At 42.3% G+C, this 72,089-nt stretch overlaps 3 protein-coding genes across 10 annotated transcripts; 1 reads left to right on the forward strand and 2 right to left on the reverse strand.

Annotated features, from left to right (window-relative positions):
• Positions 1-975: 975 nt before the first annotated feature.
• On the reverse strand, positions 976-10,085 carry LOC139367251 (WD repeat-containing protein 26-like). 4 transcript variants are annotated; one of them, XM_071105504.1, is made up of 14 exons: positions 9,556-10,085; positions 8,602-8,701; positions 8,352-8,408; positions 7,552-7,688; positions 7,072-7,169; positions 6,184-6,340; positions 4,133-4,271; positions 3,823-3,963; positions 3,461-3,580; positions 3,202-3,347; positions 3,021-3,099; positions 2,795-2,924; positions 2,302-2,496; positions 976-1,282 (listed from the first exon to the last, which is right to left on the reverse strand). In XM_071105504.1, exons 1-14 carry the CDS (start codon positions 9,846-9,848, stop codon positions 1,209-1,211), a joined length of 1,866 nt encoding a protein of 621 aa, XP_070961605.1. In that variant the 5' UTR covers positions 9,849-10,085; the 3' UTR covers positions 976-1,208. The 4 variants fall into 4 exon arrangements, with proteins under 4 accessions (XP_070961605.1, XP_070961603.1, XP_070961608.1 ...); XM_071105502.1 differs by having other exon boundaries at positions 8,602-8,728; XM_071105507.1 differs by having other exon boundaries at positions 1,045-1,292.
• An 880-nt stretch (positions 10,086-10,965) lies between these two features.
• On the reverse strand, positions 10,966-42,979 carry LOC139367234 (adenylate cyclase type 3-like). 4 transcript variants are annotated; one of them, XM_071105481.1, is made up of 21 exons: positions 41,984-42,979; positions 40,174-41,672; positions 38,721-38,870; positions 28,097-28,239; positions 27,873-27,984; positions 27,508-27,635; positions 26,899-27,057; positions 26,374-26,539; positions 25,879-25,998; positions 25,239-25,381; positions 24,727-24,888; positions 24,488-24,575; positions 21,460-21,576; positions 20,843-21,111; positions 20,525-20,606; positions 20,199-20,357; positions 15,705-15,851; positions 15,392-15,505; positions 14,925-15,051; positions 14,689-14,813; positions 10,966-14,206 (listed from the first exon to the last, which is right to left on the reverse strand). In XM_071105481.1, the coding sequence occupies exons 2-21, from the start codon at positions 40,846-40,848 to the stop codon at positions 14,024-14,026; spliced, it is 3,369 nt and encodes a 1,122-aa protein (XP_070961582.1). In that variant the 5' UTR covers positions 40,849-41,672; positions 41,984-42,979; the 3' UTR covers positions 10,966-14,023. The 4 variants fall into 4 exon arrangements, with proteins under 4 accessions (XP_070961582.1, XP_070961592.1, XP_070961573.1 ...); XM_071105491.1 differs by having other exon boundaries at positions 10,975-14,206; positions 25,879-25,995; positions 41,984-42,338; XM_071105472.1 differs by lacking the exon at positions 41,984-42,979 and having other exon boundaries at positions 12,892-14,206; positions 14,925-15,081; positions 25,879-25,995; positions 40,174-40,997.
• Positions 42,980-44,939: 1,960 nt separating this feature from the next.
• LOC139367286 (guanine nucleotide-exchange factor SEC12-like) lies at positions 44,940-51,824 on the forward strand. 2 transcript variants are annotated; one of them, XM_071105514.1, is made up of 10 exons: positions 44,940-45,152; positions 46,539-46,715; positions 46,941-47,118; positions 47,486-47,736; positions 47,840-47,920; positions 48,064-48,191; positions 48,309-48,482; positions 50,746-50,818; positions 50,904-51,063; positions 51,167-51,824. In XM_071105514.1, exons 2-10 carry the CDS (start codon positions 46,581-46,583, stop codon positions 51,259-51,261), a joined length of 1,275 nt encoding a protein of 424 aa, XP_070961615.1. In that variant the 5' UTR covers positions 44,940-45,152; positions 46,539-46,580; the 3' UTR covers positions 51,262-51,824. The 2 variants fall into 2 exon arrangements, with proteins under 2 accessions (XP_070961615.1, XP_070961620.1); XM_071105519.1 differs by having other exon boundaries at positions 47,489-47,736.
• The last annotated feature ends 20,265 nt before the right edge of the window (positions 51,825-72,089 follow it).

A 72,089-nucleotide genomic window follows, 5' to 3' on the forward strand; every position in this document is an offset into this window, starting at 1 on the left:
AAGACTCAAGTTTGCCAAAATGCACATGGACTTCCATTAAGACTCTTGGAAGAATGTTCTATGGACAGATGATTCAAAAGTATAACTTTTATAATGACATGTGTACCATTACGCCTGGTGAAAACCAAACACTGCATTCCACAATAAAAACCTTAAGTATGATGGTGGTAGTGTGATAGTTTGGGGATGCTTTGCTGCCTCAGGACCTGGGTGACTTGCCTTAATAGAACAAACCATGAATTCTGCTCTGTATCAGAGAATTCTACAGGAGAATGTCAGGCTATCCATCCGTGAGCTGAAGCTGAAGTGCAGCTGGGTCATGCAGCAAGATCCAAAACACACAATCAAGTCTACATGAAAATGGCTAAAAAGCAACAAATTTGAAGTTTTGGAATGGCCTAGTCAAAGTCCAGACCTAATCCCAATTGAGATGTTGTGGCAGGACTTGAAACATGCAGTTCATGCTGGAAAACCTACAATGTCGCTGAGTTAAAGCAGTTCTGCATGGAAGAGTGGGCCAAAATTCCTCCACAGCGACATGAGAGACTGATCAACAACTACAGGAAGCGTTTGGTTCGAGTCATTGTAGCTAAAGATGGCACAACCAGTTACTGAGTGTAAGGGTGCAATTACTTTTTCACATAGGGGAATTGGGTGTTGCATAACTTTGTTTATGAAATAAGTATGTAATTGTTGTGGTATTTGTTCACTCAGGTTCCCTTTATCTAATATTCGGTTTTGGTTGAAGATCTGATAACATTTAGTATCAAAAATATGCAAAAGTAGAGAATTAAAAAGGGGCAAATACTTTTTCACAGCACTGTATATACCCATACCACTCTCCACCACTATAGCCCTCTCTCTATATATCAACGTACTAATCATGACAATAAATAATACTATCAATAATAAATAATAAACTCTCGACGAGGCAGGTGAAAGGTGGCAGACCTGGGGTTAGCTCCAAGACGAAAGAGGATGGGGCCTGGCTGAACACAGGAGGTGCAACAGACATCAGACACTGTGAGCCACACAGGTAAGAAGAGGTGGGAGGTCAGTCAAGGTGCCTGCTTGGTAATCAGTTAATTTAAGTGATTTGTCTGACATCTCCGTGTGTGTGACGTTATCACCTGCCACTGGAGCACAGCCCCAGAGCAAAACCTTCAGAAAGCAGCTGTCAAAACGCAATAGTTTCTCTGCTTCATTCGTTAGAGTTTAGTGTTTTTCTCCTGGATTCGAGAAGTAGTGTCTTCTGCTCCAGGGTCACCATCAGCTGTCCATGCTACAACATTCTTTCAGGGAGAGAGAGAAACAGAACAGCATTTTCATTTATTGTTTATCTTTTGAACATCCCCTTCTTCGGATGACAAAAATAAACATTGTTCTTACAGTCTTTTATTTTCTTGTTACATGTAGTCTACACACGTTTTACATAGATGCCACTTTTGATTTTCTTTACAGTAGTTACATAGCAAGAATAAAATAATTTTATATTTTTATATACATTACATCTATATAGAAGAGTACTTATTTATACATTACGTTGTCAGTCATAACTATTATAGAACATGAGCTTTTAACCCCACCCCTCAGCTACTCTCAGACCATCCCACCTATCACCTTAACCCCACCCCTCAGCTACTCTCAGACCATCCCACCTATCACCTTAACCCCACCCCTCAGCTATTCTCAGACCATCCCACCTATCACCTTAACCCCACCCCTCAGCTACTCTCAGACCATCCCACCTATCACCTTAACCCCACCCCTCAGCTACTCTCAGACCATCCCACCTATCACCTTAACCCCACCCCTCAACTCCCCCACCTATCACCTTAACCCCCCCCCCCCCCAGCTACTCTCAGACCATCCCACCTATTGCCGTAAACTGCCCTCGTATGATTTCCATGTGCCATATATTTTTCAACTGTGCCGTTTCACATAAATTCTGAACCTGTCTAATCCTATAGGATCTACAGATTGTATGTTAAAGATACACATTTTTACCCAAAGTACAATTATATTGTTGATTGATTATGGCTTTCCAAATCTCCCAACAATGCCATATGTAGAGTTAATTATAGAAGAGGCACTTGCATGTATATTACCTTTAACTTCTTGGTCCACCCCTACACAATAGACTTAAAAACCTTTCAAATTGTATTTTACATCACTTTGTCTCATAATTACAGTGTAGAGACTATGGTAATAATATACACTGAACCCAAAAACATATGGCAGATATAAAGAGGGCTCTAGGCCACTAGTTAAAGTATGATGACCAGTCAAATAAATCCGTACCGTTTAGCCCCTCAGCATCCTGGACATCAAGGAAAGGGGCGGGCCCCCAGATTCGGACAGTGCCGTCGTCTGAGGCGCTGGCCAGGAGACCGGGCACTACAGGATTCCAGCTCACACAGTTCACTGTACGTGAATGACCTGTCAACTCTGCGATGGGCAGCTCACTGCGCCTGTGCCAGATGTACACTTTGTGATCTGTAGATGGAGGACACACAGTATAAACCAGACCATGTGAGTGTTAAACATTCACCTCTACCTTTTCCTGGGTCATGTTCATTAGGCAACAAATGGAAGAAAACAGACAAACAGGGAGGGACTACCTGGCCTTTTTCCTTTGCAAATTGTTTGAAAACGTTTTCTGTTGCATGAGCTAATAAACAGCCCTGATGTGTGAGTGAGTTAGTGTGGTTATACTGACAGGTTTACAAAGAATACTGAAAGTAATGTCAAAGCATAATTTGGGCACATCGACTAGAGGAGGACGTGGCCTTACCCTCACTCCCACTGGCGATGAAGTCTTCGTTGTGTCCTCCAAAGCAGGAGTGGATGGTGTAGAAGCCCTGTGTCACACCCTGATACTTCCTCACCAGCACCCGGTCATGTAGGTCCCACAGGTGCACACCCTACAGACAGGCAGAATATTGACCGGTGCACTCTCAGACAGCTCGACATAAACCTGACCAAACCCCCCCCCCCCAAAGAAAAGCCAAACCACTCACCTGAGTAGCCACATTCAGCAGAGCTAACCTCCCGTTCTTTGAAACTGTGAAAGACATGATTGGATGGTCCTCCTGGACTCTGTGGAAATGCAGCACAAACACAGAACTTGCATAAGCACAGGATGGGCCTCGTGCATATAGAAACAATGATTAGATATGACAATGAATGGGACTAACTCACATGTTTCTGTCCGTAAGGTCCTCAAAGTTGTAACCACGGATACGCTGGTGTGTGTCTGATGCTAGGACGGTTCGAGCATCACCCAGGCACCACAGGCATTGAACCCTTACTCCTTCCCACGAGTCCAGCAGGTTACCATCCAGATCCTGGGGATAAGGTTATATCAACCTCAATGCACTGATTAGTCCCAACACACATAATAGCTCAATCTGCCCTTATGCTGAGACAGACAAGTTACACCCTGATGGAAGACACTCACACACTGGTAGAATTGGCCCCTCTGGCCTCCGGTGACGAAGCGTTTGCCGTCTGGATTCCAAGCCACACTGGTCAGACTGTCCTCATGTGATTGGCTCATTTTTGTCCGCAACTCACCCGTCTGGCCAATGACAAGAGACATGGGTGAGTGAGCAGGGAGGACTTTTTAAAAAACCTTTAAACTTTTTTAATGCCTAGTAATAACATGACAATAACAACTACCATTTTCATCCTGGTGAGAGTAAGATGTGGAAGTCATCTCTAATTTACCCGCAACACAATCATTGACGAATAGAACTTTGTAGAGGACTTTTGATCTTTCCAACAGCAAGCTTTCTGGATAAAAAGTAAATCCAACATTACCTGTACGTTCCACAGCCACAGCTCTGAGCAGTCATCGGGGCCACAGGCAATCAAGTAAGTGTCATCAGGGCTCCAGGCCAGGTATGAGACACCGTAGGCGTGGCCCTCTAGAGTCTTCATCAGCTTCAACTGGTGACTCTCCTGTCAATCAGCAGCACAGTTATCACCTCAGCTAATAATTTCCCCCAAAGTTCACATCTTCCTGCCCCCGCCACCCCTTTGAAACCCCCCTCTCTTATATGCTGTTTACTAAAACCTGATACACTTATCAGCATGATAATGGTTCATCTGTAATGAGAAAGGTTCCTACTGTGTTGACATGCCACACGATGACTGTGGTGTCTTTGGATCCCGTGGCCAGTTTGGTGCCGTCATTGGAGAACTTGCAGAACCACACTTCATTGCAGTGTTCGGTGAGGATCTGCTGGGTGTAGCAAGGGAACTGTTTCCTGTAGACGTCAGGGAGAGAGGACATATAGGAGAGAATAAGGTTTTGTTAATTCAAGGAATAGACCGTATCACCCTGAACGTTCTACCCAGCTAGTGTGGGTACCTAAATTATATATTTTTAAACCAGGGCAGATAATGACAACGCGCTGAGGTTTTAGCATTGGTTTAAAGGAATCACTTAATTTCCTATCCAGTTAGAAAATGTGACTGTCAGAAAACGAACATTAGTCAATGGCGCGTGAATACATATGATCTATACTAGAGTTCGACCGATTATGATTTTTCAACGCCGATACCGATTATTGGATGACCAAAAAAAGCCGATACCGATTAATCGGCTGATTTTTTTACATTTTTTTAATTTGTAATAAGGACAATTACAACAATACTGAATCAACACTTATTTTAACTTAATATAAAACAACAATAAAATCAATTTAGCCTCAAATAAATAATGAAACATGTTCATTTGGTTTAAATAATGCAAAAACAAAGTGTTGGAGAAGAAAGTAATATGTGCCATGTAAAAATGTGTGCCATGTAAAAAGCTAACGTTTAAGTTCCTTGCTCAGAACATGAGAACATATGAAAGTTGGTGGTTCCTTTTAACATGAGACTTCAATATTCCAAGGTAAGAGTTTTTAGGTTGTAGTTAATATAGTATTTATAGGACTATTTCTCTCTATACCATTTGTATTTCATATACCTTTGACTATTGGATGTTCTTATAGGCACTATAGTATTGCCACACTCGAAGCATCGTTACCCATCGCTCCACAAAAGCCTTACAGCGCAAGGGGAATAACTACTCCAAATCTAAAAGCGAGTGACGTTTGAAACAGTATTAGCGCACACCCAGCTAACTAGCTAGCCATTTCACATTGGTTACACCAGCCATTAGGCTGATAGGCTTGAAGTCATAAACAGCGCTGTGCTTGTGAAGAGTTGCTGGCAAAACGCACGAAAGTGCTGTTTGAATGAATGATTACGGGCCTGCTGCTGCTCAGTCAGACCGCTCTATCAAATCAGACTTAATTATAACATAATAACACACAGAAATACGAGCCTTTGGTCATTAATATGATCAAATCCGGAAACTATCATTTCGAAAACAAAACGTTTATTATTTCAGTGAAATACGGAACCGTTCTGTATTTTTTTTTAAATCTAACGGATGGCATCCCTAAATCTAAATATTCCTGTTACATTGCACAACTTTCAATGTATGTCATAATTACGTAAAATTCTGGCAAATTAGTTCGCAATGAGCCAGGCAGCCCAAACTGTTGCATATACCCTGACTCTGTGTGCAATGACACAATTTCACCTGGTTAATATTGCCTGCTAAACTGGATCAGTAGTTATAACTAGTGATTATGATTGATTGTTTTTTATAAGATAAGTTTAATGCTAGCTAGCAATTTACCTTGGCTTCTACTGTGTTCGCGTAACAGGCAGGCTACTCGTGGAGTGCAATGGTTAGAGCGTTGGACTAGTTAACTGTGCGGTTGCAAGATTGGAACCCCTGAGCTGACAAGGTGAAAATCTGTCGTTCTGCCCCTGAACAAGGCAGTTAACCCAAATGTGTTCTTAACTGACTTGCCTAGTTAAATAAAAGGTATAAAAACAAAAAAAAAATTTTTTTTTATATAATCGGAAATCGGCGCTCAAAAATACCGATTTCCGATTGTTATGAAAACTTGAAATCGGCCCTAATTAATTGGCCATTCCGATTAATCGGTCGACCTCTAATCTATACAAACAATCTTGTGACATAACCATAATAGAAGCAAAACAAACTATTACTGGGAATTAAGACCATTACAGCTACGGTCCAAGGCAAGGCAATTTTGACGGCCCAATTAATGGAATGAACACAGAAAGGACAGACAAATATAGACAGAGCCTTACCGGCTGCAGGCGTGGTCCAGGAGGAGGGACACAGAGTCCAGGCCACTGTCCAGTTTGGTGTTGTGGTAGAGGCAACGCTCTCTCTGCAGCTCCACAGCCTGCCTCAGCAGGGTCTGCAGCCGGCGCGGAGGCAGCATCACAGAGGGAGGCAGGTACGCTGCAGACAGGAGAAGGGAGGGAATGAGGCACAGTGTGATAAGATAGGAATGAGGGGAACAAAGAGAGAGGGAGAGAGATACATTGTTTAAAAGAAAGTATATTCTTAAAATGTCACTCGGAAAAGAAGAACAAAATATGTGTTTACAGACCATCAATTCCGTTTCTAATCTGGAGAGTGTTAGGTTCTGAATGAACCTATTAAAACTCACGGATGGTTAATAAAGCTCAAACCAAACATTTTCACACAAGCATAGATATTTAACCCTTCTCCTACGCTGAGTCTCCTCCTACACATCTGAACAGCCAATGCATCGCGGTTGCTAGACAGAACCTTAGTGATACCCGTTCTTCCTCACTTCATCTGACCTGACCTCTGCCCCAAAGTGCTCACTCCTTCCCAACTCACGGCTGTCACGTTGACTCGTTCCAGACTGTGTCTTTTCTCCTCCCATAGGATCCCTGATGGCTAACAATAACATATCCGGACAGAATGTAAACGTTATACAGTTCCCTCTCTCCCTCGGTGACATGAATAAGTATATTTCATATTCTCAGAACCCAACAAGAGGAATACATTTGATAATAAAGGTGCACTCATCTTAAAACCGGGGGGAAGGCTGAATGGGAGGATGTGGTATGTGTGTGTGTGTGGTATGTGTGTGTGTGTGAGATGTGTGTGTGTGAGATGTGCGTGTGTGTGTGTATGTGTGCGTGTAAGATGGCACTCACTCTGTAACTTGTCCAGGAGTTTAGTGCGGGAGGCAGTGCCTTTGCCCTCCCACTCTGCCTTTGCTCTCAGGTCCTCTGCATGGCTGCACATCAGGTACCTTGGAAATAGATGACATCGGTATTAGGCTGCCCTGCAGGACTCACCCCCAGCACCACGGAGACAGTCAGCTAGAATAATGGGATTCCCTGTCTAACTCAAAATCAGCTAAAATTTAAAGAGGAGCAAAAAATGTGTCTTTAACAAATCCATACCATCGGCCATTCGGAATGAGGATTTGGCTATATTCCAACACAAACACTCCTCACTGATGGAATCTGGAATCTGGTCACATTGCAATGGACGTGGATCAAATTAGTTTTAAAAGGTACTACAAGTGACAGCGGTTTCAATTTCAAAAGAGGCTTAGCTATATCTCTGTGATCTAGGCCATTTATTTAGGGTGTGGTAGGGCATTAGGACTGTTGATCAGAGGTAGCTACCCGCTCAGGATGTGGATACGCTCTGTGTTGTACTTGAGGGGAGTGAGCTCAGCTCTCAGGACCTGCAGCGCCTCCAGGACCTTGGCATCCTCCAGACACTCCAGGTACTTCTGCTGCAGAAGCAGGAACTTCATCCGCTATAGAGGAGAAAATAAGACAGACAGGGGAGGAAAATATGAGTGCATTATGAGTTAAGCACATGCATCTTAAAACATATCAAAATGGTTGTCTATGAAGAAAATGTAGCCTACACATCCTACTCTTTTACTCTGACAAGCAATAGTTGTCAATGTCTTGTCCGCATTCTACTGTAGCTAGTGCTGAGTGACTAACCGAAATGTCGGTTATTTTTGGCTTTTTAAACAACTAATTGACCGATTTCAGTTCAATTATTTGAATTCCATTTTATTCCGTTTTTTTTTCTATGAGTGCAATTTCTCTAGAGATAAATCAGATCAATCCTGAACTGCGGAATGTAGTAGTTAGTTTCCAACAGGCCAATATTCTACATAGTTTGGTGTAGAAAACATGGTAATTACCTACAATGACCATAATCAAGAGACAGAAGAACACACAATCAATAGGGATAGAGAGCAGTTGCTTTGTGTGATATCGCTACCTGAAAATACATAATCTAAGATTGATAGATGGTAGCAGTAATAAAAGTATGCCTTATTTACTGTGAAGAACAAGAATTGAAAAGCGTTTTTTTTATTTTATTTTTGATATATAATCAAAACCGAAATGGACCTCAAAATGCACCAATCACTCAGCACTAACTGTAGCACTGTTGGGCTTACCACAATAGCACTTGGAGAATGCATCAATGCTTTTAACTCATTCAGGTCACTTTCAGCCTATATTCAAACCAAAAAAATAGACACAGGTTATTTTCTGTTTTCTAACTACTGTACATTTCAACTTAATAAGCAAAATTGTTTAAAACGTTTGGGAGAAATGTAAAAAATAAGTCAACAAGTAGAATAGATGTGTTGTGAACCTCTAAGGTTAGATGATTAAAAATAAAAACATCTCAAATGGTTTCATCACCTTGTCCCACTCTCCTTCCACCACATGGTTGCGGAACTTCGTGGCAGAGGGATGCTCCAGTCTGCAGCCAGACTCCTGCATCAACAGGTCCACTGTCTGACTGTAGATGAGAGGGGGAGGTTGAGCACTTGCAAAGGAGAAATACAAAGTATTTGCAAATACCATTATTTTATGTACAGATATTCAACACTAAAATTTTTGTTCAATTTCTTATTTTGTCAGAGCCCTGACCAAGTTATAAAAAAGTAATAATTAATTTGAATCATGTTTACTAACTTATTACTTGGTCAAGTACAACATCACAATGCCTGATCATTGTATCTTTATCAATGGCTTGCCAAAGTCCTAAACAATTCGACTTGTGCTGTATCAAATATGTAGACATATCTTTAACGTTGGAGGCAAATGTTGTGACCGTTCAATTTTCTAATTTCTTTAACGAAACATATCGATTTCACGTGACCTTGTGGCTTGATTGACATGCAAATACTATCGAGTAACCAAACATTCTCAAAGCATTCTGGACTAGATTTTCCAGTTCCCATGGTCTTGGCAACTCCCAAGAGTAATGTCATTATGAGCATATTTTTAATTACACTTAAAACATAACTATGCATATGGCTGATGATTAGGGAAGTGTTGTTTCTTTAGGCTACTTAACGAGAAAACTGCATGTTCTTGTCATTTCATGAAGTCCCATTTCTGGACCCCAAAGTAACTAGCTTCCTACCAAGACTAGCTAAATTGTGTATTAATGGCCATCTTTCTCCCTTCATCAATTTTCTAAAGGACCCGTGCTGTATTCCATTTACCTCTACAAAGCCCCTCTGTTTATCTCACCGAACTAGTCGCTGTCAACATGATGACTTGCTTTATTCGCGTTTATTATGAAGAACATGATTTAGCATCAGCTGACAGCTAGCTAGGAAGCGAACGTTAGCTAACGTTACTTACTTAAGTCCTAAATCGTGTAAATGTTGCCCTATAAGTCTAATGACATCTTCCTCTGACTGAGAAAGACGTTTCTTCTTTTTCACGGAGTTTGCATCCGAAGACACGGTGTTGTTGGATGCTGCTGGGGCTGGGATACCGTCGTTGTTACTGACAGAGTTCCCATTGTTTGTTGTGGATAGTCCATTAACGTTAGTGTGAGCTTCCCCGGCTGAGGACGACTCTCCGTTTTGCGCACTGTTGTTTAGGCAGGACAGCTCCGAATCTTGACCCTGCCCTGCCCCGTTGGCCTGCATGTTATTAATGCTGATGTGGGCTACACTGTGCGGATTGAATCGAATGATAGGAGCAACGGGTGAATTGGGAAAAGTTCAAATCCCCACAACTGTAGACAGGGCCGCTGACCCAATTGCAGCCCCAAGCCCCCCTGCTCCCTCCGCCACCGAAGCTCTGTATTTCTTTCGCGGTGGCGGCGACGCTCCGCCGGTTTCTGAGTCGGAGGAAGCGGAGGCCAGAGTTAATTCACCGAGGGTGTTGGTGACAGAATGATGTAAAGTTGGGGCTAGCAAAGGTGTCAGAGACGAGACAATAACTCGTTTTATCGCTGAGCTTCTCTTGTTATTGTTGCTCTCCAGACAGCTGCAGACCCATTATGGATATTGAGACGCGGTGACGTCACCGGAAATTCCGACACTCCCTTGTGTCCGGGTAGTCCATAGGTGGTGCCCTTGAAGATCATACTGAACTGTTTGTTTCACAAGTTAATATACCTTTTTAAATGTATATGTATTTGTTTTATATTTTAATTGTTTAATTATCTCTCGGGAAAAATATAACTTGTTTAATATAAATCTTCAGTCTTATTAAACAATAACATCGCCCGTCCTGTATGTAACCACGGTAGCCAAACGCAACCACTCTCAAATTCATAGAGCTATGTCTGCATGGACTGACCATCCATGACGTCAAAATTATAGAATTAACCAGTTGAGGCTGTACAGCTTTTGTTTCAAATTACATTGTTTACAAACATTGGAGTAAATCAGCTTATATTTACAGTTCTGATGGAGTATGACAATTGACCTAAGATCATGAGACAATATGTTATATTCTTCAATAATCAATGGATTATTATTATATATACCATTCATTTAAGTCTAAAAATGGAAGTTCAATTGCAGGTTGCCCCTCTAAGTTTTTTTCAAGGTACATCAAAAAGGGGAACTCTTCTCAGTAAGCAAAATGAGTTCAAATGTATTTTCAACATATTGTGCTCATTGGGTTCTGCAACTTCTGCATGCAATGGATCAGACATCACACTCTCACACATATGCAACAACTTTATGCTATCCAAAGAGGAGACAACAGACCTACCCAAAACACACTGAATAAAGAAAGTATTAGAGACAATGGTTTAAATTCTTTTTTTTAATCAATACACTTGAAAATGACAAAAATAATTTAAATGAAATACATTATTAACTTAACTTTAAACTCAAACACAAATAGTTTACAGACCATTCAAAGTGCCATTTTATTCCCAAGCCTGAGGTTCTTTAAAATACAAATCGAGAAACAGCAAAGACCTGCATTTTGGCCACATTTTCAGGGACCAAAGCCATTCCTTCAACATTGGCACTTTTACATTGGTTTAAAAAAAGGAAATCTGTCCCTGACATCTGCAATAAATTAATTTAATGAACAGTAAACTGTATGTACAACTCAGACTCATTAGTCCTTTATCCCTTCACTTTAAATATAATCTCAGAATGAATGAAACTTAGTTATAAAAATATTAATTAAAGGGCCAGCAATGTTTTAATTTGTGTAAGGGGCAAGCGAGGACAGAGGGTTGTAGAAGAATAAACTATTGCACTTTCATCCAATTTTGGAGAAAAGACACTGATGGGGACACAATACGAGCAAAAGAAACTTACCCGCATCTGCAATAATGTTCACCTTACATACAGTCAAACAAACAAACATACGGTGCTTTGAAAAAGTACGTTTGCACATTTTTCATACTGAATTTGATCAGATCTTCAACCAAAACCTAATATTAGATCATGGGAACCTGAGTGAACAAATAACACAACAATTACATACTTATTTCATAAACAAAGTTATGCAACACCCAATGCCCGTGTGAAAAAGTAATTCCCCCTTACACTCAATAACTGCTTGTGACACCTTTAGCTACAATGACTCCAACCAAACGCTTCCTGGAGTTGTTGATCAGTCTCTCATGTCGCTGTGGAGGAATTTTGGCCCACTCTTCCATGCAGAACTGCTTTAACTCAGCGACATGTGTGGGTTTTCAAGCATGAACTGCTCATTTAAAGTCCTGCCACATCTCAATTGGGATTAGGTCTGGACTTTTGACTAGGCCATTCCAAAACTTCAACTGTGTTGCTTTTTAGCCATTGATTGTGTGTTTTGGATTATTGTCTTGTTGCATGACCCAGCTGTGCTTCAGTTTCAGCTCACAGACAGTCTGACATTCTCCTGTAGAATTCACTGATACAGCAAGTATTTCGCTACACTCGCAATAACATCTGCTAAATATGTGTATGTGACCAATAACATTTTATTTTATACAGAGCATAATTTATGGTTCCTTCCTTCTATTACGGCAAGTCATCCAAGTGCTTCCAGGTGTTTTTTTTGTGGCAAATTTAAGTCAAATTTAATCCAAAACAGTCAAGTCTACTTGAAAATGGCTAAAAAGCAACAAAATTGAAGTTTTGGAATAGCCTAGTCAAAGTCTAGACCTAATCCCAATTGAGATGTTGTGGCAGGAATTGAAAGGAGCAATTCATGCTTGAAGACCCACATATGTCACTGAGTTAAAGCAGTTCTGCATGCAAGAGTGGGACAAAATTCTTCCACAGCGATGTGAGAGACTGATCAACAACTACAGGAAGCATTTGGTTGCAATCATGGCAGCTAAAGGTGGCACAACCAGGATTTTTTAAATTTATTTTACCTTTATTTAACCAGGCAAGTCAGTTAAGAACTGATTCTTATTTTCAATGACTGCCTAGGAACAGTGGGTTAACTGCCTGTTCAGGGGCAGAACGACAGATTTGTACCTTGTCAGCTCAGGGGTTTGAACTTGCAAACTTCCGGTTACTAGTCCAACGCTCTAACCACTAGGCTACCCTTATTGAGTGTAAGGGGGCAATTCATTTTTCACACAGGGGAATAGGTGGTAACTTAGGTAACTTTGTTATTTAAATAAATAAAATAAGTATACATTTGTTTGTTATTTGTAAACTGGTGTTCCCTTGATCTAATATTAGATTCTGGTTGAAGATCTGCTAGTTCAGTATCCAAAACATGTAAAAATAGAGAAAATCCGAAAAGGGGGCAAATACCTTTTCAGGGCACTGCATTTCTACCCACCGGAATACCCATAATGGCCACAGGTGTCAGCTACTCACAAAGACCTGGTGACCACAAACTCTAAAATACCATGAATCACTCTTGCTTTACAACATGCATGCACACACCTGCAATGCCTCCAAAAAAAACACAAAAACATTCAACCTGTCTCCAATTTCGCACCTGAGGACTCACACCTGGGTTCTGTACCCACTGTCAGAATTGCCTCAGATGCCGTAAAGAAGTAAAATGTGCCAATGTAAGCCCAGGGGGGAAGAGCAGAGAAGGCATGTGTTCCAAATTCATAGCAAACAGAAAGAGGGCATGGCAACATTACTTGATTCCAGATCGGAAAAAAAGTGAGAAAGAACACTTTCACTGCAGGCTTATTCAGTACACACACACACACACACACACACACACACACACACACACACACACACACACACACACACACACACACACACACACACACACACACACACACACACACACACACACACACACACACACACACACACACACACACACACTGCATTAACTTTCAAACACTCTACCATCTTATCTCAGGTCATCTTCATCTCCAAGCAGTTTGGAGATACTGTAATAAACACAATGAAATCCATTATTTTCCAAATATAAAGTATTTTGTAAAAGGGGGGAAGTATTCAAAATGAGGCATTTAGTCCAACAGCCTGGCTGCATCTGGCTTGAGTGATGGCATTGTAGTGAATTCATTAATGTGTTTGTCAGACGGTCTGTGTCTGAAGAGTGTTTGTCTAAGAATGTGTGTAAATATGTGTAACTATACAGTAGCGTGATATGTGTTCATAAGTCTGTAGTGGAAGTAGCTGAGCACTATTTTGAAAAGCTTTGAAGTTTGCAAAAAAAATATTTGAACAGGCAGGGTAGGGGAGGCGGGACAAATCTTCTCTCTTTGCAAGATGTACATATCCTCTTACATTCTTTGCAATTCTGAAAGATGGAGTGTTGGTATAAGCATTATTTCAGATCTCACTTATACATTAGAATGTATATTTCTGATTATGTGTGTGCGTTTGTGTTTCTGTGAGCGTTGACACGCAGGTCAGGAGTTGTCCACCACTTGGTGTGGCAGGGTGACCGAGGAGCCGTTGATGAAGGATCCCTGTTTTTCTCTACCCTTCAGAAAGTAGGTAAGCAGCTCTCCTTTCCCCTTCACAAAGATGGGTCCCCTCCTCACAAAACGGAATCCATACTCCTTCAAGATGTGGTAGCAATCTTCCACCACCTGGGGGAAGCAGAATCACATTGAATTTTAGGTGATGAATCTCAATATGTATACAGATCCAGCCAACACATGTTTTCTGCCCAGATTTGGTAATCCACTTAAAGATATTCCCTGATGTCACATCCCACGATCTAAATAGTAATCAAACAAAGTAGGATTATTCTTGTGTTATTATAGCCATCTGGGAGACAATGGCTGCATTCCAGGCCGACTACATTTCAGTCAACCAATGGTTTCATGCCACATCATCGACTGCGCAGTCGGGTATCAGATTGCTATATGTGGGTTTGAGATCTTGCAGGTGACTGCAATGCATCAATCATTGTAGGCTATCAAGTGTTCCTGCTCAGTCCTCACCTGAAATCAGGTACATCAACGACCTTACGGGCCAATGCGCTACAGCTATAACTGATTGTCTGGTTGTCACCTCACTACTTATCACATCCTGCATCTCGTCGCACCCTGTTATGGAGAGGCCTTACCTGGATGTTACCCATGACCCCTGTGGACTCCATGCGACTGGCCACATTCACAGTGTTGCCCCAGATGTCATAGTGAGGCTTCCGGGCGCCAATCACTCCTGCCAGCACCCCCCCTTTATTCAAACCTGGGGAGAGGAGGAAGTATGGGATACATGATATGCATGCAGTACAAAACTAGGACACGCTCTCCATTCTCTTCTCACCTTAAAATATATGGCTGAAAGGTTAGCACTGACCTATGCGTAGCATAAAGTTGTTGAAGGACTGGTAGTTGATGTTCATGAGCGTGACCTTCATGGCCAGAGCAAAGTCAGCCAGATCTGCCAAATGCTGCCAGCGCTCTCTGTCAGTCAGCTCCTCTTTCTGCACAACAGAGCCCTCTACCTTAACCATCTTCATCACCATCATCAAGTTAAGTGAATTAATTTGATCACCACCACCACCGCCACCACCACGATCATCATCACCCATAAAATTAGAGGGTAAAACATCAGTACTTAAAGCTCTAGATCACATTTCTGACCTGCTACCACAAACAGTAGAAGATGCTCTAGACTGAGTTCATCAGGAGTTCTGCTGTTTAGCTATAGGAGTTCACATGATTATGTCATACTATAGGAGTTTACCTAATATAGTTTACACGGCTAGTTTAAGCCTCCCCTGACCCAGACCCATTGGCTGATGACCATGATAATGAGCTGACCTTCAGACAGGCGTAGCCGTTGCTGACGTTGGGAGTGACACCTGATGCTGCCATGTAGGTGCTGCCAATGGTTTTGATTTTGGTGATGCAGCGGAACTGAGACTCGTCCAGGAGCTGTCAGAGGTTAAAGGTCACGGGTTGAAAGGTCAAGTCTCAAAGTGTTAGGCAGCATCTTTAATTCCTATACAGTGGCATGCATTGGGAATAGGGAGTAATAACATACAGTACCTCCATTGTTATAGCATGCTAGTTCCAACATTTGCACGACTGTTACAAGTCACAAAATGAAATTATGCATTCATGAGCTTCTTACACTGTCAAAATCAGAGATGATTTCGTTTAGGAACCTGAGGCACTCAATCCCCCCGTTGTTGATGCTCTCCTCTGTGTAGAAGTCCGAGAAGTTGGGGATGGAGGCGAACATCACCCCAATCTCATCATATGACTGGCTGTACAGCTCCTGGAAGGGGCATACATTTCGGATTAACAGACATAGATAACTCAAGAGTATAACTCCAGTTGTAACCATTGCAATAGCTAAACAAACCTTACCTGTTATGCCCTGATCTGTTTCACCTGTCCTTGTGATTGTCTCCACCCCCTCCAGGAGTCGCTTATTTTCCCCAGTGTATTTATCTCTGTGTTTCCTGTCTCTCTGTGCCAGTTCGTCTTGTATGTTTCCAAGTCAACCAGCGTTTTCCCCGTTCTGATTTTTGCATTCTCATTTTTCTAGTCCTCCCGGTTTTGACCCTTGCCTGTTTCTGGACTTTCTACCTGCCTGCCTGACCATTCTGCCTGCATTGACCACGAGCCTGTCTGACAATCTGTACCTCCTGGACTCTGATCTGGTTTTTACCTTTTCGCCTGTCCACATACCATTCTCTTGCCTACCCCTTTGGATTAATAAACATTGTATGACTCCAACCATCTGCCTCCTGTGTCTGCATTTGGGTCTCTCCTTGTGCCTTGATAGTACCACTGTGATAACATGGGGGCTGATCACCGCACACAGTGACCGTGGCTGATACCTCTTTCTCAACTTCAGGAACTATACATGTATTGGTCCCACTTCACATTGACTGCCTTAAAACCTATGTATTTACTAGGGCTGGCACAATTACCATATAACCAATGGCTATGGATGAACACCATTCATGACAATTAAATAACTGTCATATCCATTAAATAAATATATATACATGTTTGGACAAAACCTACTCATTGAACGTTTTTTCTTTATTTTTTACTATTTTCTACATTGTAGGATAATAGTGAAGACATCAAAACTATGAAATAACACATATGGAATCATGTAGTAAGCAAACAAGTGTTAAACAAATCAATTTATATTACTTAAAGTAGCCACCCTTTGCCTTGATAACAGCTTTGCACATTCTTGGCATTCTCTCAACCAGCTTCATGAGGTAGTCACCTGGAATGTATTTCAATTAACAGGTGTGCCTTGTTAAAAGTTAATTTGTGGAATTTCTTTCTTTAATGAGTGGTGTTGTGACAAGTTAGGGGTGGTACACAGTAGATAGCCCTATTTGGTAAAAGACCAAGCCAATATTATGGCAAGATAAGCTCAAATAAGCAACAAGAAACAACCGTACGTCATTACTTTAAGACATGAAGGTCAGACAATCCGGAAAACTGCAAGACCTTTCAAAGTTTCTTCAAGTGCAGTCGCAAAAACCATTAAGCGCTATGATGAAACTGGCTCTCATGAGGACCGCCACAGGAAAGGAAGACCCACAGTTACCTCTGCTGCAGAGTATAAGTTCATTAGAGTTAACTGCACCTCATATTGCAGCCCAAATAAATGTAACAGACACATCTCATCAACAACTGTTCAGAGGTGACTGCGTGAATCAGGCCTTCGTGGATGAATTGCTGCAAAGAAACCACTACTAAAAGACACCAATAATAAGAGACTTGCTTCAGCCAAGAAACACGAGTAATGGACATTAGACCGGCAGAAATCTGTCCTTTGGTCTGATGATTACAAATTTGAGATTTTTGTCTCTAGCCGCCGTGTCTCTGTAAAACTCAGAGTTGGTGAACGAATGATCTCCGCATGTGTTGTTTCCACCTTGAAGCATGGAGGAGGTGTGATGGTGTGGAGGTGCTTTGCTGGTGACACTGTCTGTGATTTATTTAAAATTCAAGGCACACTTAACCAGCATGGCTACCACAGCATTCTGCAGCGATACGCCATCCCATCTGGTTTGCGCTTAGTGGTACTATCATTTGTTTTTCAACAAGACTATGACCCAACACACCTCCAGGCTGTGTAAGGGCTATTTGACCAAGAAGGAGAGTGATGGAGTGCTGCATCAGATGACGTGGCCCCCACAATCACTCGACCTCAACCCAATTGAGATGGTTTGCGATGAGTCTTCCCAAACATGCTCAGCATGTGTGGGAACTCCTTCAAGACTGTTGGAAAGCATTCCCGGTGAAGCTGGTTGAGAGAATGCCAAGTGTGTGCAAAGCTGTCATCAAGGGAAAGGGTGGCTACTTTGAAGAATTTCAAATATAAATTATATTTTGATTTGTTTAACACTTTTTTGCTTACTACATGATTCCATATGTGTTATTTCATAGTTTTGATGTCTTCACTATATTTCTATATATGGCCGGCCATTCGTGCAGTTGAGTCAGTTTCTGCTGTAACAGGGACTCTACAACATGATGAAACTTTGTTGCTCCTTGCTGAAACATGCAAGGTGTTGTAGCAAACAAGGCTTCGGTTGCCTAGGCAACACCCCACTCCCTGCAGCAGCAGCACAATGCAGTTAGGAGCAGAGGAGAAAATGTGCCTTTAAAAAATATATATATACTGAGTGTACAAAACATTAGGGACACCTTCTCTTTCCATGACAGACTGACCAGGTGAATCCAGGTGAAAGCTATGATCCCTTGTTGATATCACCAGTTAAATCCACTTCAAATCAGTGTAGATGAAGGTGAAGGAGACAGGTTAAAGAAGGATTTTTAAGCCTTGAGACATGGTTTGTGTATGTGTGCCATTCAGAGGGTGAATGGGCAAGACAAATATTTAAGTGCCTTTGAACATGGTATGGTTGCCATGGTGCCAGGCTCACCGGTTTGAGTATGTCAAAAACTGCAACACTGCTGGGTTTTTCACGCTCAACAATTTCCTGTGTGTATCAAGAATGCTGCACAACCCAAAGGACATCCAGTCAACTTCACACAACTGTGGGAAGCATTGGAGTCAACATGGGCCAGTATCCCTGTGGAACACCTTCGACACCATGTAGAGTCCAGGCTGTTCTGAGGGGAAAAGGGGGTGCACTCAATATTAGGAAGGGGTTCCTAATGTTTTGTACACTTAGTGTTCACATGTTTCGTACATCTATTATAATTGTTTTGCTATTCGAACGGTTATAACGGTGAACACGTTTATTTGGCTGACTAATAACTGTCATCCAAAATTCTACCATCTCAGCCCTAGAATTTACATTGTTGCTACGTGGTAGGTGCGGTCAGGGCTATAAAGTGTGACAATTCTGGTCACATATGGTCCTAAATGCACTTACAGGGTTACATATTACTTTCAAGGACACAACGTGTGCTTCAGAAGTAGCTAGAATACTTCAAGGCCCAATATACATTAGGCTATATCTTAATCGATGAAAAAAAAATATTTTCAGTGCTATCAAATTACATTTTTTAATTTAGAGCTCTGGGTTTTTATATAATTTTGCATATTTTTTTTATACTGAATGTTATCAGACCAAAACCTAATATTACATAAGGGGAACCTGAATTTACAAATAACAAAAAAAAAATGGATACGACCCCAAACCATCACACTACCGCCACCATGCTTGAATGTTGTTATGAGGTTCTTACTGTGGAATGCAGTGTTTGATTTTCGCCAGGCATAATGGGACCCATGTCGTCCAAAAAGTTGATTCATGTTTGCCAAAACACAACTGGAAGATCATCAAGACTCTTGGGAGAATGTTATATGGACAGATGACTGAAAAGTATAACTTTTTGGACGACATGGGTCCCATTATGCCTGGCAAAAACCAAACACTGCATTCCACAGTAAGAACCTCATAACAACGGTCAAGCAGGTAGTGTGATGGTTTGGGGATGCTTTGCTGCCTCAGGACCTGGACGACTTGCCTTAATAGAACAAACCATTCATTTTGCTTTGTATCAGATCATTCTACAGTCTGTGAGCTGAAGTACAACTGGGTCATGCAGCAAGATGAGAATCCAAAAAACACAAAGTCTACATGAAAATGGCTAAAAGGCAAACAAGTCAACATTTTTGAATGGCCTACTCAAAGTCCAGACTGGATCCCAATTGGGATATTGTGGCAGGACTTGAAAAAAGCACTTCATGCTTGAAAACCCACAAATGTCGCTGAATTACAGCAGATCTGCATGGAAGAGTGGAACAAAATTCCTCCACAGCGACGTGAGAGACTGATAATCAACTACAGGAAGTGCTTGGTTCGAGTCATTGCAGCTAATGGTGGCACAAGCAGTTACTGAGTGTGAGGGGGAATTACTTTTTCACACAGGGGGATTGGGTGTTGCATAACTTTATTACATAAATAAAATAAGTATGTAATTGTTGTGTTATTTGTTCACTCAGGTTCCATTTATCTAGTATTAGGTTTTGGTTGAAAATCTGATAACATTCAGTATAAAAAATATGCAATAGTAGAGAAAATTAGAAAGGGCAAATACTTTTTTGTGGCACTGTATATTTACCATGAAGGGGGAACCAGATACTGACTCTACAGTAGTAAAGCTGTCTCACCTCGTCCCTTTTCTTGGAGCCCAGGAAGTGGCGTGCTACGTGCTCTGGCAGCATGTTAGTGACCAGCGCCTCGTTCCAGCGCCTCATCTCATACACCTTCTCCTTCTGCTCATGGACCTCAATCTTCCACAAGAACAGAGTACGGGCTAGCTTCTCCACCTAAAGTCAGGGACATGGTGGCAGGAGACAGGAAATAGGTTCAAATAGAGGTGGGGAGGTTAACAAGAATGGAGAGGAAGCAGAACATGTGTAAAATAGAGAAGCTAGTGATGACTTAGTGAGGTTGGAAGGTATATAACTAGTAGATTTCTGCCACAGCAACTTACATGTCGAGAAAAGTAGTAGAAACTGATCATCATGATGAAGATCATCACAGTCATGGCATATTTGGAGGGAACCAGGTAAGACCTAGAAACAGAGCACAGAGATAATCAGAAATCACCGGCATGCTCACATTGTTTACAGAACAGCAATATCACACTAAACATGGCAATCAGAGTTGCGGTTCATTTCATTTCAATTCAGTCAACTGAAATTCCAATTACAGTTTTACTAATTGAAAAGAAATGATGACCACACATCCATAAACTGATGACCACCACCCACACCTGTTCTACAGCTTATAACACCACAACCAAATCCACCTGTAGTCCTGGAAGCGGGCCATATCGTAGCGGTCAAATATGTCCCTCCAGCTGTAGATGTTGACGATGCCCGTCGCTATGGTGATGAGGAGCATGAGTGTGACCTTGACCATGTGGCTGACCTGCACCAGCATGGTGGTCGCCATGAGTGCCAGCACAGCGATGTAGCTGTAGTACTTGGGGTTGTCCAGACAGCCCTCTGCCCCGGATTGGACAACAGAGGAAGGAGGGGCAATTGTGGCGTTTCCCGAGGGACGGGGACAGCTCAGCTACAGGGCGTGGACAGAGAGGGGATAGAGGCCAAATGTCAATGCAAGGCCCGAGCCACCACTCAATCGAGTTCTAGTGCTTCCTCCAAACTTACCTGGACCCCTTTTAAAAATCCTTGGTTTCACTCCCATCTTGTGGCTTAATTTAAAACATTTAACTGCAATGCGTGCTGTTGCATATGAATGGTATGCATGCATGTCAATACCAAAAACGGACCCTTAAGCAAAACCATGGTTTATGGGAAGGCTTGTGTGTTGGCATGCTACTGCATAATTCAACACCAGAAAGCCATTGTTCTCAGTGTTGTGATTTTTTTTCCTACTGGACTAACGATGAACGTTTCTCACCATGTCCACAATGTCGGCCATGGTGAGGATGAAGATTGCTGCCATGGCCCATGTGTTCCGTGCCCAGCGGGTGTGGTCGATCCATGTGGAGAAAGACACCAGCCTCTTAGGGAAAACCTAGAATGAAAAATAACATGTTGGTCATCAACAGAAATATCATTAACCAGTCACGTGAACTACCAGTAATATATCATCATCATCACCACCATTGTTGTATTTTGAGTAATGTTTTACAACACTCTTTTATGACACCTGTGGTATATGTGGGGCAATGGCGGAACATGAAAAACGTTTTAACTATGATTGATGGTGACGGCCGTCTTTGCTCGCTGTAACCAACAAAGTAATACAATTGTAATCATCATCGTTATCAGGTTCAGTTTTCAAACGCATCGTCAGATGGAAACCATAGTAGAGGTCAGGGTATTTCTCCGAGTGAGTTTGTACAGATGAAGATTATTCATTTGCGCCAGTTTTCTACAGCATAAAAAAAGAAGAAGAAATGATTATGTGGATTATAGTTATTGGACATTTCTGTCGGGATTGATGCATTTCTCATAAGAGAAAATCAAGTCTGAAATGTCAAAGTGGTAAACTCCAGAAGCATTTCTAAACCTCAAATACACTACAAGTTGTACATTTCCTGCATTGCAGGAAAGTTCTCCTGCAACAGTAGGCCGTCATTGTAAATAAGAATTTGTTCTTAACTAACTTGCCTAGTTAAATAAAGGTGAACTTAAAACAGGGTGTTCAAATTAAGAGCCTACATCTGTACTATTAGTGACTTTCATGTTAGTGACAGTACAGTATACTACTATATAGTGCTGTATCTGTCAACGGTCATTTCAGATGAGCTGTGACAAACCGAGGACGAGACATATTGGTTTTCCTCATTGAACCATCAATCATGCCATTAGGAGTAATACATCAGTCCAACCAGAGGGCTTCTCTATGAACATCTATGATGTGCAGGGATTGATTTTCCATAGATAAAGAATAGTCACTGGAGTGGAACTACTGTCGCGCGAGGGGACTCAGATATCCAAGGTTAAATCTGATCTCATTGGGTACAGTACATTCTCTCAGCAGCTGAACAATAACCTGGTCCATTTAGCTTCAAGTAAAAGCATTTCATTATGTAGCACTAAAAGCTCTTTTTAAATGGTTCTGGGGTGAATTGTATATGTGAGTGTGTGTGGTTTCTGGTGTTCATGTGATTGACATTGTACTGTAACAGGCACAGACATGTCGACATGGACATGCATTTCGCCCTCGATATAGTAGTTGTTTATCTGTTTGTTTATGTGTGTACAGTGCATTCGGAAAGTATTCAGACCACTTCCCTTTTTCCACATTTTGTGACCTTATATTTTTATATTATATTTTTCCTCATTTCCTCAATCTACACACAATATACATTTTTGTAAATATATATAAAAAAACCCAGAAATACCTTATTCTAAAATAGATTGTTAACTAGGCAAGCCAGTTAAGAACAAATTCTTATTTACAATGACGGCCTACCCCGGCCAAACCAGACGACGCTGGGCCAATTGTGCGCCGCCCTATGGGACTCCCAATCACAGCCGGTTGTGATACAGCCCGGGATTGAACCAGGGTCTGTAGTGATGCCTCTAACACTGAGATGCAGTGCCTTAGACCACTGCGCCACTCGGGAGCTAATTTACATAAGTACTCAGACCCTTTGTTATGAGACACGAAATAGGTGCTCAGGTGCATTCTGTTTCCATTGATCATCCTTGAGATGTTTCTACAACTTGTTTGGAGTCCACCTGTGGTAAATTCAACTGATTGGGCATGATTTGGAAAGGCACAAACCTGTCTATATAAGGTTCCACAGTTGACAGTGCATGTCAGAGCAAAAACCAAGCCATGAGGACAAAGGAATTGTCTGTAGAGCTTCGAGACAGGATTGTGTCGAGGCACAGATCTGGGGAAGGGTACCAAAACATTTCTGCAGCAATGAAGGTCCCCAAAAAACAGAGAGGCCTCCATCATTCTTAAATGGAAGAAATTTGGAACCACCAAAACTGAGCAATCGGGGGAGAAGGGCCTTGGTCAGGGAGATGACCAAGAACCCGATGATAACTCTGACAGAGCTCCAGAGTTTCTCTGTGTTTCTCTGTTTTCTCTGAAAACCTTCCAGAAGGACAACCATCTCTGCAGCACTCCACCAATCAGGTCTTTATGGTAGAGTGGCCAGATGGAAGCCACTTCTCAGTAAAAGACACATGACAGCACGCTTGGAGTTTTCCAAAAGGCACCTAAAGGACTCACAAGATTCTCTAGTTCTTTGTCATTATAGGGTATTGTGTGCAGATTGACGAGGATAAACATTTTCATAAATTTTAGAATAAGGCTGTAACTTAACAAAATGTTGAATATGCCAAGGGGTCTGAATACTTTCTGAATGCACTGTATGTGTGTGTGTCTGTGTGTGTCTGTGTGTGTGTGTGTGTGTGTGTGTGTGTGCGCACACGGTGCACAGATACAGTGCATGGGGTCCAAAACCCTTGTGGGCAATGTGGGGATGGGGGAGGTGTGTTGCTGTTAGGGTGATAGTAGCAGTCGATAGTGGTAGCTACATAACTGTCTGTAGCAGTCAATAAATGTGACTTTCCATGACCTGGCTCATGAGGTCAGATCAAAAGTGCTGATGCGTGACAAAAGAATGAACGTATGGGGTGCTGATTAGACACATTCTTTACCACATTCAGCTTACATAACATTGGGAGTGTATGTACACATCAAATGCACAGCATCATGAGATGCTTAGCACATCTAAGTTATTTAACTACGATCCACTATCATAACTACGTTATTTTTAGTCAAGAGTATACCACAACAAATATCTTCATATCTACAGATTTATTATGTTGTGGAAAATGTTCTATGATAAAATATGATTTGGCTGTGGGTTAACTGTTGCTCGCTCTGAAAGGCTTGCTTCTCTTCGGTTGGATGTTGAGCAAAGTGTGATAGTGGAGTGGGGGGAAGGGGCACTCACTCGAGGGAAGATGGCCGCCAGAGAGCAGACAGTTAGGACGAGCAGCAGGACCTCTCCCACAGCTAGGGTCACGTAGTTTGCTATCATCCTGTCAACCGCAAGACCACACAGAACATAAGGAACACGAGAGAGAGAGAGAGAGAGAGAGAGAGAGAGAGAGAGAGAGAGAGAGAGAGAGAGAGACAGAGACAGAGACAGAGACAGAGACAGAGACAGAGAGAGTGTTTAGGTGCACTCACCGAGGGTCTATGAGGACCTCCATGGCTGCAGTGAACAAGAGCACTACACAGGAACAGCTGAAGGCAGCTCCGCTCTGCTTCTCCTTTTCTACAGAGTAGCGGGTCTCCAGCTCAGGGTCCACAAAGCGCAGGGACAGACGGTTGGTGCGTTTCCCCTTCAAACTGACAGGGCAGAGGGAGGGTTCACACGGTCTGTCTGCTCACATAACCATAGGATTCATACCTGGCTGCACAAGGCTCACTCACACACCCTCTGCTACTGGTTGTTTCTCTATGACTATCACACACACACACATACATAGATACACACAGGCTGGGAAAATTGTGAATTTAAAATAAATTCCCTGGTTTTCCCAAAATGCCTGGCTGGGGGATTCCCGGAATCAGGAGAGAATAAGCATGAAATCCAGAATCCGCCAAACAGGATTTCAGGAAAAGCAGGGAATTTATTTAAAGTTCCTGGAATTTTGTAACCCAACACACACCCTCACTCTCACTCTCTGTCTACTCACGCTTGTACGGTCTCTCTCTCCAGCAGTGCCTCATTGAGCAGTTTGTTGAGCTCCTGTTCGTTCTCTTGCGCATCAATCACCCTCTCGGCCAGGTCCCGCAGTCTTAGCCTCCGCCGAGGGTTGGGGAACGAAGGGTTCACCACCTGGAGTCACAAGGTGGCATTCCTGTTCTGTCATTACACCACCCACTGGATGCACCCCGATTCTCCACACTTCTTCTAAAGTGTGCACTTGCACACTCCCTCATGGATTTAACAATGGTCAAAACTCTCTCCAGCCAATACTTACACCAATTCAATGCTTTTAGATCCATGATGGGGAGTGTGCAAGTGCACACTTAATGAGAAGGGTGGAGAATCTGGAAGTAGCCACTCTTCATTCAGGTTTGAAGTGGAGAAGGTAGCACACTTTGGAGCAACTCCTGTCTTGGAGACAGCCAAAGTATTTGGAGGTTTTTTGTACTAGCCAGCACACCCCTGAATTTACATATCGAGGTCTAAATATAAGACAATGATTAGTTAATAATTTGAATAGGTGTACTAATCCTAAACTGGAACAAAGGCCTGCACACACTGTGCACTTGTAGGACACAGAGTTGCAATCCTGTGTGTTAGGGGTTACAGTAAAGGTCATATGTTACCCGTGTGTCCAGCTCCTCTGGCTCGTCTGGTGTGGTGCAGGCTGTGTGGACACTTCCATTACACTCAGTGGTGTTGATCAACAATGGAGAGTTCCCATTGGATGACATCACAGACAACTTCTGATAGGAAACGAAGAGACAGGAAGGAGGAGAGAGAGAGAGAGAGAATGTGAGGTGTGTTACAGTGACTGTGGTGTGTTGACAGGAGGAATCTGGAGAGAAGAAAATATTGACATTTTTGTAACGCTTTCTTTTACAGCCTGTTGTAAGCTGTTACTTACCTGGTATTTTCATGGTATTAACTAGGAAGCTACGCTGGTAAATACCTCAAAGAATTCAACTAAACTGGTGACTGGTACCAAAGTTACAGACAAAAGTTATTTCTTAGTAACTACTACCTGGTTGTAAAATAAAGTTTTACAGAGGTTTTATCTCAGTGAGACGAACCTGTAAGAATAAAGGTTGAATAAAACTAGGTGCTGAGGCAATACTCACCACCCCGTTGATGCCGTTCTTTCCCAGGGGGCCCTTGGGCACCACCACCAGGTAGGAGTCGATGCCCCTCTCCTTCAGGTACTCACAGCGGTCCCCCCCGTTCCCCGGCTCCATATCAAACTCCCCGTGCAGACACTCCATGGTGGCTTGGGAGATGTGCACACGCCTGCCACAAAGGTCAGGGGTTATAGGTTATAGGTCAGAGAGCCTGGCATATCAATGGCAGGGCGGGTGGAGGCTGACCCTATGCCCTCCCTATTGCAAACTGAATAATTCCTGCTGTCACCCTCTTATTTGATATACAGTACATCAACATTTCCTTACAGACTTCATAACTTATTGCTAGCAATAATTAATTTTGTATTGGTATGTAGGGTTTGTATTGGGCACAAACACATTTGACAAATATGAGTGCATGAGGCAGGTAAATCTTGCCTGTGCGTCATCTAAGGTTGTTGTAAAGATCTATAAATAAAGTTAGGGAAAATGTAATAACTTAGAAGGGTTTAACCAGTTCCTTCTTACCCCGGTATTCCCCCAGCCTCCATCTTATTGGCCACTGTGACGTCAGTGGACCAGACGTCATACTGCCACCGCTTCTGTCCCAGGACGCCCCCCAGGACAGTGCCAGTGTGTACCCCCACACGCATGTCCACATCTGTCCCAGTCTTCTCACGAACATACCTACAGGACAACCCAGTCACCGTGACACAGAGCCAAGAAGAACCACCCTAGCCAGTCTTTCCCCTCCCATTTGTTTTGCCTCCAGCACATCACATTATTCCTACTCTATGTGCAAATCTCAAATGACACCCTATTCACCACCACAAGTACAGAAGGACCTCTGAGATGTGAACACGTCTGAAAGGGAAGTCAATCGGAATACTGAAAGGTTTTGACTTAAAAGCACATCAAACCTTTTAAGAAAATATGAATTGTGTATTATTTTCTCAGCATTTATCCAGATACTATAGATGTCAGACCTTTTTTCAGCACATGAAAGTAATATGTCCTACAGTAGTATACTCCCTTTGACCCTAAGTGGGTGAATATGATGTCCTTTGACACATGCAGCCTATACCACAAACCACTTTAAAGTTTCTACAGTCCACATTTCCATTGGGTGCTACTCACGAAATGGCCTCCACCATGGCCAGGCCCATCATGATGGAGCAGGCAGCGTGGTCCTCTCTGTAGTCTGGCAGGCCACAGATGCAGTAGTAACAGTCTCCCAGGATCTTTATTCTCAACTGGTGGTATTTCTACACAGAAACACACACACAGAAACACACACACACAGTGAGGTAGTGGAGAGGCTGGAACATTCAAATAAGTGATTTCATCTGTATGTGAAATTATGTGATTATTCATTTAAATTAACTTTCATCTATAAATAAATCTGTTTAAAAGATTAGTATACATGCCAACCAATATACATTTTTAGTCAGTAAGTAATATATTTATGTCTGTGTGTGTGTGTGTGTGTGTGAGTGACTCACGGCAGCCAGCTTGTCAAAGCGGGCAAACAGTTCATTGAGGAGCTTGACCAGCTCATGGGCACTGCATGATGATGACAGCTGAGTGAATCCCACAATGTCTGCAAACAAAATACTGCAGGAGAAAGGGGATTTACATGCAGTCATCACATCATCCTGCCTCTGTGTTATATAACATAGTATACTCTATAAGTTATGTTCTCCTAGCCATAGGTCTATAGTCTTACCTGACGTTTTCGTGGCGATACATGTACATGGTGTTGAACTGCTGCATCTCCTTCTGTCCAGTCTGACTGGCTTCTTTCTTCTTCATGTCCTGTAACATCTCGTCTGCTATATGCTTGGGCAGGATGGACAGCAAGAGACGCTCCTGTGGATGACAGGGAGAGTGGTGAGGTTTCAGTCGATATGAGGAGACTCTAAAGAGCCTCAGTAGACGCATGCACAGCTTACAATAAAGGCACTTCATTGTGTGTGATTGGCAGCAGAATCAATCAATGACTCAATCAGAATCAGAAAAGATTCAGTGACCTGATCAAACCACTTTCTATAACAAAGGAAACCGTCAGTTGGAAACTGTCCAAAGGAAACAGTCCGTTGCCATCCCAAATGCCTCCAATTCAATTTATATCTACTTCTATCACCCTTCAACCAATAGATGTGCTCAAACAGTACATACAGTGCATTTGGAAAGTATTCAGACCCCTTGACTTTTTCAAAATTTTGTTAAATTACAGCCTTATTCTAAAATAGATTGAAAAAATAACTGTTTCCCCTCATCAATTTACACACAATACCCCATAATGACAGAGCTAAAACAGTTTTTTACATTTATTTTTTTACATTTTTGCAAATAAAAACCAGAAATACCTTATTCACATAAGTACTCAGACCCATTGTTATGAGACTCGAAATTGAGATCAGGTGCATCCTGTTACCAATGATCATCCTTAAAGATGTTTCTACAACTTGATTGGAGTGCACCTGTGGTAAATTCAATTGATTAGACATGATTTGGAAAGGCACAAACCTGTCTATATAAGGTCCCACAGCTGACAGTGCAAAAATCAAGCCATGAGGTCAAAGGAATTGTCCGTAGAGCTCCGAGACAGGATTGTCTCGAAACACAGATCTGGGGAAGGTTACCAAAACATTGCTGCAGCATTGAAGGTCCCCAAGAACACAGTGACCTCCATCATTATTAAATGGAAGAAGTTTGAAACCACCAAGACTTCCTTGAGCTGGCCCCTCATACAAACTGAACAATCAGGGGAGAAGGGCCTTGGTCAGGGAGGTAACCAAGAACCAGACTGTCACTCTGACAGAGCTCTAATGCTCCTATGTGGAGATGGGAAAACCTTCCAGAAGGACAACCATTTCTGCAGCACTCCACCAATCAGGCCTTTATGGGAGGGTGGCCAGACGGAAGCCACTCCTCAGTAAAAAGGCACATGACAGCCCACTTGGAGTTTGACGAAAGGCACCTAAAGGACTCTCAGACCATGAGAAACAAGATTATCTGGTCTGATGAAACCAAGTTTGAACTCTTTGGCCTGAATGCCAATCGTCGCATCTGGAGGAAACCTAGCACTCTCCCTACGGTGAAGCAAGGTGGTGGAAGCATCATGCAGTGGGGAAATTTAAAAGCGGCAGGGACTAGGAGACTAGTCAGGATCAAGGGAAAGATGAACGGAGCAAAGCGCAGAGAGATTCTTGATGAAACCCTGCTCGTGAGCACTCAGAACCTCAGACTGGGGTGAAGGTTCACCTTCCAACAGGACAACGACCCCACCTTCACAATAATTCCATGATCTATTTTAGAAAATGTAGTAAATTTCAGAAGAACAGAAGAGCATACTCTGAGTTTTCCTTATGTTAGGTCCTGATCTGGCTATGCCAAATGGCTGTGGGCTACACTAGTTCATTCAGCAGACAAGATTTGCTTTGAATTCCATGGCATTATTTTATAGTATAAAGAATACAATTGAATAAAGCTGAATAAAATAGAAAGGATATTTTCTCCAAACGATTTGAGGGAGTGCGGACGCTGCTCTTCTGTGATGAGTGGTTAACAAAGAAATAGGTACTCCTATATGCTTAATTTAGAGTTAATATTGTAACTTTAGTTGTTCTACAAACGTTGGGATATATGTTTTGATTGTTAATAAACTCAGCAAAAAAAAAGAAATGTTCCTTTTTCAGGACCCGGTCTTTCAAAGATATTTGGATTTTTACGAATTAACTTCACAGATCTTCATTGTAAAGGGTTTAAAAAATGTTTCCGGTGCTTGTTCAATGAACCTTAAACAATTAATGAACATGCACCTGTGGAAGGGTTGTTAAGACACTAACAGCTTACAGAGGGTAGGCAATTAAGGTCACAGTTATAAAAACTTAGGCCTTTCTACTAATTCTGAAAAACACCAAAAGAAAGATGCCCAGGGTCCCTTTTCATCTGCGTGAACATGCCTTAGGCATGCTGCAAGGAGGCATGAGGACTGCAGATGTGGCCGGGGCAATAAATTGCAATGTCCGTACTGTGAGACGCCTAAGACAACGCTACAGGGAGACAGGATGGACAGCTGATCATCCTCGCAGTGGCAGACCACGTGTAACAACACCTGCACAGGTTCGGTACATCCGAACATCACATCTGTGGGACAGGTACAGGATGGCAACAACAACTGCCCGAGTTACACCAGGAACGTACAATCCCTCCATCAGTGCTCAGACTGTCCACATTAGGCTGAGAGAGGCTGGACTGAGGGCTTGTAGGCCTGTTGTAAGGCAGGTCCTCACCAGACATCACCGGCAACTACGTCGCCTATGGGCACAAACCCAATCGTTGCTGGACCAGACAGGACGGGCAAGAAGTGCTCTTCACTGATGAGTCGCTGTTTTGTCTCACCAGGGGTGATATTCGAATTCACGTTTATCGTCGAAGGAATGAGCGTTACACCGAGGCTTGTACTCTGGAGTGGGATCGATTTGAAGGTGGAGGATCCGTCATGGTCTGGGGCGGTGTGTCACAACATCATTGGACTGAGCTTGTTGTCATTGCATGCATCCTCAATGTTGAGCGTTACAGGGAAGACATCCTACTCCCTCATGTGGTACCCTTCCTGCAGGCTCATCCTGAGATGACCCTCCAGCATGACAATGCCACCAGCCATACTGCTTGTTCTGTGTGTGATTTCCTGCAAGACAGGAATGTCAGTGTTCTGCCATGGCCAGCGAAGAAACCAGATCTCAATCCCATTGAGCACGTCTGGGACCTGTTGGATCGGAGGGTGAGGGCTAGGGCCATTCCCCCAGAAATGTCCGGAAACTTGCAGGTGCCTTGGTGGAAGAGTGGGGTAACATTTCACAGCAAGAACTGGCTAATCTGGTGCAGTCCATGAGGAGGAGATGCACTGCAGGACTTAATGTAGCTAGTGGCCACACCAGATACTTACTGTTACTTTTGATTTTGACCCCCTCTTTGTTCAGGGACACATTCTATTTATGTTAGTCACATGACTGTGGAACTTGTTCAGTTTATGTCTCAGTTGTTGAATCTTGTTATGTTCATATAAATATTTAAACATGTTAAGTTTTCTGAAAGTAAACACAGTTGACAGTGAGAGGACGTTTCTATTTTTGCAGAGTTTACATTGTAATGCTGCATGATGTGACTCTAATGATGATTTGAAAAAGGTTGCTTGAAAGACATGAGCTCTGCTCTGCTTTGTTTATTGTGCAGGCTGTACACACTACATCAGTCACTCATTCACAATTTGATAAGCAATTGATAATGCCTAGAATTTCACAGCAGCATCCCCTTTGCATGCTCCATCGAGTGATCGGGACTTTCTCACAGGCTACAAGTGAAGACAGACACATTGCGGACACAACTGCTTGCGTCCTTATCCAATTCCTAGGTGCATATTGAAGATATTGGAAGAACTGTTCAAATTTACTTTTCGTCAGCCAACAAGATAAGTAGGCATAACGAACAGCAAAAGCACTAGCCTATGTCAATCTACTATTCCCCATAGTACAAAAGTCTACCTATTCTATTCTGTGCGAGTAATAAATATTCCAAACATAGTCTGGAACAGTTGTGGGATGCGATAGATCCCAAAAGAATACAAAAAAAAAAAGTTTTGACGCAATGTGGCTGACGCAACAGATCAGAATGCTTAGCTTAAAATGTTGATAAACTATTAGGGTATTTCTTGCAAATGCAATTATGCCTGTAATGCTTTTCTTATAAAGCTGCATTTTTATGGTGAATATTATCTTCCCCAAACTTGAAACTCACAAGCTGCTTACGTATGCCAGTTAGGCTCTACACCCCTTGTAAAGCGGATTAATGTGCTTCATTTTAAGAAGTTATTTGGCTACTTTACCTGTGATACAAACATTATTAAAACATATAGGCCCATGGGCTAGGCTACATGAGGTGTACGACAATGATTTTAAAAAGTAGCAAAAAAAGACTGTTTCTTATGCTGGGCATTCAGAATTGATAATATATCATTCACAAGTGATAAGCTAATATTGTATTTACATGTAATAAATAATATATGTGTGAAATTTGTTTTGATTTAGAATGGACCATTATCATGCACCTGTTTCAAAACAAGGGCAGCGGTAAAAATGACATGTCACCTAATGCACTTAAATAGTGAATGGAGGACGCTTTTCCCTGTGGTTTGTTTTCATGCCAGCCAGGTAGGCTATGCTCCTGTTGTAAATATAAGCAATGTGCGCAATATTAGGAAAGTTGAGAAATAAATAGTAGGCCTAGTCTATAGCCTCTTTTTAGTAGAGGCCATCACTCTGTTTTCTTGCACAATTGCATAGCCTATTGAAACATTGCGCAACATGAGCTCATGGGCTCACATGAAGTGTTTGATTAGATTTTCAAATACTTTTGCATTGATGTCAGAGTGATTAGTGGGACAATACAGTGCTGAGTACTAGGCAGTTAGCACGTTTTGTAGGCTACTAATGACCAGCAGCAGCATCTGAGCTTGGAGAAGCCTAATTACCGTGACTAAATGGCCATGTGGAATTTGACTGCCTTCATGACCGCAGGTGTGGCGGTAGTACAGTCACCGAAATAGCCCTAGGAGAGACCTGAAAATAGCCGTGCAGCAACGCTCCCCATCCAACCTGACAGAGCTTGAGAGGATCTGCAGAGAAGAATGGGAGAAATTCCCTACATATAGGTGAGCCAAGCTTGTAGCTTCATACCTGAGAAGACTTGAGGCTGTAATCGCTGCCAAAGGTGCTTCAACAAAGTACTGAGTAAAGGGTCTGAATACTTATGTAAATACTAATCCTTGGTTCTACTCTGATTTAGCCACTGTCTCCTGTATTCCTGACCCAGATTTGGCTCTAGAAAATGTATCCTCCACATGTAATTCCTCTGGCATATAAACAAGCCCCTTTTAAACAATTCAGAGTCAAAGACAGAAAACCAAGGGTTAGATCTTCAGAGCTATCTGAGCTAGAGGTCGACCGATTATGATTTTTCAATGCCGATACCGATTATTGGAGGACCCCCCCCAAAAAAGCCGATACCGATTAATCGGCCGATTTTTTATTTTTATTTGTAATAATGACAATTACAACAATACTGAATGAACACTTATTTTAACTTAATATAATACATTAATAAAATCAATTTAGCCTCAAATAAATAACGAAACATGTTCAATTTGGTTTAAATAATGCAAAAACAAAGTGTTAGAGAAGAAAGTAAAAGTGCAGTATGTGCCATGTAAGAAAGCTAACATTTAAGTTCCTTGCTCAGAACATGAGAACATATGAAAGTTGGTGGTTCCTTTTAACATGAGACTTCAATATTCCCAGGTAAGAAGTTTTAGGTTGCAGTTATTATAGGAATTATAGGACTATTTCTCTCTATACCATTTGTATTTCATATACCTTTGACTATTGGATGTTCTTATAGGCACTTTAGTATTGCCAGTGTAACAGTATAGCTTCCATCCCTCTCCTCGCCGCTATCTGGGCTCGAACCAGGAACACATTGACAACAGCCACCCTCGAAACAGCGTTACCCATGCAGAGCAAGGGGAACAACTACTCCAAGTCTCAGAGCGAGTGACGTTTGAAACGCTATTAGCGCGCACCCCCCTAACTAGCTAGCCATTTCACATCGGTTACACAAGCCTCATCTCGGGAGTTGATAGGTTTGAAGTCATAAAGAGCGCAATGCTTGAAGCACATCGAAGAGCTGCTGGCAAAACGCACAAAAGTGCTGTTTGAATGAATGCTTACGAGCCTGCTGGTGCCTACCATCGCTCAGTCAGACTGCTCTATCAAATCATAGACTTAATTATAACATAATAACACACAGAAATACGAGCCTTAGGTCATTAATATAGTAGAATCCGGAAACTATCATTTCAAAAACAAAACGTTTATTCTTTCAGTGAAATACGGAACCGTTCCCTATTTTATCTAACGGATAGCATCGCTAAGTCTAAATATTGCTGTTACATTGCACAACCTTCAATGTTATGTCATAATTACATAAAATTCTGGCAAATTAGTTTGCAATGAGCCAGGCGGCCCTAACTGGTCTATATACCCTGACTCTGCGTGCAATGAACGCAAGAGAAGTGACACAATTTCACCTGGTTAATATTGCCTGCTAACCTTTCTTTTAGCTAAATATGCCGGTTTAAAAATGTATACTTCTGTGTATTGATTTTAAGAAAGGCATTGATGTTTATGGTTAGGTACACATTGGAGCAACGACAGTCCTTTTTTGAGAATGCGCACCGCATCAATTATATGCAACGCAGGACACGCTAGATAAACTAGTAATATCATCCACCATGTGTAGTTATAACTACTGATTATGATTGATTGATTGATTGTTTTTTGTAAGATAAGTTTAATACTCGCTAGCAACTTTCCTTGGCTTCTTACTGCGTAACAGGCAGGCTCCTCGTGCGGCAGGTGGTTAGAGCGTTGGACTAGTTAACCGTAAGGTTGCAAGATTGAATCCCTGAGCTGACAAGGTAAAAATCTGTCATTCTGCCCCTGAACAAGGCAGTTAACCCACCGTTCCTAGGCCGTCATTGAAAATAAGAATGTGTTCTTAACTGACTTGCCTCGTTAAATAAAGTTGTAAAAAAATATCGGCAAATATCGGCATCCAAAAATACAGATTTCCAATTATTATGAAAACTTGAAATCGGCCCTAACTAATGGGCCATTCCGATTAATCGGTCGACCTCTAATCTAAGCTCATTCAGATGCAAAATCAGACCTGGGCCAAAGCAAGGAAAAAGGACTGGAAATGTTTCAGACAATTGCGAAACAGATGTACTGTCTTGATTAAGAAAGCTAAATCAAACTACCTTTTAAACTCTATATCCGACTGCTGGTGATCCTTCAAAATTTTGGAAAACAGTAAATGCACTGAAGCGTACAAATTCCTTCTCTTCCCTGCCTAAGCAAGTTCTGTCTGACTCTGGCATCATAACTGAGAAGAATGGGATGAGCGATGCTTTTAATCATAATTTTATCCAAGCAGGCTTTTTATTTGCCAGAAATTGTGGTTAAATTGACCCCGGTAAGTTAATCAACTGCTCTTCCTCTGCCAGCCTACATGGTTAACCCATTAACTTCTAGTGAATCTTTGTTTTCATTTCAACAATTTACTATATGTGATGTGCTAAATGCCTTGTTTAAGACTGGTAAAAAAAATCCACTGGGGCTGATATTCTTGATCGATTCTTGCTGCAGCTCTCTGCCCCACAGATTACTGAATCAATAACCCATATTTTTTACCTGACGATTATATCTGGTACTATCCCCAAGGTTTGGAAGGCGGCCCATGTACTCCCCCTTCACAAACGTGCAGACCCTTGTGATCTAAATAATTAAATCACCCTATTTCTAAACTTTCTTGCATGGCTAAAATATTAGAATCTTTGATTAATTCTCAGATAAGATCTTTCTTATTTTTAAAATGTATTCTAAATGTACATCAGTCGGGTTTTAGACCAGCTCATAGCACTATCTCTGCTGGATCCCTAGTTATAAATGATGTAGTTAACTGTATGGATAAAAGGCTTTAGATACTTTTGATCACTCATGGCTAATTCAGAGTCTTTCCTCAATTGACCTAGACCAGATTGCATGTAACTGGTTTTAAAATGTATTGACAGATAAAACTCAATGTGTATATCTACTGATGGTGTTAAATAAGGTTTCCTGGATATTACGAAAGGTGTCCTACAGGGGTCGATTCTGGCCCTGTGCTTTTTAACATTAACAATATCGACATGTTTTTTTTTAAAGAAGTAGAAACTGCACTTGTATGCCAATGATACTGTTGTGTATGCTATTGCTCCCACGGTTGAGCAGACTCTATCTGAACTACAGTCTTCCTTCGTTGTATTACAGAAAAACTTTATTGACCATGGAATTAGTATTGCATGCAGGTAAAACTGTTCTCTAGAGCACATAAAAATAACTCTGATGATTGAAGCATGTCATTTGGATAGTGTCCATATTGATTGTGTCCCTGCTTACAAATATCTGGTTAGATTTAAAGCTGTCTTTTAATTAAAAAGCATATTGATGAGTTATGAAGCTGATAATAAAAATGGTCTTCTATTGTTGTGATTTTTATGAATAATGACTAAATGATGTATACATTTAACATAAGAAAGGAATGTATGTGTGTGTCAAAAGAAAACGAAGAGAAACATTAACCTATGTTTGAACCGACCCGGCTGTAACTCTGGGGAAGATAAGATAGGACGGGGAGAGCCCCTCCAGAGCTCTCGTATCTGGGGGAGACTGGAACTGTCAGCTGAGTGGTAATAAACTGTGGTGAAACTCATGAGAAAATCCCTATGTTGGTGTGTATGTATGTGTGTAGGGTAAGAGAAAGTTATTAAAGGAATGTCTTTGTATATGTACAGGAGCGCTCTGGTAAATAAACCTTACTGACTGTTGTAAACTGGCCTCTGTATATTTCATTTCAATAAGAACCTTACAAATTCTTAGTAATAGACAGAGTATTTTAAGTGAAGTTCAGTTTATGAACATTGAGAACAAAATTCTCATAACATCTATAGAAATAAGTCCAGCCTCTCTAGTAGAAAGTAGATTATTCAGTCGACGTTCCTATCGGTCCTAGACTATGGCGACATCATCTATATGAAGTCAGCTGCCACTTCATTAAAGCTGTTAGATGCAGTTTAACATAGTGCACTGCGCTTTAATACGGGCTAAAATGTTTGTACTCGTAGTCACTGCATTCTTTTGATTTATTAGTATCCCCATTAGCGACAGCTTGTCTTACTGGGGTCCGACAGACAATTGGTTGGCCCTCTGATGTCACGTAGGTTGATACATTGCTATGTTTTTATTTAGAAAGCCCTTTTACAAAACGTCCCACTGTACCTAACTTCTTTACTAAACTTTAGACATACGAGTTACCACATTCTGTCTCGGGGCTTGCTAACTCTGGAAAATCCTTTGGTTGCTACTGAGTTAGGTAAATCAGCTTTTAGTTTCATTGCACCTTATTTATGGAATAATCTTCAAAATGTTCTTACATTTGATATCTGGGTCCCTCTAGGGAAATTCAGTAAGCTGATTGAGAACCTTATTTACTAATTTTTAACCTGACAAAGGCTTATTACTGATGAATGTGTTTGTATTTTACAACCGTGTTTCTTTCTGCTTGCATTTTGATGTGTGAATTTTCTGTTATTTCTGTAATGCAGGGCTTATCTGTAAAAGAGGCCTTGGTCTCAGTATGACTCCCTGATTAAAAATAAACATCCAACGGACAAACATGATATATAATCACATATTACACAGTACATAGAGATATAGACCTAAAGCTTTTCTCCCTGTTAAAAGCACTGTCCCTATACACAAATCTGATTGGCCTAAAACTATCACTCATCGCCACGTAAGTCCATCTGAACAGATTCCACCCTTGATGCCCCAAGACCAGAAACATAAACATTGGAAAACACAAACGCATCAGGCAAACAAAAAGCCTTGAGTTCACACACACGTGGAAGGAGGAAAACAAATAACGTGGCGGGGTTTTTCTACGTTCTTATCAAAACCTGACGGAGAGAGACAAAAAAAATGGGCAAGCGAGTCAGCAGAGTGATTACTGCGGACATCGTCTCAGGAGGCCGGTCGCCATAGTAACCTGCAGCGACCGGATGCTCCTTGATTGGCTGGCGGCCCTTGTATCCCGGCAGCCCATGCTTCTCCATTAGTATTCTGGGAGAGTCTCTCTGTCTCTCTCTCTCCCTCACTTCCATAATCACCCCTTTCCTCTCAGCGCTCTCCCTCTTTCTGAGCTCTATATAGCAGTGACCGTCTGTTCCATAAATAGTAGCAATCAAGAATGCCCAATGGCCACAGCTGTGAGACGGGGAGGGAGGGGAAATGACTGCTGACACAGTGCTAACTCAAACAGACAAAATATGCACAAGCACACACACACACACACACACACACGTAATTAGCTTAGTGTACGTGTACTGTAACCGTAGATCAAATGGAGCTATAGATACTAAGAATTTGGTTTAAATTCCCTTTGGCTGCAACATAAATAAAACAGGCCTGAATCAGAATCACATACATTCAAACCAGGGCACTACTCTGGCACTGCCACATGATCCTTATTGCCCCCCACTCTCTAACCTACCACTCAAACCTACCAACCTCTGTCACTTTTCTCTCTCTGCACATGTTGTCTCCTGCCCTATATTGTATATGCCCCTCTGTCCTCCCGCCATATGTTTTTGCCAACACTTCCTCCCTGTCTCAGTCTGTCAGTCTCACCTGTTGCTGGCTCTGTTCCTCCAGATTGAGTTTGACCTCCAGGGACTGCCGTGCTTCCAGGAAGGCCTTGCGGTGTTTCCGGTCTGCCATGTAGTAGGACATGACGCCCACAGTGATGGCACACACATAGATCACTATGTTGGCCAGCAGCTGGAGAACGCCAGAGTCATTAGACACACACATTTACACACGACATGCACACACCACCTGCACTATAACAAACACACAAACAGGCACGCACCGTAGCCTTTCACTGTTAGTCTACACCTGTCGTTTACGAAGCATGTGACAAATACAAATTTGATTTGACATACGGACACAATCTGAACGCTGTGGGGAGGAGCCTTGTGTAGACTTATCATGATCTAGGCTAGTGGTATCTTACTGAATTGCTGCAGCCATGAATGTGGCAGACAGGCAAAAAGAAACCAGCACTCTAAATAAACCATTACCAAACTCTTATAGGTTGCAATGAGGTGGCTACTGATGAGTTCAATTTCAAACAAGGTTTGGATACTGCACTGTTTTGATTGAATAATATTTTGATTCGCTCATCTTGAAGCTCTGATAGGGTGGTTGGCATTTTATTGGGCTGCCTGCATCTCATTGGATTAATGTGACATTATGATAAAGACATGAGCATACTGAGAACCAAAAACTGTGGACCATTTGAGAACAGTATTGATGTCAAACAAGAGAATGACCTTTAAAATAACAAATATAGACAAATGACAAAACCACAGAGGCTTTTTTTTGCCATTGATAATTCTACCTGAGACTCTTTTAGTTGGTAGGAGACACTGAGACCCCAGCCTCTGCTCTGTCACCGAAACATTTGATAGCGTCAGCCTATTTGCAGACTCATCAGTAACACCTACTCATTGTAGATGCTGTAAGACAATTACAGGGCATAATGTGACATAAATAGTACATAGACTTGAGGCTAATCTTCTGCATTATGAAATTATTTCAACACACCATTTGTTGTGATCAGGAAAGCTTGCATGACTTACCTGCACTGTCATTTTAACATTATTAAATCTGCTGTATATACCCTAGTAATCGCTCATAATTCCTCGAGTTGCAAATATGGCATGTTGCACTGTTCCTAGTTATTTTATGAGCTACTTCACAAGATATGTTCACATCTCTCTACCTGCCACCCTACTATATACCGTGCCTCCCCCCACACACACACATCTGCCTGTCTCCAACTCCACCTGCAACTTCATCCAACTCTTATGTGTCCACCCACCCCAGGTGTTTCCTGAACCACTCTCACCCGTCTCCCTCTCCACATGCAACTTCCTTCCCCTCCTGCATGTGTCCTCAGCCCCCATTCTTACCCGTCTCCCACTCTACCTGCAACTTCAATCCCCATCACAACTCACCCACTCCCACTGCAATTCATCCTCCACCCAAGGTGTGTCCTCAGCCCCATCCCCACTCTCACCTGTCTCCCGAGGGCCGCCCCCTGGATATCCTCCTGCTGCTGCTGAGCAATGGTGACCCCCAGCACTAGGGTGTGGACCCCGCACGACACGGATGTGATCAGCACAATGGGCGTGAGCCGCAAGGGCAGTGTCAGGAAGAAGGAGAAGCTAAAGAAGGCCTGCCAGCCCACTGTGTCACTGGCCTGGTGGAAGCGGGCATAGTTCAGGCCCAGGTAGCAGAAGATCTGGGCCGCTATGAGCACCCACAGGGCGTAGGGAACCACACGTCGTGAGATGCGGTCGGGTAGCAGGCCGTAGCGGCACAACACATAGAGTAGGATGTCTGATGCCAGGCCCAGTGATGCCACCACCACAGAGGCCAGCTTTTCACCCGTGTAGACCACAGCGCACATGACAATGATGTAGCTGTCAAACAGGGCAGCAAACACAACCAGAACCAGCAGGGTTTCGTGTCGCTGCCGCCGGAAATAGGTCTGATAGAGGTTCTCCAGAGACTCGGGTGCAAAGGTGAGACGCATGAAGCGTGGGAGGCAGAGGCAGCACCCTTGGCTGCGAACTGTTACCTCGTGCGAGCGCCCCACGGCATGGCCTGGGTCCGATGGTAGGGTCACAGAGCAGTCCGCGGAATACTCTGCTGAGTACTCCGGCTCTGAGAAGGCCCGGTTGCGAGGCATCGTGAATAATGACTACGTTTTGTATTCTTCCTGTGACCTCGTCGTAAAAAAGTGGGAATCTGTTTGTAGCTCTGCAGGTGTAAAACTCCTCAAGGTACTGTTGTAAGGTTCAAACGTAGGCCTACATCGTGCTTGCTCTCTCATCGGGTTTCCTTTTATTCTCCTGTGTGTAAACTGAACCCTTTGCCCTGAGGTGTCACGAATGTCCTTTAAATCCCACGTAGTGTCTTGATTATCAGGATCTGCACTTTGGAATAGCTTTGCTCACATATTCGTTAGTTACACGCCTCTGACAGTGTCAGTTGATTCACCAATCCAATGTTCTCTAAATGTAGGCCTAAGGCAAAAGGAGCCCATGGAAAATTCACTAAGAATAAAGTGGGGGCGATAATATAGCTTTGTTTCTTTTCAAATACAAAACTTTGTTTACATTGCCACCCTTCTCTCCATATTCATTGCATCAAGGTCGTCACCAATGTTCACATGGGGTTTCCATGGTGAAAACTCATGGAATGCTGTTTATCATGAATTGCGGCCCCTCCACCTGAGATAACGCCTGACTAGCAATCCACGTTGGGAAAAACAGGGATTTTTAAGAAAATTACTGGAAAATATGGACAGCCTTTGCAAGTTTTGCAAAAGAGGCCTAGATTCGTTTCTTCTTTGCAGTTGACAGACTGATCCCGAGAGCAATGTCTTTCGTTCCCTTCCAATATTTAGCTTGAGAAAACTGCGCCTCTGTCCTCAGTTGATAGTAACCCCGGAGCACTATGCGGGACTTCTGATTTTACAGTGCACACAGGAAATCGGCTACATGTTGCGCTCTATGAAAAAGACAAAAACGTTAGAACTTGTAAAATGGATGTCCAAAATGACACCATCGAGACTATCCATTTAAAATACTTAAGTATGTTTTGCCGTGTTATTAAGCAACACGGTTTTCCAGCCTACAGTATAAGGACATCATATTTACATATTTCTTGCCCTCATTACACATATTGATGAGTTTGTTGCCTGTGATTTCAGGGTTAAATCGCGTGGCTACATTTCTATTTCGAAAAGGTGCTAGAGGACTGCTATTGTCATACCCACTTAAATGATCGAATGACTGAAAATAATAAGCGTCATTATTTACCCATTCGGTATCCATTTAACATGTGGTGATGGCCAAAGATGAACGTGATCTTTCAATGTAGGTTTTCATTCTCCAGTGACTCGACGTTTGGCATCTCCTGTCTATCTATCCCGTTTAAAATGCCGCATGTGAACAGAGATTGTGTACCAGATGCTGTAAAAACCATCCGCATATTGTTGCATCCGCTTACAGAGCCATGAAAAAGCCACTTTCGATCTCCTATAGGTGGTGCTCGCTCTTTTAAGGATTAGATGTCACTTGTAATCAAAACAGTGCGTTTGGGGTGTTTGTTATAAGAATAACATGAACATGTCCCTCTCGACGAGTAATAGACTACAATGAACTCTCGCCTTCTGCAGAAAACACGGAACAGCTCTGCTTTTTCGCCCTCGATCTTCACTTTCACCCCTGATAAGCCCGTCCCAGTCTTTAGATCACCCCCCTTGCCTCCCATGTACAAAGTCAGAAATTAGGACAGACAATTCCAAATAGGATAACTAAATGTAAATAGCATATGGTTATTCATTATGACTGGATGAACTAACATGACACTTGATTTCATATTATGGATTAATTGAAACTAAAGTTCGCATTATGTTTTCCCGCCTCCTAGCCATACCAGCACAATGTGCACTAATTGACTCTGACCATTATCACACCAAATTATCAACTTCTACAGTTAAATAAAGGTTTAAAAAAAGAAGGAAAAAATGTTCGAAGTCTGGGCCTACCCCTGGATCCAACAAACACCGTAAAATAAATATGCATGTCACTTGAACCAGTCTTTGGGAGGGAACAATTGATAGCTTACTTATCGGCAACTGTTCCCGCATCGGCTTGAACAATCCAAACAAGAGCAGCAGTCCATTACACAACATCAGTTTATTTTGCGAACGCCCACCCTAGTTTAAGTCAAAGGTCACTTACACAGTTTAGAAAATCATATAGCGGGTGCAGCGAAATGCTTGTTACTAGCGCCTAACAATGCAGTAAAATGCCAAACAGTGTGTGTGTGTGGAGCAGGAACTGAGTCTAGTCTTTGTGCTCCAGGGCTGTTCATGCACCACATGGCGTCGTTGTTCATTATTATTTTTTGACTATGAAATGCGTTCAGGTTGTTGTGTCTGGTCATTTGTTTGTGTCCCAGAAACACTACTGGCTGTGCCGAACCTGCCGAGACAGGCTTCTTTCGTTGACACTGCCATTAGACCTGTATTGATTATTCCACTGAAACCCTGTATTGAACGTGTGGTCAATACCCAGACCATTGACCTTTTTTTACTGGAAACAAACTCATCAACAACTCCCTCCCTTCCTCTCAGGCCCAAATTGAACAATCATACTTCCCACTGAATTCATTCCTCTATAGCTAGGGGTGTTTGATACCCCATATCACAAGGTCCTCTCCCTTGTCACCATGCCCCCCCCCCACATAAACACACCCCTTGAACTTACTTTTGCCTCATTTTTTAAGTGCATGATGTATCAATTAGAATTTTGTTAAAGAAGCAGAGGTTAGAGACCACGAGAACACATGTGGACATATTTTTGAGAATGGAGAATTAACCTACCGCTACTGATATGTGCCTCGATGCAGCCCATTGAAATAGATGAGGCTTGTAGGTAACACTCTGTAAAAGTGATTCATTAATTGCTGGATCCCAAGACTGATGTTGCCGTGGAGAGACAGATTTCCCCAGAGAACAGCCAACAATAATTATTAAACAGTGCTCTTTACCACCAGCAAAGGCTGAGGTAGGACAGATGAAGATGGTGTGCAAAATTAGACACAGATTATGGGAGGCAATGGATTAGGGTACATCCTTTAACAGTTGACAGATGATTATGTAATGTCATGATTTTATTCAGAGGCATAACAATTGATTGCTTTGCTAAAGCGGATTATACAAGTCCGGTTTTCAGAATGATCTCTTCCCAGTAGAAATGGGCAAGGGAAGGGGACTGACAAATGAATCCTGTTTATTGTGTCTAACCATGTCTCTCATCAGGTGAGGGTTTTCTTTAGATTCATAAATTAACATTGTCCTATAACAATATCACAATCATGCTCTCAGTATCACTATTGTTTTAGAGAGACAATTTTTTTCATCATCCCTCTCATGTGATTAAGCCAATACACTGTAACTATTTGAATGACCCTGTTGGGAGGAATCAGAATAGAACATCAGATGTGCATATTGTTTACCATGGCATTGGCCACAGAGGACAAAGTAAAAAACATAAAACATATTATTTGCATGAGGAAAGTGTTATTATCAATACATTGTTTGGCCAATATAGGCCTGTGCAAATATTTTCTGCTGTCCATGATCTACAGAAGGTTTTAGCTCTATGTAGAATAGAATACATCTATGTAATTTGTTTGCAAATATTTGTCTCTTGTTTTGCAATGCTTTTAAAAATGTTTATTGTGTTTAGAAAAAAAACAACAATACAGTTAAATCAATACAGTGTCACAGAAAAATGAGATATATGTTTCACCGGATATATAAATCTGAAGCCTCCGGTTGGCATTTCCGTTCACCACCAAATATGGTTATGAGTGGAAGCCCAGTGGCTGGCAGTGGGAGAAGATGGAGTGAGATGGATTTTGGATTTTGATCTTAATACAGTTTTCTGTTCCCCAAACTAGAATCTGTTATAAACAGAGTGGACCAAGTTTTGTAGACTTTACCCTTTGCCAAAGTTAAAAATACATGTATAAAAATGCGTTGTTTAGTAGCGCAAGAACAAATTGAGTTATTGCACACGCACACTCCACAGAGTAGACGTTACCTAACGGAAATATGCAAATGTCGGCTAGAACGCACCAATAGAGTTTCGCTAACTCGTGCTCGGCTCTGCCCACCTTGCTTGTTCTGCCCACTATGATTACTTTTCGCCCATTGACGGGGTGTGGTCTATCTAGGGCTAGTTCAAATGTTTTTTTTGACAGTGTACGTACAGCGGCGTCTTTAATGACGTGGTCGCTCAGATTGCACGCTGCTGACGTGTATGTAGGGAAGTAGCAAGCTGGCTACCTAGCTAGCTAGCAACTTTAGCGTTATTTTCATTGGATATGTGCAGCCAGTGACAGCTCATAATGAGAATAATAGCCAACTAATTGAAATAATTGGCATCAGAAGAGAAATCGGAGCAGATTACACAGGTAGAGTTTGCAAGACCTCAAATACATGAGCATACAATACCCAGTGCACCATTCATGCTCAATTAGCTAACGTTAATGATTGGCTGGCATGCTAAAAGCTTAGATGGCGAGTTAGCTAGCTAGTTAAACTATCTTGTACAGATTTATTGTGCAGTGACAATTGCAAATATTTCAAGTTATGTAGCTAGCTAGCTAACAAGACTTTCGCGATGGGATGTTTAGCGAGCTAACATTAAAATAACAACACCTGTTCTAGGGTGGGTATAATTTGTGGAACGTTCCAACAGGAATATGTTCCAAAAACTTCGTTGCCAACAAATAACGCATATAATGTAGCACGATCAATTAACCTTGCTAACGAATAGGCATCAACTCACCACGTAGTTTATTCTTAATGTTTGTCCATAGGCTACCAGAGTGAGGACAGACATTTTTCGGAATAAACATGGTGAGTTAAACACAATGAAATAGCCCACTCCCTACCCGGTATCTTATTCGGCCGCAATACAACTTTGTACGCGTTGTTTGTTGTAAACCTTGTTATTTACGACGTTTTTGGAACAGATTCCTGTTGGAAAGTTCCACAAATTATACCCACCCCCTGTTCTAGTTAGTTATCAAACGATGTAGCAAGCGCCTTAGGCTTGACAGGTAGAAGATACCATCCCTACAGTTACTCTTGTTTGCACCGGAGGTCAGAACGCAATCATGGTTACATTAACACACCTTGGAGTCGGCGCGAGATATGGGTCAGAAAACCTACTTAATTGCAGGGATGGGATATGCCACTGTACTCCAAATGTTACCTTTATCCACACTGCTCCATCGAGAAGATTGAAATACTGCTAGTTTTCCCAGAAAACGTCACTTTTCATCCTCAGCTAGCATGAAGCCAAAAATGGCAGTTTCCCAGGAAAACTAGCAGTATCTTCTCAATGGAGCAGTGTTGATAAAGGTACAATTTGGAGTACAGTGGCATATCCCATCCCTGCATTGAGGTACGTTTTCTGACCCAAATCTCACGCCTGCTCCATACGTCTTAATGTAATTATGATTGTGTTCCCAGCTCAGTGTAAACACCTGTAATGGTAGGGTCAGGATCTTCTAAAACAGGAAAAATATGTGTACTGTCTTTAATACACAATTTTCCACCACCATTTTCGGACTACTTAGGATGTTGCAAACCGTGTGCAGCATCCTAAGTTGTCCGAAAATTGTATTTAACTTCTGGCTTCCCACGGACTGTTTTGTGCAACCAAATACAATTGAAAGCAACACTAGTGTATATAAATACACCAGCATTGCTAAAAGCAAGGATCTAGCTACTATTGTGTAATTATAGTTTTTTGTCTTGTATTTTGAGTACTCATGCATCTGTTTCTACAGACAAGGAATTTGCCCTAAAGTGGATTGATTCCTTCAAGAGCCATGGGCAAACGGAGGATGCCAGACCTGTATAGGGCCCCCTTCCCCCTCTACACAATCAAAGTGGACCCCAAAACAGGATGGGTGATCACTGCAGGAGGGGGAGGCGGTTCCAAGACGGGCATAAAGAATGCAGTGGTAAGCTACTGAATGTTTAGGTGATCATGTAATGGTTTTGCTCTATGGGCACAATCTCTCAATTTCTAGTCTCTTCTCTGTCTTCACACCCTTTTACATTGCATGTATTATGTAAGTGTGAAAATGCAGAAACATTGTAGACATTGTGATTAAGCATTTATTTTGATCTAATTAAATCTGAGTAATGTTGTACAGTATTTGCTAAGTTGGGAACTGTCTTTTCAGCACTTCCTGGGTTTGGAGTTGGTAGGAGACCAGCACTGTGCCACCCTGGTGCACTCTCATGACACAGACACGCGTGCCACCATGAACCTGGCAATAGGCGGGGACGTGATCGCCGCAGGGCAGGACGGCAGATGCAGCCTCATGCGCTTCAGACAACGCCAGCCCAGGGGCAAAGACGGTAAGGAAGGGACACCCCCAAAAACTTGCCATTCACTTTTATAAACCTCTTCATACACAAAGTTCAAATTATCTTTACAGATATATTTACTGTAACATCATTCCTATCTTACATTTAATCTCTTACATCGGTGTTTCTCAATCATGGTCCTGGTGACCCAAAGGGCTGCACATAATTATTTTTGCCCTAGCACTAACACACCCGATTCATCTAATTAACTCATCATCAGGCCTTTGATTATTTAAATCACGTATGTTTGTGGTAGGGGGGAAAAAAAACAAAAAATGTGCATCCCTTTGGGTCCCCAGGAGTATGATTGGGCAACACTGCCTTACATTAACACATCACTATGCCTCTTATTTTCCAGCAGGGGGTGGCAGTGAGCAGGGTGCAGCTAGGAGACGAGCTGGGAAAGGGGGTAAGGGTAGTGAGGGAGCTGCTGCTAGGGGCAATGTGTCTGAGATGAATGATAACACCACCCAGATCTCTGTTGACACGTTTGGGGAGGTGCAGTCGGACCTCAACCCCCAGGACCCCCTCCAGAAGTGTGTGAGGTTCAGTCCTGATCTCAGCCTCCTATTGACTGGCGGGACAGACGGACACATCAGAGTGTGGGAGGTGAGTTTAAGTTATGCCAAAATAGCCGCCATGTTGCGACTTCTCCCCAATTGTTACTGTGCAGGTTTTGAGCTTGACTGTAATGCGTCTGCTCTCTCACCAGTACCCCTCCTTAAAAGAGAAGTTGGACTTCAAAGCCCATGAGGGGGAAATTGAAGACTTGGACATCAGTCCGAATAACAAGGTACTAAACAGCTAATAAGTATCTGACCTCAATGTCTGTCTGTGTTGGAATCACAGTAATGAGAAGGTTATAAACATAATGTGCAAGCTAAACTGGTAAGTGTTTTCTGACCTGTGTGTGTGTTATTTTGTGTTTCTGTGTAGCACCTTGTGACGGTGGGCCGGGACTTTGCCTGCAGTATATGGAGTGGCAACCAGCTAGCCATGAGCCTCTGTTGGCATGAGAAGATGCCTCAGATAGCAGCAAAGTCATACCGCTATATGTCTTGCAGGCAAGCACATACCCCTTTCTCCTACAAATGTTCATATACCCGGTTACATCACCGACATATGGCTCTGATCCAATAGCCACACTAGCATACCACATGTTTTTTCATTCTCCCATTTAGGTTTGGAAAAGTCGAGGACCAGAAAGACACCCTGAGGCTCTACACCGTCCAGATCCCCCACAAACGAGACAGAAAACCTCCACAATGCTACCTCTCTAAATGGGACGGCCAGAATTTCCTACCCATGCTGACGAACCCCTGCGGCACTGAGGTCATCTCCACCCTGGCTGTCAGGTGAGGGAGGATAGAGATGATACCTAGGATTCAATCAATCTTTCCTTGCCCCCCCCTTCTGAATTGGAGAAGGTCCCTCCCCTCAGACCTTCTTTTCCAATGCATTTTGAGGAGGCAAATCAGAAAGGATGTGAGGAATTGAGCAAAGATGAATTGAGAAAGTCTTATTTGTTAATCTCTGATAAGGTTGCGTAACTGCTCATTGCAGGTATTTCTCTATGATGTTACTGTGTCATAAATGTAGGGCTGATATGGCCAAAATATCATATCACAATATTTCTCACATTTATGATATGTTTTTGAATAGTAACATTTCTAAATTTGCTTTATACGTTAGTTGTGCATGATCCTAAGGTGGCTACTCATACATTTGAAGTGATTTTCAAAGGAGCTTTCTCTGTTCTGTACAATCAAACTTAAACCAAAAGTTGATCTAATTTGACCATTTCCACACTGCCACGTAGGTGCGCACAATATGCACAAAAAAATCAAGGCCTTATTTTTAACGTAAGTATTGCGATTTAGATCAAAACACTTGGGTGTTGGAATCATGGAAATATAATGATTATTCTACACTCACTGGAGAGTTTTAGGTACATCATCCCATTCACAAAAATGGATTGCTCCTACAGACAGTGAGTTACGTGGCTTGCTATATAAAGCAGGCAGACGGGCATTGAGGCATTGTTACTGTTCGATTGAACGTTAGGTCACTCGCTTTGCCCATTCTAAGTGACATTTAGTGTGGTATGAACGTCGCTGCCAGGCATGCCGGATCCAGTATCTCAAACGTCCGGCCTCATGGGCTTTTCACGCACGACTTTGTCTAGGGTTTACCTGAGAATGGTGCGACAAACAGACATCCAGTCAGCAACAGTCCTGTGAAACAGCTCGTTGATGAGAAAGGTTGAAGGGAAAATGGCAAGAATCTTGCACTCTGACAAACAAATAACAGTGCAGTACAACAGTGGTGTGCAAAATGGCATCTCGGAACGCACAACTCATGGATGCGCAATTGTACCAGACGACCACACCGGGTTCCACTCCTGTCAGCTAAAAACAGGAAGAAGCGGCTCCAGTGGCCACGCAGTCACCAACACTGGACAATTGAGGAGTGGGAAAACATTGCCTGATCTGATGTTGCGTCATGCTGATGGCAGAGTCATGATTTGATGTAAGCAGAATCCATGGACCCATCCTGCCTGGTGTCAATGGTACAGGGTGGTGGTGTACTGGTGTGGGGAATTTATTCCTGGCACACATTAGGTCCCTTGACACCAATTGATCAACAATCATTTCCAACACCTTTGTAAAAATCAATGCCTCAAAGATCTCAGGCTATTCTGGAGGCAAAGGGGGTCCAACCCAGTACTAGTTGGGTGTACCTAAAACTGTCTGGTGAGCGTTAGAATGTAATAGTGGGCACTTTGAATACACTATTTGACAGGTCAATGAATGAAAAAGCCAAGCAAGCGTTCATAGAACTTGGAATTTCAATACTAATTGGAGGCGTTATTGTGACAGGGTAGGAACCAAAGTGTTGTTAAGTGTTTCCCATGGGAGTGGAACCCTATAAACTTTGGCTACATGAAAAGTTTCTCTTACTTCATGTAGCTAGATAATATATTCATGCTTTGCTTATTCCTCTCTGATTTAGAAAATACTGTTGCCTAAACAACATGCTGATTTAGGCCTACACCAGCACTGGTATCAGGCTGTATTAGTTAGCTACATTTGCTCAAACTCAGTACATTTATTAGCTAACTAGCGATTTGCATTAGCGGCTAAAACGATTTTAGGCACAACGTTCTAAGAAAAGACAAACTAGCTGTTTGAAGACAGTAAGATACAAACTAATAGTGTAATTATAGAACACTTATATTAAGAAGCAAAGTGGAAAGCAGCATTGTGTGTCATCAACATATTGTTTCATCTGCTGCATTGACCATGCAGTGAACTGTCGGCAAATGATCTTGTGGTCTAACAGCAACTGCACTCCTTCAGTGATGGGGCAGAGCTCGGGGAGAGAGATGACTCAAGTTGCGGAGTAAACTATTTTTAAAAAACGGAGTGGCATATCACATTTTAACAAACCAAACATTGAAATACCGTTACAGAAGGTAAAGTAAAAACTCTAACTGGTCTGTGCATCAATACAGTATACTGCCTATCCCTGAATAAATGTAATTGTTGTAGATATTTGTTCTTCCCTGTTAACCAGGAGTCAGTGGCTCTTTTTTAAAATTCTCGCTGTGTTCCACAGTGACTCTGGAACTTTTCTCGGCCTTGGGACAGTGACGGGATCAGTAGCAATCTATGTCGCCTTTTCACTACAGGTAGACAAACACACACACAAATAATTAGCTGCCTTAGCTTATCCCTGTGTAACTCCCTATTTATCTTGTCTCATTGTCTCTGTAGAAGTTGTACTATGTGCAGGAGTGCCACGGCATTGTGGTGACCGATCTGGCTTTCCTGCCTGACACTCCCAAAGGTCAGAGCCTCAAAGGGAACAACGAGGCAGCCATGTTGAGTGTGGCTGTGGACAGCCGCTGTCAGATGCACACGGTACGAAACCGAAGTAAGTGGTTTGAATTGGTAGCATTAATTTAGCATTGTGAGCAGTATTGTCTTTTCCTTCACCCTCCTTCGTTCTCTCTCTCCCTGTATCTTCACTGTCCCAGGATCCTTCCCTATCTGGCTGGTGCTGTTCTTCTGTGGCCTCATGGTGGTGGGAGCCATCCTGCTCCTGCAGCACCTCTTCCCAGGATTCATTTAGACATTGACTGGGATGTTAATTGGAGGGAGAATGAAGGAATCCCAGACCGCCTTACAATCATCTTCAACAACCACAACCTCTGAGGAACTCCCCTGACGCAACTCAACCCTGGAACATGCATCCATCTCCTACCTGTAGCCATCTTACCACACTTACCGAACCGTGGAACATTTTAACCACACTTGCCCAACCCTGGACTACATCTACTAGAGCCATTTACCCACTCTTAACTCTATACTCCCAACCCAACAACATTCCCTATATCAATGACTATACCCTTAACCAATATTTGTATCCCCCATCCTTCCCTGTCACCCCTAGCCCTGATTCAGGAGAGCCCAGTGAACCATCCTTGCTCCTTCCACCCACAATTCTGCAAGACTCAAGAATTTCTCTTTTTTTCTTGATCTGTATCAATCAGTCATCTTTTTGATTTTATACCATGGTGGGGAGTTAAGGGCTCAGCTTCAGTTCTATATCATCATGAATGTGCAAGGGGTGGGGCCTTTTTATCGTAGATATTTAAGAAAATGTAAAATTATAAATATAAAATGTGAATCATTGCTCTGTCTGTCTCCATCTGTCCTGTGCATACATAAACACACACTTGTAATTTTAGCAAGTTGGTTGGATAACATTTCTGCATATGGACTTTCTGTACCAGTTTACATAGAGGCCTGTTTTTCCTGCTTTGCCCACTAGTGGGCAACATAGACCAAATGTTTTTATCTAATATTGTTCATCCCAGACTGGAAAGCAGTCCAGGCAACAGGGCATCATGACCTTCAGGAAAAACTAAATAAATTGTGTTTGTGGACTGCCCTTTAGCTCCATTTCCAATGTTGAAAGACCTGGTAAGTTCTTCTCTGAAGGCTCCTGTATAGTATCTCTAATTGTCTCCTTTCAGGCCTATTCCAGCATTAAACCATATTGACAGATGTAAGAGTGGTCTTTTTCTGCTCCACACAGCTCCGTAGATGTGTTTATGTACAACCATTCAGTCTGGGCCCAGAGCTTGCTCTGATTCGTCAGAGCTGGACCGACTGATTCATATTAATGTGGTGGTCCTGAGTGCTCTAGCTACTCTCACGTGTCATTTAACACTACTTAGCTAAAATAGTAGAAAGCGATAATGTTCCTAAATAAAATATGAGGCAGGCTATGATCCAGTGTATGTGATGGTTTCCTGTATCTTGCAGAGTCTACATACTTTATATTAACATTGTATGGTCTTTTGTAGCATGGCATTCAAGATTCTGCATGTTCTAGACCAAAGCACCATGGAGAGTGTTTGGTTTGTTTCAAATGGCTGACTAACACTATCATCAAGCTGTATAGTTCATCTGTGTTTGTTTCAACCAATTAAACACTTTATTGGAATCTCTATTGTCGAGGCTTAATGGCCTTCAACTAAAGAGCTTTAATGATTTTCTCTTCCACTTTCTTCACACTCTTTAAAATAATGCCACCAGCCCGTCTGGGTACCTGAATATGTAACAGCTTGGTTCTGGCCCCTAGTCTTACCACCATCCCTCTATATGCCTGGCATAAGCACTTGCGTTGTTGCAGAGATGGAAAGGTTGCTGTGATACACTGGGATGTGTTCATTAAGCACCAAATGGAAGACGACGGACTAAAACAGGGAGGGACTACCTGGACTTATCCAATAAGAAAGGCACATTTTTGTTTCCCATTGCAAAACTTTTTTTAAAATTATTTCTGTTGTGTACCCTATTGAACATGACCCAGGGGCATAATACCAGGGCACAAGGTTGAACATATTGGAGATACAAATTAGAGGTATAAAATGGACATTCGCTACCATGCGGAATAAAGAACTTTGTAATCTGGGACATTTTAAATGTTTGGTCCCACCAGTTCACATCATAACCTTTATAGGTGCTTTGCCAGTGACAACAAAGACACTTCTTTAGGAAACAAGAAACCTGGAGAGGCTTGCATTGCTGGCATGTTGGCCGCAATATTGTTTGGCTTTGGCATACACGACACACTGGATGGGGTTTTAGCCTTAAACCAGCCAGCAGTTGGATTACAATTTTTTTTTAGCAGAATTGACTTGCCAATTTTCCCTCCTCTACTTGAAGGCCTTTGATCACTGATGGGTAGAACTTCAAGGAGTGTGTGCTCTACCTCTGTTAAATTTCTGTTACAGCGGCAGGAAGAATATACCTTTAAAAGGTTGAATGAAGACGGTTTTATTTCAATATCAAATAATTTCTGGGTAACTATTAAGTACCTTAAAGTGATTATTTTCAATTTAAATTATCAAAAAGAACCAAAAATTAGCAAAGAGCAATTTCTCAAGCAAGAATTTTGTTCGGACTGTGGAGTGGTCTGAGTGGGGAGGGGAAAACTGAAAACTATCTGTTCTTGGCAGAGAGGTTTGGAACTCTTTCTTATTGTTCTATTAACCTGGCAGGCCAAAACTCCATCCCACCAAGTCAGTCAGAAATTCCAGGCAGTCTTTTCAAACAGCTCTTCCACTAAAAGGGTACTATCATAATTTTCACAATTTCACAATATTATTCCAACCTCATAATGTGGAAGTATATACAGTGTAAAACACAGGAAATCACATGTTTGATTGCACTGGGCCTTTAAAGACATTCTCTGGTACTTTTGTATACATTTTAGCCAGTAGTCTGAAAGTAGTCCCTGAAAATTGCTTACTATGTGCAGATATGTGCACCACCTCATTGCTCTCGCGCTCTCTCTGCCGAACACTGAGTCGTTGGGCCTGCCCTGCAACCTCATTTGATAACGCTGGGCAGGCCTTTTGCCAGTTGTCACTCAAATGCGAGGGGTTAAAGCTCATTGGCTAGAACACAAATTGCTAGGGGGCTGTCCCATATAGAGGAAATGTAGGGAAAATGTCACGGGACAGTTTCAAGAAACTAGGGATTTTGTGGCTAATTGTGGTAAGACAGTCATTCTGCTTGTTGATTATGAATGTGTAACAGGGTTGGTTATGTTTCTACTTGACAGTGCAGAAATATGTATTTGATGTTTATGTACACATTTTGCTTGGTTGAATTTACATATCAATAAGGTGTTATGCCATCGGTCATGCCTGCAGATAGGGTGAGATCGCAAATTTAAATTCTTCCCACTCTGATATTGACATTCAAGTGGTAGGTCACATCCTAAAATACTGTATTCTATTTCCATATTTATAATGCGTAAGAGTTCACTATGCACATATGTCCTGATGTGTACAGTGGCTTGCGGAAGTATTCACCCCCCTTGGCATTTCTCCTATTTTGTTGCCTTACAACCTGGAATTAAAATATTCAATATTTTTTATTGTTAAACAAACAACAAGTAAGACAAAAAAACATAAAACCTGAGTCTGCATAACTATTCACCCCCCCCCCCCCCCCCCCCAAAGTCAATACTTTGTAGAGCCACCTTTTGCAGAAATTACAGCTGCAAGTCTCTTGGGGTATGTCTCTATAAGCTTGGCACATCTAGCCACTGGGATTTTTGCCCATTCCTCAAAGCAAAAACTGCTCTAGCTCCTTCAAGTTGGATGGGTTCCGCTGGTGTACAGCAATTTTTAAGTCATACCACAGATTCTCAATTGAATTGAGGTCTGGGCTTTGACTAGGCTTTTCTAAGACATTTAAATGTTTCTCCTTAAACCACTCAAGTGTTGATTTAGCAGCATGCTTAGGGTCATTGTCCTGCTGGAAGGTGAACCTCCGTCCCAGTCTCAAATCTCTGGAAGACTGATAAATAGGTTTCCCTCAAGAATTTCCCTGTATTTAGCGCCATCCATCATTCCCTTAATTCTGACCAATTTCCCAGTCCCTGTCGATGGAAAAACATCCCCACAGCATGATGCTGCCACCACCATGCTTGGTGTTGGGGATGGGGATGAGGTTCTTGGGGGTGATGAGAGGTGTTGGGTTTGCATCAGATCTAGCATTTTCTTTGATGGCCAAAAATATCAATTTTAGTCTCATCTGACCAGAGTACCTTCTTCCATATGCTTGGGGAGTCTCCCACATGCCTTTTGGCAAACACCAAAAGTGTTTGCTTATTTTTTTCTTTAAGCAATGGCTTTTTTTCTGGCCACTCTTCTGTAAAGCCCAGCTCTGTGGAGTGTATGGCTTAAAGTGGTCCTATGGACAGATACTCCAATCTCCGCTGTGGAGACTTGCAGCTCCTTCAGGGTTATCCTTGGTCTCTTCGTTGTCTCTCTGATTAATGCACTCCTTGCCTGGTCTGTGAGTTTTGGTGGGCGGTCCTCCCTTGGCAGGTCTGTTGTGGTGCCATATTCTTTAAATTTTTGAATAATGGATTGAATGGTGCTCCGTGGGATGTTCAAAGTTTATGATATTTTTTATAACCCAACCCTGATCTGTACTTCTCCACAACTTTGTCCCTGACCGGTTTGGAGAGCATCTTGATCTTCATAGTGCCGCTTGCTTGGTGGTGCCCCTTGCTTAGTGGTGTTGCAGACTCTGGGGCCTTTCAGAACAGGTGTATACTGAGATCATGTGACAGATCATGTGACAGATCATGTGACACTTAGATTGCACACAGGTGGACTTTATTTAACTAATTATGTGACTTCTGAAGGTAATTGGTTGCACCATATCTTATTCAGGGGCTTTATAGCAAAGGGGGTGAATACATATGCAGGCACCACTTTTTTTTAATTATTATTATTTTTTTTTTAAACAAGTTCTTTTTTAAATTTCACTTCAACAATTTTGACTATTTTGTGTATGTCCATTACATGAAATCCATATAAAAATCAATTTAAATTACAGGTTGTAATGAAACAAAATAGGAAAAACGCCAAGGGGGTGAATAATTTTGCAAGGCACTGTATATACAGTATATATGTGTATGGTAACTGTTAGACATTGGGGGAATCCTGGGATCTGCTTTTGCATGTTATTGCTGTAAGAGCGAGTTAGCTAGCATGCTCTAATTGTAATGGTCACATTAGCTCCCTGCAAATTCACAGTCATTTCCATGCTAACAGACTAATCACGAATCTACAGCCAGCGTACTGTTGTCCTGAATATCTAATGTGCTTCTGTGTGTCTATTGTCAGGTACTTACATTTATTGTATTTTGTACTATTTTTGTCATTGTTTGATTATAAAATACCCCGTCTAATATTGACATTCAAGTGACGAATCAAGAAATCTACAGCCATAAACATATTGTTGTCCTGCACATCTAATGCGCTTCCTTGTGTCTATTGTCAGAATAAACACAAATCAACTGGCATCACTGGCTGGACAGTCCTTTCTTTAAAAACACAACGCAAGAGAGTCACGAAGTATGATCACATCTGTTACACTACTGGTGCTGAAACCAGTCATCTTGTCTTCGCTGGACAGCTGTTACACATGCATGAACTACACCAAATCAAATCAAATTTTATTGGTTGCATACATATTTTTAGCAGATGTTATTGGGGGGGAAGCTAAATGCTTGTGTTCCCAGCTCCTGCAGCTCCAGCAATATGAACTAGACATTGACACATCCAGCCCAAAGCGAGAGGTTTAAAAATGACTTAGTCGCTAAAGTACCGGAGCATGTCTTTAAGGCCTTCAATGAAAACAAATGTGTGCATGTGTGCACTCACACAGTGTGTTTGGCCAGCAGGTGGCACTGTGTGTCTGGCAAATGATTGCTGTACAGTGGTGAAAGTCCCCATGTTGTTGATCTAACCTACATTCTGATTCAGTTGAAGCAGCACAACCTTCCCACACATCCAAGCCAGTCATCACGGATTGGGGGGATAGACTCAGACCTCTCAGACTCAGAGGTCTATGGTTTCTCCAGAGAAGTTCAAGGCCACTTCACAATGGCAGTGTGTGTTTCATTATGAAGCTCTCTAAATGCTGTCTGTCCAGCCAGCCATCCCTGGTTTACTTGTCTATATGAGAGATCGAAGGGGCAAGTATCAGTCATCATTGTGCTGAAAATCCTGAGCTCCATCAGTGAGACAAAATTACGTCCTAAATGGTCAGCACCCATGTTTGCGCAACCCCCTCGCCCCTCCAAAACATCATTCTTCTCACCAAATTGTGAAGCCGATTCAGACATTTCCCCAAATACACCCCCGCCCTCCAGCCAGCCTCCTCCACCCCACGGCCCGCCCCTACATCAGCACAAGGCAGGAAACCCAACTCCCACCTCTCACCTACATCGCAGCCCAGCAGGAAATGAATTCCCCAGACAGGCCAGTGTCTCAAACTCCATGAAGAGGAAGAAACACCATCTCTTTCTCTTTTTTTCACCTCCTGTCCTCCCAACAACGCACATACCCTGTCGGCCCGCTGTCTTAAACTTGCCAGACCAGTAAAATGGTTTCAATTTGTCTAAGGAATTGACTGGTGGCATGGGGCAAAATGGCTAGACAGAGAGGGGGAAGTTTGTTTTCTCCAAAGTGGTGACTAAGCCAGTGACCATGATTATCTGTCTCATCGTGGTGATTGTTTTGGCGTACCTCTGATAATACAGTAATACAGTAATAATGCAGACCAGGGTCATGTGTCTCAGTGGATGGGTTTTGTTGGCTGGCCAGTCAGCCTGGTCTGCACAGAGCATTGGGGACTCCTGTTCAAATGAGACTACTAAAACACTATTGTTTTCATTAATGGATATGTGAGTTCATGGATCAAACCTTGTGGGACAACATGGACTCAGGGGTAGATGTAGCATAGCAAATGTAAATGCAGTACACTCCAATTAGCATGATAGGTAATTATTTTTATGGTATGTATTAATTTGTGCATGTCCATTATCCATTTCATATGAATCATGAATTCATACGAATTACAATTTGTGTGAAATGTTACAAATTGCAATTTGAACAATATATTACGAATTGCAATTCATACAATATTTTACGAATTTGCAAAATGCATGATATGTTACGAATTCCAATTTGTTGTGGCTAATGCTAGCTAGGTGGCTAACATTAGCTAATCTAGGGGTTAGGGTTTAAGGTTAGGGTTAAGATTAGGTGTTAGGTTAAAGGGTCAGGGGAAGGGTTAGCTAACATGCTAAGTGGTTGCAAAGTAGCTAAAAAGTAGTAAGTAGTTGCAAAGTTGCTAATTAGCTAAAATGGTCTGTGATGAGATTTGAACGTTTGCGTTATATGCCTACCCATCCACCCTGACCAGCCATTCTACTTTTGTCTTTGCCTTAAGTAACCTTCTGTCTCATGTAACTGTCACGAGTCCGACCGAGGGTGTTTCCCCTTCCCGGGCGGGTGGCGCTCGGCGGTCGTCGTCACCGGCCTATTAGCTGCCACTGATTGTCTTTCCTCCCCCTCCTTGTATGTTTAGTGGTAGCACCTGTTTATGTTTAATTAGTTTGTCTTTATTAGACAGCCGGCCCGCCTGGTTGTTGTGCGGGATTATTTCAATGTAACCTTCGGCTCTGTTGTAAGAGGTACGTGTTAGTGCCTGGTCGTGAGTTTTTCCATTATACATTTTGATTCCCTGTGTTTGGGAACGTAACTTTTGTGAGCACCCTGTGGTGCGTTGGTGCTATTAAAAGACGCACAGCATTGAACTCTCTGTCTCCTGCATTTGACTCCACACCCACGACACCCGGAGCCTTACAGTAACCATCACAAACGTAACATATCATATACATTACTACTAATTGGAGGGTCCCTGATTTACATTTACTATGTTACGTTTAGTCTATGAGGCCAGGCTGTGTGGGACCACTGGTTCAGATACTGTCATGTTGAATTACAGGGAAACTTTGATCTTCTTTGCACTTCTCTTCGATTCTCGTGTAAAAAAAAAACCTTCAAACTCACCCAGTTGGATACAGTTATGGTATCAGAGAGCAGCCCTTTAAGTGGATTTCAAAGATGTGAGATAGAAATCATAAAACGTGCATGTTTCCACTATAAAGGCAGGCCTCTCCCGTTGCTGTTTCAGGTGTGTTGAAGATCAAGCATTTCAAATTAGGGAAAGAAAAAAATGCATTCTCCCGGAAGAAAAGGTTTCCCGGGGTCAAAAGCACATAAAATACAGTCTTAAATGTAGTACAGTTAAGCAACCATGAAGGGTAATGTGAAACAGACAAGCAGGGCAAACATTATACCTGCCTTTACGGCAAACAACTAAGATATAAAAGAGACCCCCCCCCCTCCCACACACACACACACACACACGCTAAACCCCATACATTGCCTTCAGAAAGTATTCATACCCCTGTCGTGTCTTTGGCTATGCCGGATTAAGTGATATGACATGCTATAATATAAAATACTTTCTCCGTAATATAATATTACCTGATTGAGCTAATCATGTAAATGTAATTAACTAGAGAGTCGGGGCACCACAAAATAATATTTATAGAGCTGTTATCTTCCGAATAAACTCTTAAAGACCTAGTAATATTTTACATCAATAGCAGTCAATATTAATCGTCACCTTAATTCAGTCTCATCTGAAAGTTGTAAATTCTTGGTTATCTTCACGAGCCCTGGCTAACAAGTTGAATCAGCAATACAAAATTGGGTTTAATTATTTATTTACTAAATACCTAACTAATCACACAGAATTACACATACACATAATTAATCATAACTTGATTACAAATAACGTCATAAAGGAAAACGTCCCTAGCGGGCGGAACAGATATGACAGCTTGTTACGCAAAATAAAAGGGTCTGGGTTTGAGTGAAAGAGCGGGAAGACTGAGGAACAAAGGGAGAAGCTGTGTTATCGTAAATACAGTATATTATGCATTCTAAATTACTGCCATTTGGAAAAGGAAAATGCAATAAATATTTACTCTGAGCTGCGCTTCGGTAGGTTGGTGGTAGATGGAAGGCCGTGTTGCCAAACCGAGTCCTTTGTTCTTTGAAGAATGTCTCTGGTGGTTAATTGAATACGTTGTAGTAACGTCGTTGTGTGGTAGACGGAATACTCTGTCTGTTCCTTCCTAACCTGCGTTTGCAGCTGCTGTTGCTAACTCAACAGCTAGGAGGTATCACTTCTGTAGTGAATAAGAGTTCAAAATTCATACCATTTGCAACCAAAGCTCACGCTGATGTTGGCTTCGTTCTGTAGTTATTATCTGAACCATTCTGACATCAGATCGTCGTCCTCACATCCTCGGAACAGGAGGTTATATTGTCGTCAAGGCTTTATATAGGAAGGGAGAAAAGGGGTGTGTTTCATAGTTTACAACCTATGTCTCTTCACGTGGGCGAGCCACTGAGTCAGGCCTAATTCACTCATGAAAACCCAAATCTCACATTTTAGAAGTTAAAATCGCATTTCATCCTATCACGAATAATTTCATATTCAAACATTTAAATTGAACAACAATTCCATGTGAATCCGATAACTTTGATGTGTAGACTTTCCACTGTAGAGTTTATGTCATCTTATCATTGATGAGAATGTCTCAGATGACAACCGAACTGACATCATATTCATTAAGTACCACCGCATATGTTCAATTGGTCGGATTACCAGAATATAGTTCATTTCCTCCACCTTCTGATGTTCCCAGAATCTCTATGTTAACCAAGGTGTTTGCAAATGTAACATCAGTAGGGTAGAGAGAGAAAAAAGGGGGGAAGAGGTATTTATGACTGTCATAAACCTACCCCCAGGACAACGTCATGACACCCCATTGACTTATTTCACATTTTGTTGTGTTACAGCCTGACTTCAAAATGTATGAAATACATATTTTGGTGGCTAACATTAGCCACTTAGGTAACGTTAGCCACAACAAATTGGAAATCATAACAATAATGTTTTGAAAATCCGTAAAAATATTGTACAAATTGCTACAACAACCCTTCTTACATCCTTGTGTTCTCCATCGATCATCATATGCATCAAAGCCATATCGGAACATTGGTATCCCACGTGTCTGTTAATTGAGTATTGCATAAGAAGGCTACACTGGAGCTTTTTCTCTGACTGTGGCTATCAGGACAGTGTTTGACGTAGAGCCCTGCACAGGCATGAATTTTAAGCCTATGCCCGCGACGTTCAGGCTCTACCCTACCCAGGCCTGATTGCTTAAAGGCCCAGCCCTGCCTGAAACCCGAAATAACTTCCCCCATTAGTAAATCCATTAACTGCTACTCTCTGTCTGTCACCTGTTCCCTGTGCACAGCTCACTCTGTATGCGTTCTGCTCATTGAGCTCAGAGTCTGTGAGTATCTATAGCAACTGCTCTGCTTGGGCTGCTCTGCTCAATGAAGAGACATGAGAGAGCTGTTAGCTACTTTTTGTCTCTCTAAACTCAGACAAAACTCAAGGAACATCATTATTTTCTTTGAAACAATCTCTCCTGCCTCATATTTGACATAGTTGAAGCACTTCGGATACCATGTTATGATCTTAGTCAGATATGACTGTACTACGCAGCAGAGCACGAGCAAATGGCTCAGCTTCAAAATGTTAATGATCAATTTAGTGATACCCTAGCCCTGCCCGTACTCTAGTTATTGATGAAAATGCAGGCCCTACCTGGCCCTAACCCAATGTATAATGTTGGGGCCCATCGGGCTCGGGTCGAGTAGCAGAGCTCTAGTTTGAAGAAGTCGTCACCTCCTGGTAGCCTCTGCAGCCCAGAAGCCTAACCTTTCATAGCCACATCACAGCAGCATAGCGCACAGCAGTGGAGAGGCCAGGCCAGCTGCCTTTGACTGAAACCTCCTGTCTACTCATCTCCATCTCTCAGCCCTCTCTTGGATGGGAGAGAGGGAATTCCTCATTATCGTATGGTCCTCTCTATAGATATAAAACGTTTTATATTAATTATATACGACCACTCTTAAGGTCTTTTCATCCATTATTGGGAACCGACAAAGAGCGAGGAACCACTTTGAACAAAATGTGTAACATACCTTTGTACAGCACCATAAGTGGTACAATAAATAGGCTGTGTCTACATGCATGTGTGTGTAGGCTATTTCATGTTTGACTTTGATTATGTGTGTTTGTTAGAGTGAGTGTAATTGTGTGGCATAGAACTGAAACAGTGTAGTGTGCTTATGTCTCTTTCTGTATGTGTTTGCAGTGTGGTGAGTGAATATGTATTTGAGTGCACTGTATGTGTGGCTGTGTATTTGAGGTGAGTACAGCATATGGGGGATGGAGTGACTATGTGCTTGGGGATTGAGTGACTGTGTGTGTGTGTGGGAGAGTGCTGTAGTCTAGCAGTGTGATTGTATGAGGTGGAGGGGTAGCCAGAGTGGCACCAGGTACAGTGCTTTATCAGAGATGGAACACATTAGAGTGTGTTATTGCTTCAGCATGTTTCGGCCCACACTTTACTTCACTCCCACTCACACCTAATCACAACCAGTTTGAATTGGAAGGGTTAGGGGTTAGCTTTAAATTCCACAGATAAATTATACATTTATTTTAATTTGCGCTCAACCCTGTCTCTTTGTGAGTGTCTCTGTGTGTGTGTGTGTGTGTGTGTGTGTGTGTGTGTGTGTGTGTGTGTGTGTGTGTGTGTACTGCGTGCTGTGTGGGTGTGCATACTGTATCTGTCTGTGTGTGTGTGTTCATTTGGCTTCCAACCCTGTGCACATGGCAACGTAAGACGAAACAGAAAAATACTGCTTGAGATTGTTGGTGGTCGAATGTACAGTAAAACGTAATCAGCCCTGAGTTTAATTTTGTGGTGGGCAGAGAAAGAAAGAAAAAGAGTTGAAGAAGCTGTAGGGATGGGCTGGAAAGAAAATAGCTAATTTCTGTGTCAGGGACTTAAATTGTATGGCCCCTTAATCTGGAATGATTCACCCCCATGTCTGGGAGGCAAAAAGTGAGTCCGTTTGTGGACTAGAACCTCATCTCGATCTCCCTCCCATACCTTCCAGTGGCCATGCGCTGTTTATTCTCATCCGACCATTGTTTGAACACTGCTGACCCGTCTCACCAACTCAGGGTGGTATGCTAAACAGGCAGTCTTGCTGGCACGGATTAAACAAACACACACACACACGCATATATACATACAGCCACATGCGCACAGCAGACAGATATAGGCTGTAGACTTGATAGAGGGGTGTGCCTCTGTAGACGCCAAGTCCTACCTAAAACCTGGCAGGCCTATGTCTTTCTAAACATTGGTGTTCTAATGGTATCTGTCAATGCCATTTCAAAACGTCATAACTTTCCCCACAGGAGAGGTCAAATATAATCAGATTTACATGGGATGGAATGACACCTGATGAGATAACTAAAGCCCATGTGTTATAGTCTAGTCTAGCGTCTAAGCTCTTACCCTAGCAGCGAACTCAGGCCAGTGGTGACCTAGCCACAATGAGCCAGGCAGTGAGTAAGCCGGGATTTCCAGCGAGAAAACCCTGTCTCCCATCCCACACACTCACAACACAGACACGCCACAAGTGTCTGCGCTGGGGCCCCTCTTCACTGACGTCAGCCATGGAGTCAGCCGGCCCACGGCTGGAGTGGAAATGTGTCGCACACAGCTAAAGGTAGCCATGTCTGTGGATGTGTGTGTAAATACGCCAGAGCCCAAATAGAAGGCCACATAAACAAGAGGAGAAAAACAGCAAACAAGAAATGAAGGATGTAAAAGTATCTGTTTTTCCTTTTCATGAACAAAATCTCCCAAGACAAACAATATAAATCTCTTTAACTCTTTCGATATAAAAAAGCATAACCCTGCAATGCTTGACCAAGCTTGTCCTATACATATAAAATAGTAGGCTAAATATTACCATTTTAATTGGCACACCACCACATACACACGCAACCAATAGCTACAGTATGTTGAATTTGCTGGCAGAACAGTGTTGACGTTATGACTCTCCTGGCTCGTGCTCACAGGACAGTAGACAGTAGACACAGAGCGGAACTGGACCATGGCAGCCAAGCTGTACGGAAAGCCACAGACATGTTATTGAGGCTGTGACGCAAAGCCCTGCGTGTCAACCAAGCTATATATAACCAGCAGTAGGATGTTTGTTTGTGTGTCACACGTCATTGTTTCTAATCATACTGTGCATTGTGCCATGTGCGTAGAGTCTGGCCTACAAGAAAGCCTTGGTGGCGAACCTTAACTACGGTTCTGCCCATCCATTTAGTCACAGTCTGTCTGGGCCATAGACGGGTTAGCTGACAGCATCACGAAAACAATGCACACGCTTCAATGTGGCAGAAGTCTGTTTGTTTATTTATGTTTTCAATTAACATTGGAGACTAAATATAGTTTACATGTTGTGAACAATGTAAGCCAACCCCATCTGTTTTGTCCCATAGTTGCACACATGTCGGTTTTGTTGCTAAACAACCAACCCATCTATCGGTCTGAGCACTTTCTCCCAGCCTGATACAGTGGGGAGAACAAGTATTTGATACAAATCAAATCAAATTTATTTACTGGCTAGGCCACTCCAGGACCTTGAGATGCTTCTTACGGAGCCACTCCTTAGTTGCCCTGGCTGTGTGTTTCGGGTCATTGTCATGCTGAAAGACCCAGCCACGACCCATCTTCAATGCTCTTACTGAGGGAAGGAGGTTGTTGGCCAAGAACTCGCGATACATGGCCCCATCCATCCTCCCCTCAATACGATGCAGTCGTCATGTCCCCTTTGCAGAAAAGCATCCCCAAAGAATGATGTTTCCACCTCCATGCTTCATGGTTGGGATGGTGTTCTTGGGGTTGTACTCATCCTTCTTCTTCCTCCAAACACGGCGAGTGGAGTTTAGACCAAAAAGCTATATTTTTGTCTCATCAGACCACATGACCTTCTCCCATTCCTCCTCTGGATCATCCAGATGGTCATTGGCAAACTTCAGACGGACCTGGACATACGCTGGCTTGAGCAGGGGGACCTTGTGTGCGCTGCAGGATTTTAATCCATGACGGTGTAGTGTGTTACTAATGGTTTTCTTTGAGACTGTGGTCCCAGCTCTCTTCAGGTCATTGACCAGGTCCTGCCGTGTAGTTCTGGGCTGATCCCTCACCTTCCTCATGATCATTGATGCCCCACGAGGTGAGATCTTGCATGGAGCCCCAGACCGAGGGTGATTGACCATCATCTTGACCTTCTTCCATTTTCTAATAATTGCGCCAACAGTTGTTGCCTTCTCACCAAGCTGCTTGCCTATTGTCCTGTAGCCCATCCCAGCCTTGTGCAGGTCTACAATTTTATCCCTGATGTCCTTTCACAGCTCTCTGGTCTTGGCCATTGTGGAGAGGTTGGAATCTGTTTGATTGAGTGTGTGGACAGGTGTCTTTTATACAGGTAACGGAGTTCAAACAGGTGCAGTTAATACAGGTAATGAGTAGAGAACAGGAGGGCTTCTTAAAGAAAAACTAACAGGTCTGTGAGAGCCGGAATTCTTACTGGTTGGTAGGTGATCAAATACTTATGTCATGCAATAAAATGCAAATGAATTACTTAAAAATCATACAATGTAATTGTCTTGATTGAACATTTTTTAGATTCCGTCTCTCACAGTTGAAGTGTACCTATGATAAAAAATTACAGACCTCTACATGCTTTGTAAGTAGGAAAACCTGAAAAATCGGCAGTGTATCAAATACTTGTTCTCCCCACTGTATACCACTCTGGTGATAACAGGGTGCCACGGGAGAGTGGGGGCGTTTTGAGGGCGTCTGGTTATCGGTACCAGACTGAATAATTTGTAATCTTTTTTTTGTTGTCACCGTGGTGAGTATGGTGCGCGAGTGAGGGACAGGGTACTAAATGACACAGATGATGGGAATCTGGGTGGACACGCCCTGGCCCTGCTGCTGCGGCCATTTTGAGTTCCGAACACAAACATGGAAAAGACAACATGGTCGCATTAAGAGAAGGGCTTTGGTTTCTAACAAAAGGGTAATGAAACAAAGAAAATAACAGGGTGAGTGGAACAACTATGTCCCTCTGTCCGACTGTCTGTCTGACTCCCTCCTTCCCTTTCCCTCTGTCTGGCTGTGGGTGACTTGAACAGTCTTGGCCCATTGAGCAGCATGGGGCTTGCCTGCTGAGGCGAGACAGTGGGAAAACTGATGCTGCGACAGGACAGGGGTAACTGGATCATTATGTTGCACAGACAAGTTTGAAGTCTTCTAAAACGACTCACATCTTCACTTGTCAACATTTAGAAATTATATATTACTGCATCTTGGGTTATTTCTGGTAGCTCTCACAGACCCACAGTCTGGCCTGGTAAACTCGCAGTGATGACAGAGATATGGGTAAACTTGGTCAGCCAGCCCATGGAGCTAAAGCCATGTGTGGCACGTCACAGACACCCGTTGTGGGGCTTGTGGTGGGGGGCTCCCTGCTGGTGACGGCACCACTTTCTCATCCGCCCGCTCTTTAAAACGCAAGCGGCACAATGAAATTATATGTCTAGCCCAGGGCAAACATTGTGTGATTCAACGTGACGCGGTTTGATCCCTAGTAGTAGCGTATGATTTTTGTGTGGTGGTGGTGCTATGAGAGAGGTATCATGTATGTTTATGTGTGTGCGTTTGCCGCAGGGCTGATGAGTTAGATCAGCGATTAAGCTTTGGTTTGCAGTGATGAGACATCCTCCTCTCACAGGCGGGCCTCTGTCTCTCGCAGCACTGGATAGTTAGCAGAGAAAACACGAGCAGGGGCCATTTTGACTCCTTTGAGGTGAAATAAATCAGAAGGTCTCTCCAGCTGTTCCTCGATCAGTCCAGTCCAGATTGAGTCAGGCTGAGGAAGCAGTGCTGGGGGGCAGTGGGGCTCTCACATGTGGGCTGTTAGGCTCATTACTTGGAGGTCAGGTACCAGTCTGCAGACCACCTGTGATGGTGATGATCACACGTGGCTAACGGCTAGCTAGAGGTCCATTTCTCCATGCTGGGATGAGAGGGACCAGGGGATTTAAAAGAGTACAGTCCCACTCTCCCTGGATAGTGTCCCTACAGTGTTAGTGGGGGTGGTGATCCCAAATATATCTGGTCTGAATCCCAAACATCTCCCCTTCAACCCTGCTATGCCACTTTAAATAATGCCACTTTAATAATGTTTACATATCTTACATTACTCATATCACATGCATATACTGTATTTTATACCATCTACTGCACCTTGCCTATGCCGCTCAGCCATCGCTCATTCATATACTTATATGTACATATTCTCATTCACCCCTTTAGATTTGTGTGTATCAGGTAGTTGTTGGGAATTGTTAAATTACTTGTTAGATACTACTGTACTGTTGGAACTAGAAGCACAAGCATTTCGCTACACTCGCATTAACATCTGCTAACCATGTGTATTTGACCAATAAAATCAGATTTGATTTGAATGAGACAACCACCACACCACGGTAGTCTGGCACTCAGTCTCAGCATCAGAGAGGAACGTAGGTAGCTGACTAGCAATTTTCACCTGGACTATACCTCCTGATAAATGCATCTGACTGGCGATTGCAAACATACTGACTAACACAACACAAACACACATACTCATACACATGAGGAGAAGTGTACATGTAGGAAAAGTCACACCCATCCTACACCGTATTAAAAAATATATTGGTAATCATCTTTAACATATGAAATACATTAAATATATTTTTTTTGGGGGGGGGTGAGGCAACTGCACAGGTTTAGACTATTCCTCTATAAATAAAATACAACTTTAAAAAATGATCTTCTGGTAAAACAATCAGTGGTCTCGTAAACAACACGCCCCTGTGAATATGGCACCAAATGTCACAGCGCACTGAATTTGGCAAGTGACAGCCACCCGAAAACCCCATGACAAATACAGGAACAATCTGTCTGAAACATAATGTTGTGTGTCAATGACTGGACAGTCTCAGACTGCAGGAGTGCATTCTAGAACGTCTAATGCTATTGGCATCGCTTGTCATTACACCACACGATTGGTCAGGAAACATAAGTGTATGTTTTGGTCCTCAAGTCTTTTTTTCTCAAGTCTTAAGCCAAACAGACTGGTTGTTTCATTCATTTAAATTATGTAGCCTTGCATAATCTTAAAAAAAAAAAACTAGAGTCGATTGAAGCACCTGTGCGTCAATCTAATTAACATAATACAAGAATTCCCATAAAAATCTGTCTGTTTAAAACTAAAGATATTTGTTTTTTTTGCATGGATCTCAATCCACCGATGTAGGCTTTTCAGCATTTATGGTGGAAAGTTGCGTAGCTACAGCACTGTTTGTGAGACCAGGAGACATCCTGAAAATCGGTCTTCTCTTTGAAACTGTAGCGTCCGAACGGTTTGGCCTACAACTAATATATACCTGCAGGGGTCCTAAAATTCTAAATTAAATAGCCAAATGATCCATGGTATGACCATGATAAAACAATTCCATATGTTACCTTAGTAGACTTGTACTTTTAGGATTCATTTCTGGATATGTCTACAAGTCACGTTGTGTTCAAGTTCCATGTGGCTATAGACACGTTTTAAATAACATGACATTTCTGTAAAGCACTGTAATGACTGCAAATGTTTCAAGATGAAAGGGCACAGCGTTTGTTTGCACATTACATTAACCTAAGTAGTTCCTGGGCAAACAGCATGATGAAAAGGAACGTGTAAATGAAAATATAAAATGTACAAGTGTGCTCCTGAGTGGGCTAGCTTGAAAAGTGCATGATGCCACATCCCAGCGTAAGACACGGGAAGTGTTTGAACTGCAAATCAGTGTGCGCTCCACTGGCGGAGGTGTGATTAGACAGGTTGGGTAGTGTAGTGTGGAGCAGAGAGTGGCGGATGGGGAGGGCCATCTATGGGCTCTATGTGCACAGAGCAGGCACTGTCTCGTGGCAGTAAGAAAGTTAGAATAATATATACGTTGGACGAGGGCCCATTATTAAAGATGGAGCCTACTCAACGCAGTTGTATACACTTCAGAGGACTTTCAGTGTCTCTCTCTCTGATGTCAAAGGCCTTTTGAAACACTTAAATCGAATCACTGTAATGGACAACGAGGGGTGGAAATTGCAAACAAAAAGCGACATTAAATTAGATTTCCTCCTCCTATTGGGTTCCGAGGTTTCACTTTCAAACAAGGTGCACCCATTCTGCACGAGAACTTGAGGTATTTCATTATTTGATCACACTTTGAAATGTTAATAAGGCAAAATTTGAATGTGATCCCTCTTCAAAATAAGCAGCAGCAGGGAGGGGCATATTGTGATTGGAGGGTTTAGTGTTTATCCTGCATTTGGGCCCCACTCTGCGCTTCAGGAAGGTTTCTCTGGCAGGGATGACCAAAACAGGCTCAAATAAAGCAGTGGACATCAAATTTTCTTTGGTGAGTTTCTGTCACCCTGGGTGCTCCAGCTGCCCAGCCCCCTAAACAGTGAACGAAAACATGGTGGCCCCCGCAGGGCCCTGAGTCAACACTGGCGGACGCCTGCAGCTGCTTTTCTAATCACAGGAAAGCCTATCAGCTGCAGCATAGTGTGGACGCAGACCAGCAGACTACATACTCCACGCTATCTCTAGTCTCTCTGTCACACACACACACACACACACACACACACACACACACACACACACAGACAGACGGACGCAAACACCAAAAAACCTGGATGACTAATGCCTACATTATGAGTTCCTCTCCGAGTGTCATCATCATCGTAAGACCAGTCTGATTTGTTGTAAGGTATTCACATCTTATTTTTTCTATTTACTAACATGTGCGTCAAACAAAGATTCAAGCCTTCTTGGACAGAGAGCATACAAATTGAGTAATTGAAGGGTGACACCACAAACATTATATATTACAACTTTCAAAGAATGTTCTCATAGGGAAGTATAGCTTTGAATGGGAGTCAACCACTTTAAGGGTCTGCTGATAAGTCAAAATGATCTCACCTATTCTGTTGTTATTGGTACCATTTTTTACAAACTTTGCATGTTCTTTATACAGACATGGCTGATTCAAATGAATCACATAATATTTCAGTAGTCCAATACAGAAAAAACATTTAACTGATCATTCAATCAAATATGACATCATATTATTGTACAAAATACATGAATGGACTAGAACAGTGCAAACACCAAGGCCCTATGGTAAACATTCTGCGATTTGGGAGTATTTAGCTGTTGCTGGAACTGCATGTCAATGTTGCCAAACAGTAATGTTAGCTTGTTTATGTGGCTAGAGCTTTATGCATAATGTATTGAGTTGGTTATTAAGGGCTTGTTAATGGTGTGTTAATGGTCATACACCCCCTTCTTTAGCAACAGGAACAGACAAATTGAATTAAAAGAATGCTGATGAGCTAAGTTAAAACAGCCTCTTAATGATCTCTTGTTGGAAAAGTGCCCTGGAGATAGAGAGGGGCAGGGGGGTAGGGGTGTAATGTTTGGGGGGGCGTACCCATGGAGATGTGCCAGGATGGAGGCTCCATGCCAGTGGTTGTGTACTGCCTCTGGGGTAAATGTTTTCATGTCCTCTCACTAAACTCTGCCAATGAGGCCTTTTGGAAGGCATTTTAAAAAAAGTCAAAAAATGGAAATAAGTAAGCACTGGCTACTTTGAACTTCAGGGTGGTCTGCCAGTCACATTAGCTCTTATTATCACCGACTACACGGCATTCTGTTGCCATCTGATTATGAACAATTTCTCGGCCGTCCTACTGCTTCACTTCGCCAGCAGGTTATTAGTGGGTGAATGGAGCAAAATGAGAGGAGAGGGAGAGAGAGTGTGCGTGAGGAGAGATCGGGGGAGAGAGAACAGTGTAATTGAGTGTCTTGTCCACAAAACTGACAAGAAAGTATCTTCTCTATTTGCAAAGGCACGTGATAAGATACACTGAGTGCACAAAACATTAAGAACACCTGCACTTTCCATGACATAGACTGACCAGGTGAAAGCTATGATTCCTTATTAATGTCACTTGTTAAATCCACTTCAATCAGTGTAGATGAAGTGGAGGAGACGGGTTAATGAAGGATTTTTAAGCCTTGAGACAATTGAGACATGGATTGTGTGTGTGTGCCATTCAGAGGGTGAATGGGCAAGACAAAACATTTAAGTGCCTTTGAATGGAGTATGGTATTAGGTGCCAGGCGCACCAGTTTATGTCAAGAACATAAAATCAGATTTGATAGAGTTCTAGCCCCAGACCAATTGATCGCTCTGTTTGGTACAGTTGATGGGGAAAAAACAGGACGGAAAGGCTGTTTCTCTTTGTACTCTATTAGCCAAAAGGCTTATATTGCAATTTTGGAAATTGGAGACTGTACCTACCTTTAAAATGTGGTTACAGGATTTAGGGTATGTAATGAAATGGAAAAGATTCGATACAATACCTCCAATAGAAGAACAGTATTTTACTAAATATGGCAGCTACTGGATAAATGGCCTATTCCCCCTTCATAACTGAGTTGATAATCTGCTGCTACTCTGTGCTGTACTCCACTCAATATTTGTTTGTTTTAAACTACACTGCTTGTAATGACTATATACTGTCTTCTTATAATATGTACCACTTAATAGGATTTGTATTTTGTATATGTGAGTTAAGTTTTGTTTTGTCCTCTAAATTTGCCATCCCATTCAACACTATAGCGAATGTCAACAATAAACATATTATATATTTTTTAAAGAATTGCAACGCTGCTGGGTTTTTCACGCTCAATAGTTTCCCGTGTATATCAAGAATGGTCCACCACACAAAGGTGCATTGGAGTCAAGATGGGCCAGCATCCCTGGGAAACGCTTTTGACACCCTGTAGAGTCCATGCCCCCAACTGAATATTAGGAAGGTGTTCCTAATGTTTGGTATACTCAGTGTAAATCACCTGCACTAAACTCAGAGTGGGGAGA

The sequence above is a fragment of the Oncorhynchus clarkii genome, chromosome 2 (genome assembly GCF_045791955.1).
Source record: "Oncorhynchus clarkii lewisi isolate Uvic-CL-2024 chromosome 2, UVic_Ocla_1.0, whole genome shotgun sequence".
Taxonomy (NCBI): Eukaryota; Metazoa; Chordata; class Actinopteri; order Salmoniformes; family Salmonidae; genus Oncorhynchus; species Oncorhynchus clarkii.

Bases quoted from the DNA above. Each gene is read 5' to 3' on its own strand.
- LOC139367251 (XM_071105502.1), bottom strand. From the start codon at position 9,848: ATGCAGGCCAACGGGGCAGGGCAGGGTCAAGATTCGGAGCTGTCCTGC. The intron at 4,272-6,183 runs GTAAGGCTCTGT...TGACGTCTACAG, and splicing joins CTGGACCACGCCTGCAGCCG to GAAACAGTTCCCTTGCTACA. The intron at 3,581-3,822 runs GTAATGTTGGAT...GTCATTGGCCAG, and splicing joins TGTGGCTGTGGAACGTACAG to ACGGGTGAGTTGCGGACAAA.
- LOC139367286 (XM_071105514.1), top strand. From the start codon at position 46,581: ATGGGCAAACGGAGGATGCCAGACCTGTATAGGGCCCCCTTCCCCCTC. The intron at 47,921-48,063 runs GTACTAAACAGC...GTTTCTGTGTAG, and splicing joins ACATCAGTCCGAATAACAAG to CACCTTGTGACGGTGGGCCG. The intron at 51,064-51,166 runs GTAAGTGGTTTG...TCACTGTCCCAG, and splicing joins GCACACGGTACGAAACCGAA to GATCCTTCCCTATCTGGCTG.
- LOC139367234 (XM_071105463.1), bottom strand. From the start codon at position 40,848: ATGCCTCGCAACCGGGCCTTCTCAGAGCCGGAGTACTCAGCAGAGTAT. The intron at 27,058-27,507 runs GTGAGTAGCACC...GTTGTCCTGTAG, and splicing joins GCCATGGTGGAGGCCATTTC to GTATGTTCGTGAGAAGACTG. The intron at 15,852-20,198 runs GTGAGACAGCTT...TGCCCCTTCCAG, and splicing joins GCTCCAAGAAAAGGGACGAG to GAGCTGTACAGCCAGTCATA.